General features: G+C 42.6%; 1 protein-coding gene across 1 annotated transcript; it reads left to right on the forward strand.

The window, feature by feature from the left end:
* The first annotated feature begins 4,433 nt into the window (after positions 1-4,433).
* Positions 4,434-36,353, forward strand: LOC149432780 (uncharacterized). Its single transcript, XM_089665009.1, has 9 exons — positions 4,434-4,526; positions 7,006-7,116; positions 8,276-8,422; positions 20,245-20,385; positions 23,373-23,501; positions 25,717-25,827; positions 26,532-26,678; positions 30,626-30,760; positions 34,003-36,353. Exons 1-9 carry the CDS (start codon positions 4,475-4,477, stop codon positions 34,380-34,382), a joined length of 1,353 nt encoding a protein of 450 aa, XP_089521135.1. The 5' UTR covers positions 4,434-4,474; the 3' UTR covers positions 34,383-36,353.
* The last annotated feature ends 35,736 nt before the right edge of the window (positions 36,354-72,089 follow it).

Raw genomic sequence — 72,089 nt, forward strand, 5'->3', positions numbered from 1 at the left:
ATTTACAAGGGAAAAGATAGTCACGTGGATCCCTGCGGATGCCCAGGCTACACGGGGAGCAGTAGCAAGATAGTTTGGGACTTGGTGTCATCCTTTATGCATATGGGGTACCACTTATACGTGGACAATTTGTATTCAAGCGTGCCGCTATTTAGACAATTGTACAATCTTGGAATTGGCGCATGTGGCACCGTGTGACCTAATGTGTGCCCACCATTTGAAGTGGGTGGATGCAGGGTGGTATATTCTAATGGTGGGCATACCACACACTTTTTCTGGTAGAGATTTCTTCTCTTTTTTTCATTCAGCCCACAGGCTGCATACAAAAGAACATAGCATATATAACCAACAAGGATCAGCGATGTACTGGTACATCACTGGACTTTGAATGGTTATACCAGGATGATGCCTACAGCTGCAGGCATCATCCTGGTATCATTTTTTTCAGCCGGCAATCGACTTTCATATAAAAGCAATCTTAGTGGATTCATGTAAAAGCAATTCCACGGCCTTCTTGGGCAGCCCTGTGCCATCGGGGGAACCTGAGAATGCAGCCAGTGTTTCCACCAGCTGACCATAGTGCTGATTGAAGACCAGAATGGTGCCAATCATCTCTATAGTCTAGGAAATCGTAAGCTACAAGCATTTCATCACTTCAGCTTTGCAGCTGTCAAATGGCGCTGCAAAATACTTACTATGCTTCTTTTTAAATTTCTTGAGGTGTCTACATTCCAAAAATGGGTCATTTGTGGGGGTTTGGTGCTATCCTGGCATTTCAGGGCCTCCAAAACTGTGATAGGTAGTGAGGAAGTGAAATGAGGAAGTTAAGCACCTTCAGGCTTTCAAAGTGGTCATTGGATTTCAGGCTCCTGTATATGGCTAGGCTCCCAAAAAGTCTCACACATGTGGTATCCCCATACTCGGTAGAAGTAGCAGAATGTATTTTGGGGTGTAATTTCACATATACCCATGGCTTGTGCGAGAAATATATAATTTAAATGGCAAGTTTGTGTAAAAAAAAAAATGTTTGTCATTTTCCAGAAACTTGTGGAAAAAAATAAATCTTCCATGGACCCAATATGCATCTCAGCAGATATCATAGGGTGTCTACTTTCCAAAAAGGGGTCATTTGGGTGTGTTTGTACTATCCTGGTATTTTAGAACCTTAAGAAATGTGATGAGAAATCAGAAAGGAAAAGCTGTGTAAATTCCATTAACTATACCATAGTTTGTAGATTCTTTAACTTTCATACAAAGCAATCAATATACACTTATTGGGATTTTTTTAACCAAAAACATGTAGCAGAATACATTTTGGCCTAAATTTATGACACAATTTTATTTTATTTTTTTTTATATTTTTTATGACAGAAATGAGAAACTTTTTTTGTTTATAGTGCCAAAAATAAAAAGCACACAGGTGATCAAATACCACCAAAAGAAAGTTCTATTTGTGTGAAAAAAGGACATACATTTCATTTATGTACCCTATTGCACGACCGCACAATTGTCAGTTAAACTAAAGCAGCGCTTTATAACAAAAAAATGGCGTAAATTGCAGTAGCTATACCATAATTTGTGGACACTATAACTTTCACACAAAGCAATCAAAATACACTTATTTTTTTTTTACCAAAAACATGGAGCAGAATACATTTTGGCATACATTTATAACTAACTTTGAGTTTACTATATATTTTTTATAGCCGAAAATTTTCAGTCTTTTTTTTGTTTATAGCGCAAAAAATAAAAAGCGCACAGGTGATCAAATACCACCGAAAGAAAGCTCTATTTGTGTGAAACAAAGGACGTAAATTTTCTTGGATTACAGCATTGCATGACCGCGCAATTATCAGTTGAATTAGTGCAGCACCAAGTAGCAAAAAGAGGCCTGGTCATTAAGGGGGGTAAATCCTCTGGAGGGCAAGTGGTTAAAGATAATGGACCTCTGGATACCCTACGTGAATGAGTAAGGGGTGCATAGTTCACTCATTAACAAAAACATGTAACCTAGAAATAAACACCCAAACGATTGATAAGTCCCTTATTAAAAAAAAATAATAATCCTCAATCTTACTTTATTTTAATGGAGGCCAATAGGCCTTATTACCTAATGGGATCCCAATAAAGCTGTTAATCTTATTTACACCGCTGTTGGTTCCCTTTTAAACTTCTTTTTTTAGGGGGTCCTATTGATCTCCTAGTTATTTTTGGTTCTGGTGAATCAGTGATTTAATCAGCAATTTTGAGATCTGGTTTCCCACTTAAGGAGAAGTCATTTTGTTGCAATTTATTTTTACCATATTATCTAAGGGGTGCATAGTTCACTCATTAACAAAAACACGTAGCCTAGAAATAAACACCCAAACGATTGATAAGTCCATTATTAAAAAAATAACAATCCCCAAAAAATCCAACAGACTCAGCATACAGGAGTGATCCCGATGCCATCCTCACCAAATGACAGCTCCCTGACAGCTAAATAAACGAATGGGTGGGGAAAGTGGTGACATTATTGAATAAACATGTACATGGCCATATCTGGTAAATGTTCTGGCCCAAATAAGACCAATGACCATATGTGGGCAGTGATATTACGTCTATAGCCTCACTTTTCTGGTCAGGGATTCCTGATCATATAAGTCAATGGTGCCAGTGACATCAGTGGTTGCTAAAGATGGTGCCAGCAGCCAACCCTTTCCTTAGCAGACATTGATAGTGGAAAGTGGTGAATGGTATCAGAAAACAAACGAAACAGAAGATACAAATTACCTTTGGCCTTCAAAATAATTGCAATCCTTCACAACACACTTTTGGCAACATTCATAAAGCTTCTGGAAACTGTCAGCAAAGGCCTCTTTGGGAATTGACACACACATTCTTGGAACGCCGCCACGTCCGCAAACCATTCTCCATTCATGGTACTCTTCAGGCGGGAAAACAGAAAGAAAAGTGCAGGCGAGAGATCAGGGGAGTATGGTGGATGATCGAGAACAGCGTACATGAATGAACAGCATTATCGTGCAGCAACATCCACTGTCTAGTCCTGTGCAACTCTGGCCAAACACGGAGGATGCGTTGTAGCAACCGTTCAAAAACTCATCGGCATACAGTTTGACCCTTAAAAAACAAATTCCATATGGATGATTCTATCATTATCGAAGAAGGCGATCAACATTGTCTTGACCTTGGAATTTTGCAGGCGACTCTTTTTGGGCCACGAGGAAGATAGTGAACACCATTCCATTGATTGCAGCTTGAATTCCGTATCGAACTGGTAGCACCAGGTCTCATCCCCTGTGATAATGGTTCACAGAAAAGATGGAATCTGGTCACACATGGTAATGAAATCTCCAAAGGTTTCCATCCATTTTTCTTTCTGTTCGTTTCTCAACTTGTGCAGCACACACTGAGAACAGATCTTCTGCTTACATAAATCTTCGTTGATGATGGTGCACACCGTGTCCTTGCTAATGCCCAATTCCCCTGGCATCATTCATAGAGTCAGTCACCGATAGGGCTCTGCTTGTCGGCAACCGACCCAATTGTGGCTCACTCTCAGTCGTTTTCATTTCAACCAGTCATAAACATATTTTCTGCTCACAGCTTCCATCCCGTACACTTGTACCAACAAATGTCTCCATTTTCCCCAATTTGTAGCAGAACTTGATGCTCACTCATTGCTCCATTGCATTGTGACCCTACCTCTCACACTGACTGCATTTGACTGCCCACAGCGGCTTTACCCTGATGGTCACATGTACAGTACTTCACGCTAGGTGGTGCTTCTTGAGGTGTTTCTGGATTGCCATGTGCATTTCCATGAACCTGGCCCATGTTGCTATTGAGATATTGGACCATTCACCAAACTTTTTTAGATGTACCTTGTATATACTGTACAAGCGGTAGAAATACCGCTTCTACATTTGATATTTTGTTCCCAGAGAACAGGGGTGAAAATGTGCAAATATTAGGTTCAGACCAAACAGTTGAACTTATCCCCAATCATCAGCTTAAGAAAACTATAGCAGCCACCACATCTCAGGACTAGTAGCTGCAATTTATTACATTTTTGTTCTTAGATACAACGCTAAAAAACCCTTATAATACTGGTTGTGAGGCTACGTTGGCATACCTTATGTATACTCTAGGAAGCCTTGGGTGCTATTCCAGCTGGATAAATCAGGTTCCATGTCTTCTTTATAAAAAAATAAATAAAGCATACGCCTTTTTTTTCCCTAAAAAAAACAAATTCTCACTATCTACTAAATAGAACTCACAGTTCTTGTCTTTTATGTGGTTTTGTTGCATATTTCCAAGCACTAAACTATGACTTTGCTAGAAAGGATACACTTTGTTTCCTCATACCGTTGGTAATATCCACACCCTCATAATTTCTTCTTAAATACGTTCATCAGTCACCTCCAGCAATAGTGACGGAGGAGACACCGGCCCAGCACAGATTGGGTGGAGGATGGACGGTCCGCTGAGCTTTCTCTGCCTGCTTTGTGTCTTCATCACACCAGGTAAGTCTGATCTCAGTAGGTGATAGCTTTGGAACTATGTCTATCTCTGTGGACTGAGCTAGTCCAATTCCCCCCCCCCATGTTATATAGTCGATAAGAGCAGGTGCGAACTGACAACTCATGGGGCCCCCGGGCAATAGGGGATCATGGGGCCCCTGTGTCCTTGCCCAAACTCAAAAAAGCCTATGAAAAAGGTACCAGGGGCATCTCATGGGGCCCCCTACTGACCCCGGGCCCTCGGGCAGTGCCCGAATTTCCAAATGGTCAGTCCACCCCTGGATAAGAGTTAAATGTTACTGCTTGGATCACCAGGCAATATATTATATCTTTATTCTTGGGTTTAACCACTTGCTCTTCAAAGGATTTACCCCCCTTCCTGACCAGGCCATTTGTTTGCGATACAGCGCTGCGTTACTTTAACTGACAATTGCGCAGTCCTGCAATGCTGCACCCAAATCAAATTTATGTCCTTTTTTCAAAAAAAGACCGACAATTTTGAAAAAAAAACAAAACATTTTTGACTTTTTGCTATAAAACATGTCCAGTAAAAAATATTTAAAAATCGAATTTCTTCATAAATTTAGGCCAAAATGTATTCTACATTTGCAAAAAACAATGCCAATACGTGTAAATGAATTGGTGTATGTGAAAGTCACAGCGTCTACAAACGGCGGTTTATATACAGGCGTACCTTGGTTTAGGAATGCCTCGGTTAACATAATTTTTGGTTTACGTATGAAAATCAATTGAAAATAATGGCTCGGTTAACAAATTTTTTTTGCAATACGAACGGATTAATTGGTTTTCAATGCATTTAAAAAAAAATTTTAATCATGTCCCTGTACAGTATTTATGCCTTTAAAGTGCACTTTATAAAGAGTTTTTTGAACAGATAAGACTTTTTTTTTACTTTTTTCTGACCTCCGGAACGGATTAATTGGTTTACAATGCATTCCAATGGGAAACTGCATTTTGGGTTGCCCTGTAGAACTAGTTCTGCTATAGGGTGATCAGGAAGTGTTTAATGGTTATCCTCAGAGAGATTCAAAACGCACAGCAATGACACGCTGTCAAAGGATTTAACAGCAATGCACGCTTGTTTCCTAACTCACGCCATGCTCTCTCTCTCTCATTAGTTGGTATGATAAAGCTGCACTCCTTCTCCCATCCACGTTGGGGACACTCAGGGCTGCTGTTGGGCCCCATACAGAAAATCTGACAGGGCCCCCTTCCCCAACAAAAAAAAACACAGTTTACTATGCTTCAGTTATGAAAGAACACAGTATGTGATGGGTACTCATCACTCCTTGTGTTCATTCAGGAAAGGAAGGGGCTGGTAACTGGACTCTTTCTCCATTCCCCATCCTGAAGGATCCTATTGCAGCTTGCAGTGTGCTTGCAGCTGCTGGTGGGAAGGAGAGGAGGGAAGCCAGTAGCATTGCAAGGGTGAGGGGCCTAGGCAGCAGGGGAAACGTATTGTGCACAGGGAGGGTGATGGGTGTGGCCTGGGCTTCCCCTTCCCCAACAGAAAAAACACAGTTTACTATGCTTCAGTTATGAATGAACGCAGTATGTGATGGGTACTGATCACTCCTTGTGTTCATTCAGGAAAGGAAGGGGCTGGTAACTGGGTACTTCCTCCATTTTTCATCCTGAAGGATCCTATTGCAGCTGCTGGTGGGAAGGAGAGGTGGGAAGCCAACAGCATTGCAAGGGTGAGGGGCCAAGGCAGCAGGGGAAACGTATTGTGCACAGGGAGGGTGATGGGTGTGGCCTGGGCTCCCCCTTCCCCAACAGAAAAAACACAGTTTACTATGCTTCAGTTATGAATGAACGCAGTATATGATGGGTACTGATCACTCCTTGTGTTTATTCAGGAAAGGAAGGGGCTGGTAACTGGGTACTTCCTCCATTTTTCATCCTGAAGGATCCTATTGCAGTTTGCAGCTGCTGGTGGGAAGGAGAGAAGGGAAGCCAACAGCATTGCAAGGGTGAGGGGCCAAGGCAGCAGGGGAAACGTATTGTGCACAGGGAGGGTGATGGGTGTGGCCTGGGCCCCGTAGAGGAGGACTGGTGGTACCCCCCTATCCACGGCCCTGGGGCACTATAGGCAGTAAGGCACCGCCAGCAACCAGATGGAGTGGCAACGCGACCTCAAGCAATTAAGTTCTGTCCAACATAGTTTTGCATGATCATGCGTCCTCAGGGACCTTTTGCACTATTTTAATGCAAGATTATTGGTTGGATTTATGTATAATTCTTCACAAATGATCACAGAGGAGTATTTATTTAGCCCAACATATATGGTGGACCTAAATGATTCACATAATATGAATTGAGCGCAGCAATTATTTTTGGAATTACTTTTTAGGTGTATTGTATATATCTATACCTATCACATGCAGCTTCTTGTTTTTTATTTGTTTATAGCGCTGACTTTTATTACATTTTAATAATCACTCATCTATTTTTTTTTCAGGTCATTCTCTTTCATGCACCCAATGTGTGGGACAAGCTTACTGCACGGGATCTCCTGTGACCTGTCTGTCTAATTACAGTTGCGGCTTGGCCTATAGAGAGACCACTGAAGGTACGCCTGGCAAAATATTTCTGCAGTACAATCCATTTTTATTATCTTTATTTAAGATGGACCCCAACCGAAGCAAATAATTCCATTCTAAGTAGAGTGAATGAAGCTGGGTTTGTGAGGGTTCCCTGATCCTTGGAAATATGATGAAAGGGGTACTTTGAGTGTAAGGGGGCACTCTGACGGGAATACCTGATGTAAGTTGGCACTGTGATGGGGATACCTGATGTAAAGGGGCACTCTGATATGGACAACTGATGTAAAGGAGCACTCTGATGGGCAAACCTGATGTGATGGGGATACGTGATGTAGCGTTGTACTCTGATGGCGACACCTAGTGTACGGGGGTGCACTGATGGGCACACCCTGTGTAAGGTATCAACATGATGGGGGAACATTATGTAATGGGGAATTCTAATGGGGAAAACTGATGTAAGGGGACACACCGATGGGAGACACCAAATGTAAGGGGGCCTTCTAATGCAGAAACCTGATGTAAGGGGGCACTCTGATGGGAATTCCTGATGTAAGGGGGCACTCTGATGGGAATTCCTGATGTAAGGGGGCACTCTGATGGGAATTCCTGATGTAAGGGGGCACTCTGATATGAATGCCTGATGTAAGGGGGCACTCTAATGGGAATGCCCAATGTAAGGAGGCACTCTGATGGAAATGCCTGATGTATGGTGGCACTTGAATGGGAACACATTACTTAAGGGGGCGCTCTGATGGGGATGCCTGATATAAGGGGGTACTCTGATGTTGGCAACTGATTTATGGGGGAAGTCTGATGGTGGCACCCAATGTAATAAATTACTCTGGAGGGGAACCTGATGTAAGGGGGAAAACTAATGGAGACATTTTTTTCGGGGCTGATCTGTGTCAGACATAATTTTTGAATGCAGCCAAGAACTACACAGGGATCAGGGTTGACATGACTGTAATCTCTGATCCGGCATCTTGGTCCAGGAAGTAGATGATGTTCCTGGATGATGCCTAACAAAGATGAAACCTTTCACCTGGAGAGAAAAGCAGATGAAGTTACTTAAATAGTTCTTGAAATTGCTTTTTTTCGCCAGATTTAAAGTGATGATGATGATGATCATGATAAGGAGGATTATTATTAAAGCTGTATAATATTACTGTATAAATTATTGTGCAGGCGTAAACAGACAAACAGATTATATAAGATCATGTGTACCGAAAAGTCAATGTAAGAATGTGAGCAGCCTCAGCTATACCGGAGGCAGAATGAAGACAGGGATTTCATGCTGTGACACCGATATCTGCACTCCACCGCCACCCCAATGTAAGTTCATTTATTTTATTATTGATATTTTTATATTCACAAATCACACATTACATATTCACAAAATTCATATTTTTACAGCCACGTATTTACATCCTCTTAAATACAAGCCCCAATATATTAATATCAATATCACCTCTGCATATAAATGCAAATCAATTCTTCAAAAAAGTACATGAAATCTTTCATTTATATTTAATTTCAGAAATAGTATAAGAAAATCAAAATAATGAAATGTAATCTATCCCCAAGTCTCCCAGTATCTGCAAATACTTTAATACCTCTGGAGCTCTGGAAGATTTTACCCCCTTCATGACCGGGGCATTTTTTACTCTTCAGCACTGCGCTATTTTAACTGGCAATTGTGTGTTCATGCAACACTGTACCCATATGAAATCTATACAATTTTTTTTCACACAAAAATTTAATTTTTATTATATATATATATATATATATATATATATATATATATAAAGACTATTATATAAATGTAAAAAGACTTTCTGTTATAAAACAAATCCAATAAAAATAAAAAAAAATAAAAAGGACAAATTTCTTCATAAATTTAGGCCAAAATGTCTACGTCTTTGGTAAAAAAAAAAAAAATTCCAATATATGTATATTAATCGGCTTATGTGAAAGTTATAGCTAGAGATGAGCGAATCGAACTAGGCGAACCGGAATTCGAGTCGAATTTCAGGAAATATTCGATTCGTGTCGAAACCGAAATTTTGCCTACTTCGGGTGCGCGAATCGAACATTTCCCGATCAGCCGGCAAAAGTGTCCCTGCAGTGAGCTCCGCTATTTCTGACAGTTCTCTGACAGAAGGAACACATGTTTAGCGGTTGAAACATTGTATCTATTAGTTTACATTTAGGATACAGATGTTTCAACCACTGTACATGTGAAGAAGTTGTGAGAGAACTGTCAGAAATAGAGGAACTCTGCACATACACTTTTTGCCGGCTTGGAATTATTCTTCTTTTCATCCTACTTCTTCTTCTTCTTCATCCTCAGAAGAAGAGGATGAGGATGAGGATGAAGAAGAAGAAGAAGAAGAAGAAGAAGAAGAAGAAGTAGGATGAAAAGAAGAATAATTCCAAGCCGGCAAAAAGTGTATGTGCAGAGTTCCTCTATTTCTGACAGTTCTCTCACAGCTTCTTCACATGTACAGCGGTTGAAACATCTGTATCCTAAATGGAAACTAATAGATACAATTTGTATCTATTAGTTTCCATTTAGGATACAGATATTTCAACCGCTGTACATGTGAAGAAGCTGTGAGAGAACTGTCAGAAATAGAGGAACTCTGCACATACACTTTTTGCCGGCTTGGAATTATTCTTCTTTTCATTCTTCTTCTTCTTCCTCATCCTCATCCTCATCCTCATCCTCTTCTTCTGAGGATGAGGATGAAGAAGAAGAAGAAGAAGAAGTAGGATGAAAAGAAGAATAATTCCAAGCCGGCAAAAAGTGTATGTGCAGAGTTCCTCTATTCTGCAGATACACTTAGAGGAGCTCTGCAGATACACTTAGAGGAGCTCTGCACATACACTTTTTGCCGGCTTGGAATTAATCTTATTTTCATCCTACTTCTTCTTCTTCTTCTTCTTCTTCTTCATCCTCATCCTCAGAAGAAGAAGAGGATGAGGATGAGGATGAAGAAGAAGAAGAAGAAGTAGGATGAAAATAAGAATAATTCCAAACCGGAAAAAAGTGTATGTGCAGAGCTCCTCTAAGTGTATCTGCAGAGCTCCTCTAAGTGTATCTGCAGAATAGAGGAACTCTGCACATACACTTTTTGCCGGAAACCGCTGTATGGAGTGAATGTCCCAGAACTGTCAGAAATAGACTATTTATGACAGTTCTGGGACATTCACTGCATACAGCTGTTTTAACCGCTGTATGGAGGGAATGTCATGGAACTGTCAGAAATAGACTATTAATGACAGTTCTGGGACTGTCCTTCAATGCAGCGGTTGAAACATTGTATGTATTTGTTTCCATAAATGGATCCATTTATGGAAACAAATACATACAATGTTTCAACCGCTGCATGGAAGGACAGTCCCAGAACTGTCATTAATAGTCTATTTCTGACAGTTCCATGACATTCCCTCCATACAGCGGTTAAAACAGCTGTATGGAGTGAATGTCCCAGATCTATCAGAAATAGACTATTTATGACAGTTCTGGGACATTCACTGCATACAGCTGTTTTAACCGCTGTATGGAGGGAATGTCATGGAACTGTCAGAAATAGACTATTAATGACAGTTCTGGGACTGTCCTTCCATGCAGCGGTTGAAACATTGTATGTATTTGTTTCCATAAATGGATCCATTTATGGAAACAAATACATACAATGTTTCAACCGCTGCATGGAAGGACAGTCCCAGAACTGTCATTAATAGTCTATTTCTGACAGTTCCATGACATTCCCTCCATACAGCGGTTAAAACAGCTGTATGGAGTGAATGTCCCAGATCTATCAGAAATAGACTATTTATGACAGTTCTGGGACATTCACTGCATACAGCTGTTTTAACCGCTGTATGGAGGGAATGTCATGGAACTGTCAGAAATAGACTATTAATGACAGTTCTGGGACTGTCCTTCCATGCAGCGGTTGAAACATTGTATGTATTTGTTTCCATAAATGGATCCATTTATGGAAACAAATACATACAATGTTTCAACCGCTGCATGGAAGGACAGTCCCACAACTGTCATTAATAGTCTATTTCTGACAGTTCCATGACATTCCCTCCATACAGCGGTTAAAACAGCTGTATGGAGTGAATGTCCCAGATCTATCAGAAATAGACTATTTATGACAGTTCTGGGACATTCACTGCATACAGCTGTTTTAACCGCTGTATGGAGGGAATGTCATGGAACTGTCAGAAATAGACTATTAATGACAGTTCTGGGACTGTCCTTCAATGCAGCGGTTGAAACATTGTATGTATTTGTTTCCATAAATGGATCCATTTATGGAAACAAATACATACAATGTTTCAACCGCTGCATGGAAGGACAGTCCCAGAACTGTCATTAATAGTCTATTTCTGACAGTTCCATGACATTCCCTCCATACAGCGGTTAAAACAGCTGTATGCAGTGAATGTCCCAGATCTATCAGAAATAGACTATTTATGACAGTTCTGGGACATTCACTGCATACAGCTGTTTTAACCGCTGTATGGAGGGAATGTCATGGAACTGTCAGAAATAGACTATTAATGACAGTTCTGGGACTGTCCTTCAATGCAGCGGTTGAAACATTGTATGTATTTGTTTCCATAAATGGATCCATTTATGGAAACAAATACATACAATGTTTCAACCGCTGCATGGAAGGACAGTCCCAGAACTGTCATTAATAGTCTATTTCTGACAGTTCCATGACATTCCCTCCATACAGCGGTTAAAACAGCTGTATGCAGTGAATGTCCCAGATCTATCAGAAATAGACTATTTATGACAGTTCTGGGACATTCACTGCATACAGCTGTTTTAACCGCTGTATGGAGGGAATGTCATGGAACTGTCAGAAATAGACTATTAATGACAGTTCTGGGACTGTCCTTCAATGCAGCGGTTGAAACATTGTATGTATTTGTTTCCATAAATGGATCCATTTATGGAAACAAATACATACAATGTTTCAACCGCTGCATGGATGGACAGTCCCAGAACTGTCATTAATAGTCTATTTCTGACAGTTCCATGACATTCCCTCCATACAGCGGTTAAAACAGCTGTATGGAGTGAATGTCCCAGATCTATCAGAAATAGACTATTTATGACAGTTCTGGGACATTCACTGCATACAGCTGTTTTAACCGCTGTATGGAGGGAATGTCATGGAACTGTCAGAAATAGACTATTAATGACAGTTCTGGGACTGTCCTTCAATGCAGCGGTTGAAACATTGTATGTATTTGTTTCCATAAATGGATCCATTTATGGAAACAAATACATACAATGTTTCAACCGCTGCATGGAAGGACAGTCCCAGAACTGTCATTAATAGTCTATTTCTGACAGTTCCATGACATTCCCTCCATACAGCGGTTAAAACAGCTGTATGCAGTGAATGTCCCAGATCTATCAGAAATAGACTATTTATGACAGTTCTGGGACATTCACTGCATACAGCTGTTTTAACCGCTGTATGGAGGGAATGTCATGGAACTGTCAGAAATAGACTATTAATGACAGTTCTGGGACTGTCCTTCAATGCAGCGGTTGAAACATTGTATGTATTTGTTTCCATAAATGGATCCATTTATGGAAACAAATACATACAATGTTTCAACCGCTGCATGGAAGGACAGTCCCAGAACTGTCATTAATAGTCTATTTCTGACAGTTCCATGACATTCCCTCCATACAGCGGTTAAAACAGCTGTATGCAGTGAATGTCCCAGATCTATCAGAAATAGACTATTTATGACAGTTCTGGGACATTCACTGCATACAGCTGTTTTAACCGCTGTATGGAGGGAATGTCATGGAACTGTCAGAAATAGACTATTAATGACAGTTCTGGGACTGTCCTTCAATGCAGCGGTTGAAACATTGTATGTATTTGTTTCCATAAATGGATCCATTTATGGAAACAAATACATACAATGTTTCAACCGCTGCATGGATGGACAGTCCCAGAACTGTCATTAATAGTCTATTTCTGACAGTTCCATGACATTCCCTCCATACAGCGGTTAAAACAGCTGTATGGAGTGAATGTCCCAGATCTATCAGAAATAGACTATTTATGACAGTTCTGGGACATTCACTGCATACAGCTGTTTTAACCGCTGTATGGAGGGAATGTCATGGAACTGTCAGAAATAGACTATTAATGACAGTTCTGGGACTGTCCTTCCATGCAGCGGTTGAAACATTGTATGTATTTGTTTCCATAAATGGATCCATTTATGGAAACAAATACATACAATGTTTCAACCGCTGTATGGAAGGACAGTCCCACAACTGTCATTAATAGTCTATTTCTGACAGTTCCATGACATTCCCTCCATACAGCGGTTAAAACAGCTGTATGGAGTGAATGTCCCAGATCTATCAGAAATAGACTATTTATGACAGTTCTGGGACATTCACTGCATACAGCTGTTTTAACCGCTGTATGGAGGGAATGTCATGGAACTGTCAGAAATAGACTATTAATGACAGTTCTGGGACTGTCCTTCAATGCAGCGGTTGAAACATTGTATGTATTTGTTTCCATAAATGGATCCATTTATGGAAACAAATACATACAATGTTTCAACCGCTGCATGGAAGGACAGTCCCAGAACTGTCATTAATAGTCTATTTCTGACAGTTCTATGACATTCCCTCCATACAGCGGTTGAAACCGCTGTATGGAGTGAATGTCCCAGAACTGTCAGAAATAGACAGAAACTGTCACAGAACTGTCCTTCTTCTCATCCTTCTCCTTCTTCTCATCCTTCTTCTCATCCTTCTTCTCATCCTTCTCCTTCTTCTCATCCTTCTCCTTCTTCTCATCCTTCTCCTTCTGCTCATCCTTCTTCTCATCCTTCTCCTTCTTCTCATCCTTCTCCTTCTCCTTCTTCTCATCCTTCTCCTTCTCCTTCTTCTCATCCTTCTCCTTCTCATCCTTCTCCTTCTCCTTCTCATCCTTCTCCTTCTTCTCATCCTTCTCCTTCTTCTCATCCTTCTCCTTCTCCTTCTTCTCATCCTTCTCCTTCTCCTTCTCATCCTTCTCCTTCTTCTCATCCTTCTCCTTCTCCTCATCCTTTTTCTTCTCATCCTTCTCCTTCTCCTTCTTCTCATCCTTCTCCTTCTTCTCATCCTTCTCCTTCTTCTCATCCTTCTCCTTCTTCTCATCCTTCTCCTTCTTCTCCTTCTTCTCATCATTCTCCTTCTTCTCATCCTTCTCCTTCTTCTCATCCTTCTCATCCTTCTTCTCATCCTTCTTCTTCTCATCCTTCTCCTTCTTCTCATCCTTCTCCTTCTCCTTCTTCTCATCCTTCTCCTTCTTCTCATCCTTCTCCTTCTTCTCATCCTTCTCCTTCTCATCCTTCTCCTTCTCCTTCTTCTCTTCCTTCTCCTTCTTCTCATCCTTCTCCTTCTTCTCATCCTTCTTCTTCTCATCCTTCTCCTCCTTCTTCTCATCCTTCTTCTCATCCTTCTTCTTCTCATCCTTCTCCTTCTTCTCATCCTTCTCCTTCTCCTTCTTCTCATCCTTCTCCTTCTTCTCATCCTTCTCCTTCTTCTCATCCTTCTCCTTCTTCTCATCCTTCTCCTTCTTCTCATCCTTCTCCTTCTCCTTCTTCTCTTCCTTCTCCTTCTTATCATCCTTCTCCTTCTTCTCATCATTCTCCTTCTTCTCATCCTTCTCCTTCTTCTCATCCTTCTTCTTCTCATCCTTTTCCTTCTTCTCATCCTTCTTCTTCTCATCCTTCTTCTTCTCATCCTTCTCCTTCTCATCCTTCTCTTTCTTCTCATCCTTCTCCTTCTCCTTCTTCTCATCCTTCTCCTTCTTCTCATCCTTCTCCTTCTCCTTCTTCTCATCCTTCTCCTTATTCTCAGCCTTCTTCTTCTCATCCTTCTCCTTCTCATCCTTCTCCTTCTCATCCTTCTCCTTCTTCTCATCCTTCTCCTTCTTCTCATCCTTCTCCTTCTCCTTCTTCTCATCCTTCTCCTTCTCCTTCTTCTCATCCTTCTCCTTCTCCTTCTTCTCATCCTTCTCCTTCTTCTCATCCTTCTCCTTCTTCTCATCCTTCTCCTTCTCCTTCTTCTCATCCTTCTCCTTCTCCTCATCCTTTTTCTTCTCATCCTTCTCCTTCTCCTTCTTCTCATCCTTCTCCTTCTTCTCATCCTTCTCCTTCTTCTCATCCTTCTCCTTCTTCTCATCCTTCTCCTTCTTCTCATCCTTCTCCTTCTCCTTCTTCTCTTCCTTCTCCTTCTTATCATCCTTCTCCTTCTTCTCATCATTCTCCTTCTTCTCATCCTTCTTCTTCTTCTCATCCTTCTTCTTCTCATCCTTTTCCTTCTTCTCATCCTTCTTCTTCTCATCCTTCTTCTTCTCATCCTTCTCCTTCTCATCCTTCTCTTTCTTCTCATCCTTCTCCTTCTCCTTCTTCTCATCCTTCTCCTTCTTCTCATCCTTCTCCTTCTTCTCATCCTTCTCCTTATTCTCAGCCTTCTTCTTCTCATCCTTCTCCTTCTCATCCTTCTCCTTCTCATCCTTCTCCTTCTTCTCATCCTTCTCCTTCTTCTCATCCTTCTCCTTCTCCTTCTTCTCATCCTTCTCCTTCTCCTTCTTCTCATCCTTCTCCTTCTCCTTCTTCTCATCCTTCTCCTTCTTCTCATCCTTCTCCTTCTTCTCATCCTTCTCCTTCTCCTTCTTCTCATCCTTCTCCTTCTCCTCATCCTTTTTCTTCTCATCCTTCTCCTTCTCCTTCTTCTCATCCTTCTCCTTCTTCTCATCCTTCTCCTTCTTCTCATCCTTCTCCTTCTTCTCATCCTTCTCCTTCTTCTCCTTCTTCTCATCATTCTCCTTCTTCTCATCCTTCTCCTTCTTCTCATCCTTCTCATCCTTCTTCTCATCCTTCTTCTTCTCATCCTTCTCCTTCTTCTCATCCTTCTCCTTCTCCTTCTTCTCATCCTTCTCCTTCTTCTCATCCTTCTCCTTCTCATCCTTCTCCTTCTCCTTCTTCTCTTCCTTCTCCTTCTTCTCATCCTTCTCCTTCTTCTCATCCTTCTTCTTCTCATCCTTCTCCTCCTTCTTCTCATCCTTCTTCTCATCCTTCTTCTTCTCATCCTTCTCCTTCTTCTCATCCTTCTCCTTCTTCTCATCCTTCTCCTTCTTCTCATCCTTCTCCTTCTTCTCATCCTTCTCCTTCTTCTCATCCTTCTCCTTCTTCTCATCCTTCTCCTTCTCCTTCTTCTCTTCCTTGTCCTTCTTATCATCCTTCTCCTTCTTCTCATCATTCTCCTTCTTCTCATCCTTCTCCTTCTTCTCATCCTTCTTCTTCTCATCCTTTTCCTTCTTCTCATCCTTCTTCTTCTCATCCTTCTTCTTCTCATCCTTCTCCTTCTCATCCTTCTCTTTCTTCTCATCCTTCTCCTTCTCCTTCTTCTCATCCTTCTCCTTCTTCTCATCCTTCTCCTTCTCCTTCTTCTCATCCTTCTCCTTATTCTCAGCCTTCTTCTTATCATCCTTCTCCTTCTTCTCATCATTCTCCTTCTTCTCATCCTTCTCCTTCTTCTCATCCTTCTCCTTCTTCTCATCCTTCTCCTTCTCCTTCTTCTCATCCTTCTCCTTCTCCTTCTTCTCATCCTTCTCCTTCTCCTTCTTCTCATCCTTCTCCTTCTTCTCATCCTTCTCCTTCTTCTCACCCTTCTCCTTCTCCTTCTTCTCATCCTTCTCCTTCTCCTTCTTCTCATCCTTCTCCTTCTCCTTCTCCTTCCTCATCTCCAAGGGCATTTAAATTAAAGGTACAGTGTTCTGCACTAATTTAAAGGCTCTCTGAAGCCTAGAAACCCTTTAAATAAGTCATCTTCGTAGCGGAGAAATTCGCATCGAATCGAATTTCACACTGGAATTCGCCGAATCAGCCGAATCGAATTTTTCATTTCTTCGCTCATCTCTAGTTATAGCGTCTACAAACTATGGTGTATATATGCTGAAATTTATGCAGCTATAACACTATACTGGTAATGGCAGTGATAAGCGACTTATAGTGGGACTGTCATAGTGTGGCGGGCAATCTGGCGCTAACAGACCCTCGCTGGATGGTACACTAATTGACTAACTGACATTGACATTAATAGTGACACTAATACAATAAGCATATATCTTACTGTAGACTATCGCTGTACTAGTGACATTGGCTGGGAAGGGGTTAACATCTACGGAGCAATCACAGGGTTAACTGTATGCCTAACAAGTGTAATATGGAATGTGCCGCTTTTACTAAGAGATCTGTATGTTTTTCTGGATGGGTAATGTGCTGCTTTTACTAAGAGATCTGGATGTTCTTCTGGATGTATAATGTGCTGCTTTTACTAAGAGATATGGATGTATAATGTGCTGCTTTTACTAAGAGATCTGGCTGTATAATGTGCTGCTTTTACTAAGAGATCTGGATGTTTTTCTGGATGTATAATGTGCTGCTTTTACTAAGAGATCTGGATGTTTTTTCTGGATGTATAATGTGCTGCTTTTACTAAGAAATCTGGATGTTTTTTCTGGATGTATAATGTGCTGCTTTTACTAAGAGATCTGGATGTTTTTTCTGGATGTATAATGTGCTGCTTTTACTAAGAGATCTGGATGTTTTTTCTGGATGTATAATGTGCTGCTTTTACTAAGAGATCAGGATGTTTTTCTGGATGTGTAATGTGCTGCTTTTACTAAGAGATCTGGATGTTTTTTCTGGATGTGTAATGTGCTGCTTTTACTAAGAGATCTGGATGTGTTTCTGGCTTTTTATGGATGCTTTTACTAAAGATCTAGATGTTTTTTCTCCCTATTTTGCAGAGGAAAGAAACAGCAAGATCACTGATCTGTGTACAGAGCCCTGTGTGTTTGAATACACAGGACTCTGTGCTGTGATTGGCTACAGCCGACCAGCATGTCCATGGCCAAAATCATTGACTGGGACCTGCTGCCAAAATTGCATTGTAGCGAGTGGCAGAAATTCACTTTGTAACCAAAAATCAGTTTTTCCATTTGGGTACTAAGGTATCTCATAACTCATCCAAAGTGAAATTTTATTCTGTGATTTGTCCCATTTATTAAAGCCACTGAAGTTACGATTCTGCTTCTAGAACAAGGTATATTTAACGTAGAGCTGTAAACCAAATGACCAAAATGTTCAAGTTCACTTGAGCTGTAAAGGAAGAATGGAGACAGATAAAAGCTAAAGGAAGAAGTCGATGGAGGGGCTAATCAACAGCAATCAGGGTTAAGAAGGGGTTAAACTTTCATTCATTAGGTTTAAAATTTGCCCTGAATATTCATTAATGAAGAATGGCTACAACTTTAGCTTTTATAAATAAAACTAATAAAGAGCAGGACTGAGCTGTCACATTTTATTGCATACTCCATCAGGAGATCAGCTCTCCAAATGCAACCGAATGCAACCACTGGAAGAGCTAATCCCCCATCAGCAGGGCTAATGTGTATACTGACAGATTGGGCTTGCAAAGCCAAGGAGACAGCTGGAGAGCAGAGGTAGAAGATGTTCCCTCCCCAGCTGCACCCTCTCCACCTCATCACCCAAGGAAGGTGCCTCTCCTGCCTCTGGGTTGGCCAAGCCCTAGATAAACTTGTTCTACTTCCAATTTTATCTACTGCTTCTCCTAAGTCTATTCTATGTGTACTAGATTTTTTCAGCAGATGCCTCTGGCAGATCAGCATTACTCCTGTTTGTTCCACTCCCATTTGACACTTTTGTTTCTTAAAAAAAACTATTTTTAATTTCCTTCTCTGTTTCAGCACGTGCCTCAGGCAGTTAAAAATTTCTGTTTTCTTGATCGAAATCTTGAACTTTGCATACTAAAAATTAGAAAACAGTGTTACCATATGACATTCCGGTCTACTGCCATACGTTACAGTAATTCTGATAGTTCCAAGTCTTGGAAGTTTCTCCTAAGGCTTGGCAAGACCTTCTCAACCTTATAATAAAAGCAATAGCACAAAACTGTCATCACGCAGAGGAGTACAGCATGTTATCATATGGATCTTATACTATATGGTCTAAAGTATGTGGACTCCCCTCCACAGAGAGTTCAGATGTTCCAGTGAACTGTACTTGTTGGCAGGTTGAGGTATGCTCTAGTTAGGTGCTTTCCTGGACGGAGGGTAAGTATTAATTCCTTTCCCAGTTCTTTGGTTTTGGCGAGTTATCCCCAGGTCCAACTCACTGGTCCTGTGATATAAAAGAAGGACAGTAGTCCAGACGAGGAAGTTGAGTGGGACCTAATCTTTTAGCCCCAAGAAAACCCTGGGCCTGAACCCATGAAAAGGAAGAGGAGAGAAGATTGGGGAGTAGCACAACACTTTTGGCTGCTGCTACCATGATGTAGAAGGTCCTCTATTCCTGGGGTTTGAACTGAAGACACCAGCTGATGGGAAATGCCATTGATGGACTTTTGACACATGGGGGTTTATTTACTAAAGCTGGAGAGTGCAAAATCAGACTCACTTCTGCATAGAAACCAATCAGCTTCTAACCCCAGCTGGTTCAATTATGCTTTGGCAATAAAACCTGGAAGCTGATTGGTTTCTATGCAAAAGTGAGTCTGATTTTGCACTCTCCAGCTTTAATAAATAAACCCCATGGACCTTTTGCAAGTACTGTATGTCAGAAGTCAGAGGAGAATGGGCAGACTGATTGCTGCAACATTCAGATGGTAGGGTCAGAATTTGGCGTAAACAACATGAAAGCCTGGATCCATCCTGCCTTGCATCAATGGTTCAGGCTGGTGGTGGTGGTGTCATGGTGTGGTGGATCCATCCTGCCTTGCATCAATGGTTCAGGCTGGTGGTGTCATGGTGTGGGGGGGATTTTCTTGGCACTAGCAAGGTCGACCTAACAAAGTGACCGGTCAGTGTATATTAGTAATGGTAACTCTCCAACACAAACTGATGTGCTTTTCCATGTGTCTTGCACTGCCACTATACATATAGCTATAAAATAATATTCTACTTTATTAATGAGACTACAGAATTGTCTGCGAAGAATACTTTTATATCATAAATATACTTTTATTATATGTGTTTTTTGAAACTGAAGTTATCATTACCTTCTAACAGGGCCAGCTGAGAGCTCCGTAGCTAATGGAAAGGTTTGCCCATCATGCCGATCTAAAACGCGGAGGTTATGTGATCAAGACACGAATATACAATGTACCGGCAATGAGCAAACCTGCCTGTTTCAATATACCACAACAACAGGTATTTGAACATTATTTTATGTTTGTATTTATTTACTTACCTTAAATGATAAGTTTGCTCTTTACAAAAAGATAAGAAATGCATTTCTTTTTGCCAGTAAAAAAAATTTGCAGTTTGTAAGGAATTCCACTCGCAATCAGCAGATCGCGGGTGCAATGCCTGGATTCTGAAAACACTCAGTAAGTCGTCTGCCCGTATCCCATATGGGTAGGCAGTTACTGAATGGCAATGGACTATGAGGGCATTCACCAGCGCCCTCGCAGTCTATTGAGAAGTATAAACCATCAGCCACAATGGTAGTTCTAATCTATTGATTCACAGGAAACTGTGAATGAATGACGCAGTTATGTGGGCGGAGCCCCATAGGGCCATTTTTTTTAAAATTGTGAAAGCGGTTGCATGGACAGGATCCCTGGCCTGCTGTCACAGGAGGCATCAGACAGGAGAGGAGGCAGGAGCTGTAACATGTTGCATGTACCAGCAGCAGAATGCTGGTGCCATGCAGGTCTCCTGCAGACCTGTCAGTATATCTGCTTGCCCGTACAGGATGTACAAGAAATCAAATAAACTGACAGGATAATTCAATGAACTAGCACGGCGCTCCACAGCGTCATGGTAGCTCATTGAGAACCATAAGCCGACAGCCACAAGGCTCATTCATTCACAGAACACTACTGCCTGCCATCTTGATTACCGGTCTCTGGACTGATCCGCGACATGTTTATATGTGTACTGTGTGCTGCTTTTACTAAGTGTAAATAAAAGTGCAGCGCTAGAAAAATAACAAAAAATCAAAAATCAACGCACATAAAGTCAATAAAAATAAGTCCACAAAAAAGGGGGGAGGGGGGGGGAGGGAGGGGAAAGGCCCTAGGCCAAAAAAAGTCTCAAAAAAGAAGGACAACTTCAAATGCCCATACACACTGATCAGAGGTGTATGCACTGTGGTAGAGATGGAGTTGAAGATGTAGTCAGGGAACAGAGGTAGATGTAATCCCCTGGATCAGTGAAGATCCCCAGATCAAGGAAGCACACGTTCCACAAGACAGCAAGGAAGCAGTCACAGCTCCACCAAAGAACACCACCACTCCTTCACTTCATATCAGCGGCATCTAGGAGGAGATACTCCTCATGAAAAGAAAAGCCCATGGTAAGATATAATAAAAAGCATTTAATGAAGTAAAACAGGATGCATCCAGAGTAAGTATATGAAAATGCACACCGCTAGCAAATAAACATGAAAGCTAGCAGTGAAGGCGGAACAAGACTAACCGTCCTGTCAGATGTAGTGGCCGCTGGAGCTCCCCAATGCTCCGACGGCGTGGCGTCAAGGCGTGCGCAGGTTCCTCCTTACGCGTTACGTGCCAAGCACATCCTCAGAGGAAAGAACACCGGTTCTTTCCTCTGAGGATGTGCTTGGCACGTAACGCGTAAGGAGGAACCTGCGCACGCCTTGACGCCACGCCGTCGGAGCATTGGGGAGCTCCGGCGGCCACTACATCTGACAGGACGGTTAGTCTTGTTCCGCCTTCACTGCTAGCTTTCATGTTTATTTGCTAGCGGTGTGCATTTTCATATACTTACTCTGGATGCATCCTGTTTTACTTCATTAAATGCTTTTTATTATATCTTACCATGGGCTTTTCTTTTCATGAGGAGTATCTCCTCCTAGATGCCGCTGATATGAAGTGAAGGAGTGGTGGTGTTCTTTGGTGGAGCTGTGACTGCTTCCTTGCTGTCTTGTGGAACGTGTGCTTCCTTGATCTGGGGATCTTCACTGATCCAGGGGATTACATCTACCTCTGTTCCCTGACTACATCTTCAACTCCATCTCTACCACAGTGCATACACCTCTGATCAGTGTGTATGGGCATTTGAAGTCGTCCTTCTTTTTTGAGACTTTTTTTGGCCTAGGGCCTTTCCCCTCCCTCCCCCCTTTTTTGTGGACTTATTTTTATTGACTTTATGTGCGTTGATTTTTGATTTTTTGTTATTTTTCTAGCGCTGCACTTTTATTTACATTTATGTGAGGAACTCTTTTGGTTGTCCTATGTGTTTCAGCTGCTCGTCCTTTAAAGCGCTCACTCATTTTCACTGCTTTTACTAAGGGTTGTGCTTGATTTTATTCCCTGTTTTTCAGGGAAACAAAATCCAGCATGTTGCTGCTGACAGGACACAGCTCTACCCTACCAGGAAGGGCAGAATCACATACAGCGGGGGTCAGCAACCTATAGATTGCGATCTACCAGTAGATCACGGCCAGGTGACTGGCAGATTGTGGTCTGGACTTGCTGACCCGGCATCCCAGAGCACCAAACAGAGTGCAATGCAGAGGGACTACTTGTAATGTTGGGGCTGTAGTAGGAAGCAAAAGCTGCGTAAGCCGATACCTCCTCTGTAGTGCCGGCTCCTGTCCAGTGCTGAGTGATACCAATCCCTGCAGCAGCATGTGGACACCTTTGGTTTCTACCTCAGCAACTAAAGGGAGTAGGGATTGGAAAACCTGATTTAACCGCAGGGTTTTACCACCCTCCAACGTTATGTATGAACGAGCCCTAAGGGTGCCGCTGCCAAATGGAACTAAGGGCTCCTTCACAAGCGTAGCAGGCATGGCTGCTCCTAGCTATCCAAGTCTGTTTGATAGGTGGTAAGGACATGCTGTCTCCTCACCGCCTGATTTAAACCCATGATTGTTGTGCAATGCACTTGATTGTGATATGGTAGTGAAGCAATAAGAGGTTTAAATGAAGCGTGAGAAAGGGACTTTGGGTGACGCTGTGCCCAGTGATCTTATGACTTCTCTCTTGTTGTTTAGGTGGATCTCCATCTCTTTAAGGTTGCCTACCCCTGATGTACAGTATATATATGTGACTTTGCGCACAGCGGCAGCCCCGTAGCAGTAAAGCTGATATAGGGCAGTCACCAACTGGTTTTATTTGTTACCTGAAATTGCTTCTAGATTTCTGAGATTTGTTTGTTTCTTTCAGTCTCTGACACTGTGATGGGCTGCGCTACTTCAACCATCTGTGGTATGGAAGAATATTCCTACAAAACCAATGGAACCTATATAGCAATTGGCTTTTATTGTTTCCCTGCAACTAACAGCTCTGCAACAGGTAAGAAAAAGACTACTCCCCTTTGTGCCTATGGTTCCCATGTATTGAAGTAACGGGATATCTAGTAGTAGTTAGTCGCCACTGGACATGAGTAACGTTATAGACGTATAGTGCCCTCTAGGTAGCTAGGTTTGTTTTGTTAAATAGAGGCTGGGCAATAGCATGGGAGTGGTGTAGTGAGGTCACCTCAGGACAGGCTGTGAGGCTTTACAGGTCAGGGCTTCTGGAACTCTCCCACCCTTCCAGAAACTTTCTGGAAGACAAATAGAGGAGGGGAGGAGGCCCAGATCTGCATGTTTGAGGAAACTGTCAAGGTCCTACCTTTTCCCTGAGGTTATGTTACTCCATGTGCTGGCGTCCATCTTGGATTCTGCTGTGCATGATGGGAATCCTTTTATGCCTTCAGGTCTCTGTGGTCCATCCCCCAGAGGGGTGTGGCTGATGACATATAAGCCTGTGGCCCGCACATGCTCTTTGCACTTGTGTCTTGTGTCTTTGTGTTGCTATTACTCTGTTCTGACTCTCGTGACTCTCCTGGTATCTGATTCGGCTTGTGACTTGACTATTCTTTGTATTCTCCTTTGATCTGACCCTCTGTTGCTGAACCCGGCTCGTGACCTGTGATTCTCGTCTGCTGTCCTGTACTGTTTTGTCCTGTTGGTGTTGACCCGGCTTGTCTGACTACTCTTTTGTCTCTTCCACCAGCTACACGCCATTGTCGGCGGCCATTACCGCAGCTGAGGTGTCTCAGGGGCCGCGACCTGGTTCCTGGCTGTGTCAAGTCCATCCCCACCATCAGGGGCCCTGGTGAAGGGCAGCCTGGGACTTAGACTCCGCGCCCTGAGGGACTTCGGTCTGTGGGTAGTGGTTGTCGTCAGCCAGTGCGTTACATTGTTAGGCCTGCCTGTCCGTTCCTCGGCCCCTGCCCTGACAGAAACTTTCAAATCCCCTGGCAGGAGGCCGGGCAAGGTGACCAAGGTCAACTCCTTAATAAGCCAGAGCCTGGGGAGCAGTGTGCACTGGTGGGTGGAAGATGTACTGAGAAGGCTGGACCCTAGCCAAATGCAAAACTAGTGAAAACCAGTCAGAAAAGATGAGTAGAGAAAAAAATGCCAGTGGTCTCCACCTGTAAAACCATTGCTGTTTTGGGGGTCTTCTCATTGTTGCCCATCTAGTGCACCTGTTAATTTCATTAACACCAAAGCAGCTGAAACTCATGAAGAACCCCCTCTGCTACTTTACTGACCAGTTCAATATCCCAGGAGTTTCATTGACATGATGCTAGACCAGGGGTGGGAAAACTTTTTGACTTGAGGGCCGCAATGGGTTCATATATTGGACCCGGGGGCCGGACCAAGAGTAGATGAATGATGTGAATGTGTCATCCATAGTAAGTATAGTAATATTCTCCCATAGTAAGCATAGTAATTCATCCCCCATATAGTAATTCATCCCCCCTATAGTAATTCATCCCCCCTATTAAGTCCCCCGTGTCAATTCACTTACCTTTGCTTCCTCTCGCCGTGTTCCCGCGCCGTTCCGGTGTAGCATGAAAATCTGTCTCCTATGAGGATCTGTCCCCCTCGACGTATCTGCGCATGTGCCAGTTTCAGGCATTAGCAGCCGATCGGCGATCTCCGGCACATGCGCAGATACGTCGAGGGGGACAGATCCTCATAGGAGACAGATTTTCATGCTACACCGGTCTTCAGGGCGGACTGTGAGAGGAGCCTAGCGGGAGCCTAGCTCCGCGGGCCGGATTAAAAGGTCCGCCGGGCCGTAGTTTGCCCATTGCTGTGCTAGACTCTGATTACAAAGTGTTTCTTTAATTTCTTTAAGCAGTGTAGAAAGAATATAGTCATCTTCCGAAATTCACATTTCCAATAGAATAAATTCAAATAGAATAGATTAGAATAGAATAAACAAAAGAATGGAATAGAAAAAAAACCTTTAGAACAAACTAGAAAGAATATAACCGTCTTCTGAAATTTTGAATAGAATAAATTTAAATTTGAACTTTTTTGATTTGGTCGAATTGAATCAGACAATTTGAATTGAAATGAAACAAAACACATTTTTTCGTTCTGCACGTCTAATCAGGTGTCTGCAGTGCAAAGGACAAGCTGAAAGGAGGACAGAGCAGAATGAGGCAGAGCTGAGCTTATCTGTTTTCAGTTTTGGAGTTCCTTTTTTTTAATGTGATTTTGTATTTTAGGCACCTCATGCGTCATCTGCAGATCCGATGATTCCCTAACATGTAACAGCTCATTAAGTGTAATCCCTGCAAATAGCAAGTGTGCGTCCGCTTACCTGATTTCCACCACACGTAAGTAACATTTTTTTTTTTGTTCCTTTGGTTCGCTCTCAGCTCTCTTCTGTAAATTTTCTTGCTTCTGCACACACATCTAAAAATCAAGAGGGGCTGAAAAAAACCCAGAATATTATTTTATCCATTGTATAATAACCGTTATGTTTGATTTCAGCTTAAAAAAGTAATTCTTGGCTTTTATTAAACACAATAAAAACATAATTAATCACAACCTAAAAAATAAAAAGCAATAAACACTTTATTGGGGGTTATTATCTATGGCTCCATTCGTATTTTTCTCTGTCCGGTGCGTTATCGTGTACTGTGGAAACTGCCAACACATCAGCAGGCGCAGGCAATGATGAAGGCACGGACTGGCTTCTCAGTAAAAAAAATGGCTGTCCAATGGTGGAGGGAGTCCAGGATGTAGATGTTGGCCATGGATGACGGATGACCATGGATGATGCCTGAACAAAGATGGTATCATCCTTGTTTAGAGAAAAGGAGATGAAAGCATTGTTGAGAGGTAAAGGAGGGGACTGTGATCTTTGTATCTGGAAATGTTCTGCTTACACATTATTAGGCATGCACGAACCTAACATAAAACATACAGTATATCTGATAGTAGGTCAATTTTAAGGTCCACTTTAAGCAACTCTGGAAGACCATAAGGCTTGCTTTGCTTCTGTCGATGTTTTAGAGAAGGTTTATTCATTTTTCAGGTGGAATGAATTCGTACCACGTCATGCGATCTTGGGTTCCTGTAAGCAAGTGTAATATCACTGGTTCCATGACTGTGGTCGGCACCAAGTACTGGATGGGTGTAAGTTGCTGTGATGGAGATGGCTGTACCCCATCAATACAAAATAGTAAGTGAACCTACCCTTCCTACTCAGTTGTCATGGTAAAGCCACTCCTGAACAAAGAGTTTTTTCTTTGGCTATTGCTTTGTTATAAGTCACTTGAGTTCCGGGTAGTGCTCAAAACCAATCCCTTGAAGGAAAGGAACACCGGCGTGTGATGGATGGCCTCAGCCACAGCTCTGACTATGCCCACTGATACATTTCGCCCCACCCATAGGGGGCTTAGTTACAGAGGCCTGACACGTTTCACTCCACTCATAGGGGGCTTGGTCACAGAGGCTTTGTGACCAAGCTCTCTATGGGTGGGGTGAAACACATCAGAGGGGGTGGCCGCAGTAGCGGCTGAGGTCATCCATCACACCCCAGTGTTCCTTGACTTCTGGAAATCGGTTTGAGTGGCATCCATTCTCACATACACTATCTAGTTTCTGGAGCAACTTGGGATCCTATTCCCTCTCTATTTCTCTGCTGGCAGGGTGATCATTCTTTCCAATCAGCCTTGAGTGGCACCAGAAGATTTCAAACAACTTTCAATTCTAGGTACACACACAGGGCTTGTGCACACCGCTTTTGGAAGAACACGGCAGGTAGGTTGTTCCAAAAATTTTGGAGAGCAAACCACAGGTCTTCTGTGGATGTCAGCTGCCTCCAATCCTTCTTTCTCTTCATATCATCCCAGACAGACTCCATGATGGTGAGATCAGGGCTCTTTGGGGTCCAAATCATCACTTCTAGGACTCCTTGTTCTTCTTTATGCTGAAGATAGTTCTTATTGAAGTTGGCTGTATGTTTAGGGTCTTTTTCCTACTGCCAAACAAATTTGGGCCGAATCACACGCCTCCCTGATGGTATGGCATGATGGATAAGTATGTCTCAGCATTGAGGACACCTTTGTTCCTGACCAAATCTACAACTCCATTTGCAGAAATGTAGCCTCAAACTTGCAAGGAACCTCCACCATGCTTCAGTGTTGCCTTCAGACACTCATTATTGTACCCAGTGCCGGGACAAAGTCATCTACAGCCAAAGGCGAACATGCCAAACTGCCCCCCCACAAAATGTATGAGCATTATGTGTCAGCAAAAATCCCCACCCCCCCCAGAAAAGATTGAGCACTAATATGCATGTTTACCCCCTAAGCATAAATCCCCCCTCCTCCTAGTACAAATTCACCCCTCCTGCTGAAATCCCTCTCCCAGCACAAATCTTTGCCCCGCATCCCCCAAATCCGCCCAGCACAAATTCCCCCAAATTTCCCCTCCTAACACAAATTCCCCAAAATACAAATTTTACCTCTCAGTACAATTCCCCTCCCCCCTCTACCATATCATCTCCTCTAGCACAAATCCCCCAAATTCCCCCTCCTAGTACAAATCCTATACCCTCAAATTTCCCCTCCATGCACAGTATACATGACTAGTGTAGAAGAGATGTGTTGTCAAATACTAACACCCCCAAAAGCATACCCAACTTCTGAAAAACCCCCCATTTCCCAGTACTCCCTCCACCAATAAAAGGAGACCACCCTTTGTTGGAGTAAAATGGCCTTCACGACCATTTATTAACAATTTAACTTAAATATACAGAAAACATTCCGTAAAACAGAAACCTCCAAAAACATACGGAATGAGTTGTTGGTCTAGGAAGGCACCCAAAACAATATTGATCTCCCCCTGCGGAACCTTCACCTTAATGTTCTTACTAGGCCTCCAGCCGCAAAGCACCGACTCGGAGACAAGGACACACCTTCCGCAGGTAGACCTCCACCTTCCAGTTAAACCTCGATTAACTGGAATTTACCCGGGCACACCATACCACAGATGGGTCCCAACCATACACTTATCATCACAAACCATTAACAACCTACCAAGACCAACAACTGCCACCAAACTAAACAAGCCAAACAGATCAAACCACCCAGGGGAGGGCAGGTTTCTCTCTTCAGCTGCTAATCAGCACTGGATCGTCCCACCCCTCCCCCCAGCACTCCCCCAAGATTCAGGATGATCCCACCCACACCTGCTAACACCAATCAGGTAACCTTACTATCTTTTTTAACCCTTCCCCTTTAAAGTACATTAACCCTTTCCTGTCTTTTCTCCCTCTTGACCTAGTCATGTCTGCCCTGCACTATTCTTCTCTTTCTTTCTATCGCTACGGGCACCCCTTTCCCCCCACTCCAAATCCCCACACCCAGCACAAATTCCCCCCAATCCCCACTTCTAGCACAATCCCCCCCCCCCCCCAAATTTCCCCTCCTAGCACAAATATCCCCCAGTCATTCCTACAAGCACAAATCTCCCCAAACAAAAATGTTCCATCCTAGTACAATTCCCATCCATCCTCTACCATATCATCTTCTCTAACACAAACCCCCAAATTCCCCCTTTTAGCACAAATCCTCTTCCCCCCTCCCCCCTCCCATCACAGCCCCTAAATCACCAGTCCTAGCACCCCCCATTTTCTCCTCCTAGAACCTAGATTCTTACCTTTTGCTGCCCCTAACTTCCCCCTCCCAACACAAATCCCCTCCCCCTAAATGGGTGCTTAATTATTGTCTACTTTCTACAATTTTTCCTTTACAGTTGGTAAATAATTTTTTAGTGTTATATATTTTAGGGATATGCACCCTCACCAAACTTTTGGTGAGTCACAGAGCTGGTCTATTGATTGAATTTGTGGCCCTCTTTTTGTATTTTTTCTAACCATAGACCTCATTGTAAGCAAAAGGCCTTTCAGCTGAAACCAGAAACCTGTACATTTTCCAGAAGCTGTAACATCATTAGCAATGATAGCCTTGGTGATCCTCTTGAAGCTTTTCCGGCCTCTCCACGAGTTCCTTGTCCTCAGGATCTCCAGCCATAGATTGACCTCTGCTACTCCATACCAGGCATCTCCTCTCCTCCTACCAGACTCCTGTCCTCTGTGAGGCTTCCTGAGGCCAGGGCCTCCAGCAGTAGGACCACACTGAAAAGGAAGTCTTTTTTTTCGGCTAGGAATTGTCACCAAGCACATGCAAAGGCCCCAGGCCTAGTCACAGCTGCATAACACACCACCCTCCCTAGGTCGCAGCCCATGGAAAAAACAGTACACATGGCCCACCTTAAATATTTATGATCTCCCCCAGTATGCGCCAACAGCAATAAACCTCCTATTGGTTGGTCAGAGGAAACATATCTATTCAATATTCAGTGTTACTGTGGCATTTTATTCTATCCAATGACACCTACAGGCAGCAGTGAGAAACAATGCCGACAGGGGGAAACCCAATGAGAGAACCTGCTTAGGGCAGGGTGGCTACATATAGTTCTGATTTAAAATGTATATAAATCCTAACTCTTTTTTCTGTAAAGTCCGTTTTGGGATCTGGAGCCTGAAGATTTCAAAGAGATCTGGGAGGGATGAAATCTCCAATCCTGGGTCCATATTTTATGAACCCCCAGCACACTAATGGTACAATGGTGTGCAGGGCTTTAAATAATTATCTGACTATGGTTCTGGGCTCCACCCCGGCAGACAAGAAGTCAGTGACCAGGAGTCAGGAGAATAAAAAGAATAAAGCGAGTGTCTGTGTGCTGGAAAAACTCTACCATTTGATGCTAGTTCTCACACTACATATAGTTCTGATTTAAAATGTATATAAACCCTAACTCTTATTTGATCCCTTTTGGTCTGTTGAAACTATTACTAAACACATTTTGCCAGAAATCATGAGATCTAATAAATTCCTGTGCCTCTTGCCTGTGCTGACTATTATCAATTACATTGTTCTCAGCTATATGAGGACTACAGAACATCTCCTGCTAGGTTATGGAGAAGGGGAGAGGGAGAGATGTTCTGTAGCCCCATCCTAGGGTAACAACAATGCTGCTCCATACACTCAGTGAAGTGAGTGAACCTGTAGTACACCTCAGGTTTATTTATCTGTCTATGTTTTTATATTATTTCAACAGCAACATCTACAAGCACAGTATCAAACGGTGTGCAATGCAAACTATGTGCAGGAAGCTCCTGTGGTACTAACACCACCACAATCTGCACCGGACAAGAGACCCAGTGTGTGAACTATACAACGATAACCACATTAGGTAACTTCATACATGTTTGATAACACCTTACATATTGCAATTGCATGATCCAAATGTGTCCTGTCCTAGTATACTGACCACAGACATCACTCACTCCCTACCCTCCCATGTGACAGTGGTGGTTCTTGGTGATAGACCTTGTGCAGTCATATGAAGATGGAGGATTCCTGAACCTTGTGTAAGGTGCAACCAGAATCAACTTCACATAGGACCAGAGGAGGACTTGGCTGGTGGGCATTTTATATATTTATAAGTGATACAGTGAGGAACAGAAGTATTTGAACACCCTGCGATTTTGCAAGTTCTCCCACTTAGAAATCGTGGAGGGGTCTGAAATTCACATTGTAGGTGCATTCCCACTCTGAGAGACAGAATTAAAAAAAAAAATTTGAGGAAATCACATTGTATGATTTTTAAAGAATTTATTTGTCTTGCACTGCTGAACATAAGTATTTGAACACCTGAGAAAATCAGTGTTAATATTTGGTACAGAAGCCTTTGTTTGCAATTGCAGAGGTCAAACATTTCCTGTAGTTCTTGACCAGGTTTGCACTGCAACAGGGATTTTGGCCCCCTCCTCCACACAGATTTCCTCTAGATCTGTCAGGTTTTGGGGCTGTTGCTGAGCAATACGGAGTTTCAGCTCCCTCCAAAGATGTTCTATTGGATTTAGGTCTGGAGACTGGCTAGGCCACTCCAGAACCTTGATATGCTTCTTACGGAGCCACTCGTTGGTTATCCTGGCTGTGTGCTTTGGGTCATTGTCATGTTGGAAGACCCAGCCACGACCCATCTTCAATGCTCTGACTGAGGAAAGGAGAGGTTGTTGCTCAAAATCTCACAATAAATGACCCCATTCATCCTCACCTTAATACAGTGCAGTCGTCCTGTCCCCTTCGCAGAAAAGCACCCCCAAAGCATGATGTTACCACCCCCATGCTTCACAGTAGGGATGGTGTTCTTGGGATGCAACTCATCCTTCTCTTTCCTCCAAACACTACGAGTGAAGTTTAGACCAAAAAGTTCTACTTTGGTCTCATCTAACCACAAGACTTTCTCCCATGCCTCCTTTGGATCATCCAGATGGTCATTGGCAAACTTCAGACGGGCCTGGACATGTGATGAGTTGAGCAGGGGAACCTTCCGTGCAATGCATGATTTGAAACCATGACGGCGTAGTGTTCTACCGACAGTGACCTATGAAACTGTGGGCCCAGCTCTCTTCATGTCATTGACCAGCTCCTCTCTTGTAGTTCTGGGCTGATTCCTCACCTTTCTTATCATCAGTGATATCCCACGAGGTGACATCTTGCATGGAGCCCCAGTCTGAGGGAGACTGACAGTCATCTTTAGCCTCTTCCATTTTCTAACAATTGCTCCACCAGTTGATCTATTTTCACCAAGCTACTTGGCAATTGCCCCGTAGCCCTTTCCAGCCTTGTGGAGGTCCACAATTTTTTCTCTGGTGTCTTTTGACAGCTCTTTGGTCTTGCCTATGGTAGTAGTTGGCGTCTGACTGACTGTGGGGTGGACAGGTGTCTTTAAAGAGCTCAGACAGGTGCTACTAAGTTAGATTAATGAGTGGAGTAGAGGTGGACTTTTTAAAGGCGCAGTAACAGGTCTTTGAGAGCCAGAATTCTTGCTGTTTCTTAGGTGTTCAAATACTTATGTTCAGCAGTGCAAGACAAATAAATTATTTAAAAATCATACAATGTGATTTCCTGAATTTTTTTTTTAATTCTGTCTCTCAAAGTGGGAATGCACCTACAATGTGAATTTCAGACCCCTCTATGATTTCTAAGTGGGAGAACTTGCAATATCGTAGGGTGTTCAAATACTTCTGTTCCTCACTGTATGTATGGGGCCCTTTTAACATTCAGATATCAATTAGAAAGGAAATTACACTTGCTTGGAGTTGTAGGTACCTGCTCACCATTCAGATCTGTAAGTGTAGAGTCCTTCAGAGGAGGTCTTTCCACTTTTTGCCAGACCCACCATACAACGCAGCACCATGGCACACTTTCTTTAGCCCACAGAAATCTGCCCCTACCATTCAAAGTTTCCACTGCACATTTGTGATTCATTTCATTTTCATCCGTTTTCCGGACAAAAGATTTCATTTTCGGTGATTCAGATGTATCCAAATTTCCGGATGGACACAGAAACGAATGGCAATGACTCTGGAAAAAAAATTCAATGAAATGTTTGTATCCATTTGTTCATCTGGATGATGTTACATGACGCAATAGTAGTTCCCAATGTATTTGTCATGTCTTGAGGTCCAGTATCAAAAGGTTATTACGGTATATATAGAGTTTCCAGGGAAACATCTGATGAGCATAAGCACGGTCGACATGGTCCACTGACCGAAAGAGACAAAAGGACACTGCGGAGAATTTCAAAAGTGACTGCAAAAGCTCAGTCTCAGTCTTCATGGGGCTCAGTCTTTATGGGAATGAGATTGAGCAACAGTCCACAATTTATGGGTGTTGCTCCACTCTCTCCTCTTCTGAACACTAATATCGGTCAGTAGTGGATTGGCAATTGCAGCTCACCCAGGAATGCTTTGCTTATGGAGTTCCCTCCGCAGTTTTTATGGACATGGGATTGAAAGACTGAGATTGAGCTGTGCAGTCACATTTTTTTTCCGGGTCACAATCCTGCTCAATGTCCTTTTGCCTCTGTCTCTATTGGTCATTTGACCATGTTGATCACTCTTATGCTTATTACACAACGTTTTCCTGGAAACTGTATACGCCATCACAACCTTTGATACTGAACCTCGCAACACAGCAAATAAATTGGCACCTTCAGTCACAGAGGCACCAGCTAAGCAGCACCAACAATTTGACCTCTTTGAAGCTCAGTAAGCTCTGACATGACTCCGTATTACTAGCAGTGCACGCAGTGAATGAGGAAAGTTAGGCTTCCCAACTGTTAGCTAGGTGTCTCATCACACAGCGGAATCAAAAGAATGTTACATTACTGCCGGTTTCAACATGAAACATGTTATCACACCTGCCAACCATGTAGCGTTTCCATTTTTTTTCTCTAGCCCCATGTACATTCAGCTCAGCTCTAGCTACAACAGCCTCCTATCTTCAAGGAAGACTTTCCACACAATTTTGCAGTATGTCTGGGGGAATTTGTACCCATTCAGCCAATTGAGTATTTTGAGGTCAGGTACTAATGTTGGATGAGAAGTTAAATCCTGAGGTTGTGATAAAATTTTCTTCCTGCAGGAATGTACCCTTCTACTTCATCATTTCAAGGATGCGGTACTAAATCTCTCTGCGATGCTCAAAACATTTCCTCTACTGTGAATTATCTGACTGTTGCAAATCTCTTTAGTTGTGAAAGCACCACCAACAATCCCAGCACCACTGCTCAGAGTAATGGAGGAAACAGCAGTACAACGCCCAGCAATGGGAAAAGCGGCACTACTGCTCTGAGCAATGGGGGAAACAGCACTACTGCTCTGACCAATGGGAAAAATGGCACTACTGCTCCGAGAAATGGGGGAAACGGCATTACTGCTCTGAGCAATGGACCACTAGTTTTCGTGCTCCTTTCCACAGCTGCCACCATGTTTGTTCTCCATCAGTTTAATAAGGATCCCTAAACATTTTCAGATGTGTGCTTGTGAAAAAAAGGAACGGTCATTGGAGGAAGAAGTCAGGGGAACTGTAAAGGGCCGGAAAGTTCAAAATGAATCTAGCATTTACTATCTTGTTCATGCATGCCATGTTCTAAATGAGTGTAACACTTCCAGGTATCAAAGCACTTCCCCTGACAATGCATTCAATTTCTTTTATCTCCAGATAGACAGCGCCATATTTCCATATTTGTTCAGGAATGTTTAACTTTAATCAGAAATTTTGATCTTACTAACATATTCATATGTTTGTGCTTTTCTATAGTTGTCATTACAATAAGCATTGGGATTTGCAGGCAAGCTACTAAATCAACCTTTCTCAATCTTTTCAACACTGAGGAACCCTTGAAATAACTTTCCGGTACTGAGGATCCCCTGATAATATTTCTGTATCTCCAACTCATGATACATTAGTGTGATGGCCAGTGGGAAGAATGCTCCTTACATTTGTGTGTCATTGAGAAGAGTTGCCCCCCTACAAATAACCAAAAAGATCAATGGTGTCAGTGGGAACTTATCAGAGAAGTAGAAATTGCTCATTGCTCAAGGAACCCCTAGAAACCTCTGAAGGAATCCTAGGATTTCATAGAACCCTGGTTGAGAAAGCCTGCACTAGAGGCAACCCCGTATTTAAACTAGCCTTAAAGTGGTTCTAAAGCCTTGAACTTTTTTTGTACCTTAATGCAGTGGTCTCTAAACTGCAGCCCGGGACCGGATGCAGCCCTTTTCTTGCTTTTACCTGGCCCTTGTAGTGCTATTTTCATCCACTGACACCAATGGCAGGGCATAAATCCACCACTGACACCAATGAAGGGGACCAATGGCCCCATTGGTGGGGCATAATTCCCCCCATTGAAACCAGTGAAGGGGCAGAATTCCTCCCAATGACACCAAAGATGGGGCAAAGTCCCTCCCAATGACACCAATATTGGGGCCCAATGGCACCAATGATGGGGCATAATTCCTCCCACTGACACCAACGATGGTGTGCTATTTCTCCCACTAACACCAACGATGGGACACTATTTATTCAGCTGACATCGGGAACTTCTCTACCACCACTGGCAACAGTCCAGGTCCCCCTTAAGTATGAAAGACAGTAAACTGGCCCTTTGCTTAAAAAGTTTGGAGACCCCTGCCTTAATTCATTCTCTGCATTAAGGTGAAATAAACCTGTTGTTCCAATCCCCCCAGACCCCCCTTTATACTTACCTGAGCCCAATTTTGATCCAGCACTATGCCCAAGAACAGTGGCCCCCTCTGCTCTTTTCCTCCTCACAAGGAAGACTGATAGCAACAGGAGTCATTGGCTCCTGCTGTTGTCAATCAAATCTTGTTACAAGGGAGCAGGGGGCAGAGCCATGGATCGCTGTCTATAGACACAGGCAGCATGGCTCAGGATCGAGCCCACACGAGTGCCCTGAAAAGATGCAGCTTTCTATGGGGACTGCATTGTGCAAAGCTATTGCACATAGCAGGTAAGTATAACATGTTTAGTATTTTAATAAAATAAATAATGAAGGTTTACAATCATTTTAAAGTGATAATAAATCCTCGATATTTGTAAGCACTTTCAGTAACTGATTTCAAGAATATGTAAACCAAACATTTCATATTCCTGATATGTGCCTGCTGTACCATGTACTTGTATAAAAGTATCCTGTACTCTTTGTATTGCTTCCTGTGTGTGAAATCCCTGGTGTTCCTGCCAGTTCCTCTGCTTTCCTAGTAAAAAAACAGTTTTCTGTCTGTACTGAGAACTTTGACAACGTGCATTTGCCACAAAACGCGTTACGAAGATGCTACTTTACCTACCACTACTATCCACATGGTCCACACCTTGATACGGGCGGCCATCTTTACTACACTTGGAATTGTGAATTGCACCATGTAAGTGCTTCATTTGTTTTATACTCCTTAATAAAAGTTACTACACTATCGGAAGCCTCTCTTTTGGGTTTGTTTCTGGGCCCTGAAGGTGACTCCTGTTCCATGAGCGTGCACGCACCCCCTGGAGGTCGCTGGTATAAAAGGATTCCACAACATACCGGATGAGCGTTTATCCCACTGGATACCTGGTAAAGCCATAATTGGAGAGGACGCAGATGATCCTGGTGACCACAGCAGAGACGACCAACACTCCGGCAGGTTTCCTGATCCATTGACCAGGAGTAGGTCATTTTACTCCAATGCGCTACTATTTGCGCTATCTGTTTAGTGCATTCTACAGCCACACTTCCTACCAAAGATGTCACAGATTTCTTTATGTCACTCCAATGATATATTGACTTTGACACCAATGTCACTATGTACACCTTTTAGACCATGAGAATGTTGTAGTATTGGTTGTATACACCATTACCTATATGTTAGCTGCGTTTATACCTATTTAGGTGGTCACATTGCATTGTGAGACAGATCTTAATACCTTAGCGCTGCATGTTTTCTTTTTGTGACTGAGAACTCAGCCTGTTTTCCTCCAATGGTCAGATTTGTGCTGACACTTGGAAGTTCGGTGTCATGCTGTTTCTCCTCCCCCAGCAAGCTGAGCTACTTATGGAGCTGAGAACAGAGATTATGCGATCATTTATTAAAAAAAGGAGGCAACAAGGTATTTATAATCTGTATATCTATACACAAATGTGTTGCCTTTCATTTTTATTTTAACCCCTTCACGCCGGCGCCTCCTGGCCATGGCGGTCCCATGATCCATAAACCCCACCTGCCCCGCCCGTCCTGCCTCCCGGCTTCTGATACTCTTAAAGAGCACATCACATCATCGGGAAAGGTCCCGATCGAAAGAGAAGACTGGGATTTTTCCGTGAGTAGCAGACATGTGTACTGGGAGCGCGCAGGGCACGTGCTATCAGCACATATTTTTTTTATAATTGAACGCAAATGCGTGGCCGCTCGGCGTCTAGGCCCAGACGCCGGGAGGTCGCACATTTGTGTGCGGCCGTTGTGAAGAGGTTAAACTGAATGGGTTGTTTTACAAGGAGAAGGTTCACATATACTTTTTAATCACTTACTGACTGAGCAGCTTCTTTATCTTTTAATCCTTGCCTATGTTCCAGTTTAAGCTGGTGCCATGATCACTGCCTCAGGTTTGCTGACATCATCATCTGTTTCTAGTTCATTGTCTAGTAATGGCACAGAGATGGAGAGGTGATGTAGGAGGTTGCAGAGCGGGCAGGCACTGAAAAGTCCTCATGTGATATGTCCTCATAGGTATAGTCCTTATATGGTATGTCCTCATAGGTATAGTCCTTATATGGTATGTCCTCATAGGTATAGTCCTTTAATGGTATGTCCTCATAGGTATAGTCCTTTAATGGTATGTCCTCATAGGTATAGTCCTTTAATGGTATGTTCTCATAGGTATAGTCCTTATATGGTATGTCCTCATAGGTATAGTCCTTATATGGTATGTCCTCATAGGTATAGTCCTTATATGGTGTGTCCTCATAGGTATAGTCCTTATATGGTGTGTCCTCATAGGTATAGTCCTTATATGGTGTGTCCTCATAGGTTGAGTCCTTATATGGTGTGTCCTCATAGGTATAGTCCTTATATGGTATGTCCTCATAGGTATAGTCCTTTAATGGTATGTCCTCATAGGTATAGTCCTTTAATGGTATGTTCTCATAGGTAAAGTCCTTATATGGTATGTCCTCATAGGTATAGTCCTTATATGGTATGTCCTCATAGGTATAGCCCTTATATGGTATGTCCTCATAGGTATAGTCCTTAAAATTATAGTCCTCATGTTGTAATCCCTCATAGGTAAAGTCCTCATGTCGTATGTCATCATAGGTATAGTTCTTATAATGTATAGTCCTCATGTGGTATGTCATTGTAGATATTGTCTTCATGTGGTATGTCCTCAGAGGTATAGTCCTCATGAGATATGTCCTTTATGTGGTATGTTCTCATAGACATTGTCCTCAATGCTATAGTACTCATGTGGTATATCCCCATTCGTATGGTCTTCATAGGTATAGTCCTTATATGTATAGTCTTCATATGTTGTGTTCCCATATGTATAGTCCTTATATGGTATGTCCTCATAGGTCCTTATATGGTATGTCCTCATAGGTATAGACCTTATACGATATGTCCTCATAGGTATAGTCCTCACAGGGGCGGACTGACCATTTGGAAACTCGGGCACTGCCCGAGGGCCCAGGGTCAGTAGGGAGCCCCATGAGATGCCCCTGGTACCTTTTTCATAGGCTTTTTTGAGTTTGGGCAAGGACACAGGGGCCCCATGATCCCCTATTGCCCGGGGGCCCCATGAGTTGTCAGTCCGCCCCTGAGTCCTCATGTTATGTCTTCATGTGTATAGTCCTTGTGTGGTATATCCTCATAGGTATAGTCTTCATGTGGTATATCCCCATTGGTATGGTCTTCATAGGTATAGTCCTTATATGTATAGTCCTCATGTGGTATCGTGGATCGAACAAGCCAGAATTATAAGCTGATTGGCTACCATGCACAGCTTCACCAGATTTTGCACTCTCCAGTTTTAGCAAATCAAAACCAATGAGTGGAATTTAATAAACATCCCTGAAAGAGGAACAATCATGGGTACGCTGAAATGGTGTCAGGCATTAAGATATGGCCATTCTCCTGTGGACAAGATGTGAAAGTTAAATAAAATGACTCTTCCACGTATACAAGACCTGCAGAAACCTACAAGTGTACGATTGTGACGAGTCAACACTCCTTTATACTCACTTTAGTGACAAAAACCTCTATTGTTCACTATACTGAGAAATCCTAACAACTGAAGGGCACCCTAGAAAAAAGTAACAAAAAGTCAACATTCTGCTATATTTCTATAAGTGTCTTGGAGTCAAGGAGAAATGAATTTTACTTTGTAATATTTTGATTGTGAGTTCTCATGAACAGGGCCAGCCTAACCCTCTAGCCTTGAACTGTAGTGTAACCAGGACAGGTGCTGCCACTAGGCAAACTACGCAGCCTCCTAGGGTGCAGCCTCTGCCACTGGTTTCCCTAGTCTCTGCCTTGGCTGGACCCCCCAGGCTGGCCTGTCCATGGACTGGAAGGGGATTGGGGGGGAATTTGTGCTAGGAGAGGGGATGTGGGGGAGGGGGGATTTGTGTTAGGAGAAAGAATTTAGGTAGAATTTGTACTAGAAGGGGAGATTGGGAGGAATTTGTGCTAGGAGAGGGGATTGAGGGTAGGGTTGTGCTAGGAGGAAGGATTGGGCTTGGGGGGGGGATTTGTGCTAGGAGTAGAGATTGGAGGAGGCGTTGCTAGGCAGGAGGATTTGGGGGGGAGTGGATTTGTGCAAGGAGAGGGGATTGAGTGGGAATGTGTGCTAGGAGAGGGGGATTGGTTTAAGGAGAGGGGGACTGGAGGTGTTTTGTTGAGGGGGATTCGAGGGGTTGTGCTAGGATGGGGGATTTGGATGGGAAGAAAGGATTTGTGCTGGGAAGGGTAATTTGGAGGGGGTTATGGTAGGGGGATATAGGGGGATTTGTGCAAGAAGGTGGGATTGAGGGGATTTATTCTAGAAAGGGGGATTTAGAGGAGAGGATTTGTGCTAGGGTGGAAAATGTGAGGGGAAAGAGGATGTGTGCTAGGAGGGGTGAAGTAGAACTACAGGTGAACTTTTATTTTTTTTGGGGGGGATGCAAGTAGCTGGTGTTGCCTGGGGTGCATAATAGTCTAGCACTGGCCCTGACTGTAACTGTACTGTCTACCTTTATTTCGTAAAGGGCTGACTGTTGGCTCTTCCAATTCCTAAATAACATTAGCTTGCCCCTCACTTCTTGCTGTGTTTCCCCGATCAGTCCTTACATTTCTACTTGACATAGAAAAGGGCCAATATATGGGGCCGACAGGATGAAAAACAATGTGCATTGATGGACACGCTGTCTGACACAACCAGTAGTATTGGATCGCAGTGGCACCCACAAATCTGCAAGATTTCAGCCCTTCAGACGGCACAACTCACAATACATTACATGTGGTATCCTCAGAGACAGGATGGGCTGGTGTCATTTCTAAAGGAACAGAGTCACAAGATATTCTAATAAAACAACAAAAGGTAGCGCTATTTTCAAATTAAATATATAACTTATATTGTGATATAAAATAAATGTGAACAAAAAAATGTCTCTGAAATTTTTCTTTCCATCAATTGTAAGAAACGTCCATCACCACAAAAAACTGTGCAACTCCACCACCTACAGAAATGAATAAACTCACCAGAGCAAGTTGCCAGTTAAATTATAAACCAGCAATTGCAATTCTTTGCTCTGGGAGCAATACTCTGCAGGCAGACTCGGCGGTGACCAGATATTCCTATCAATTCACTCTTAGCTAATGATGCAATACTCTGCAGGGAGACTCGGCGGTAACCAGATATTCTAATCAATTCATTCTTAGCCAGGGGCAGACTGACCATTTGGAAACTCGGGCACCGCCCTAGGGCCCGGGGTCAGTAGGGGGCCTTATGAGATGCCCCTGGTACCTTTTTCATAGGCTTTTTTGAGTTTGGGCAAGGACACAGGGGCCCCATGATCCTCTATTGCCCCGGGGCCCCATGAGTTGTCAGTCCGCCCCTGCTCTTAGCTAATGATGCAATACTCTGCAGGGAGACTCGGCGGTGACCAGATATTCCAATCAATTCACTTTTAGCTAATGATGCAATACTCTGCAGGCCAGGGAAACCCAGATATCCAAACACTTAATATATATATCCTCTTTGGGAGCAATAGTCTGCAGATCTGTGAACTCAGCAGCAAAATCCTCCAAACAGTATTCCAAATATTTAATGCACAGGCTCAGAAGAGAAAGAGAGAGAACAAAGCAGACGATCGTGTGATACCGTATGACACATTTATTCATAAAAGCTCATCAAAATCCACTCACATGGAAAAATGTAGATATTCTGCTTAGAGCAAGATAAGAACTTGTTTATGGGATTGAACATGTTTATGACATCTAGTAAAGTCACATTAAAATATAAGAACCTGTTTAAAGATGTCTACTTGCTTGAGAAGTTAGAAATCTTTAAGTTTAGGGTAGATGAGAAGACGTTTATGGTAGATAAGAAGCTGATCTGAAGCAAAAGTGTGACTTTCTAAATAACTATGTGGACTCAATATGGTGGCCGAGCGTGACTTTCTGCTAGCTCCTCCTATAGTGAGTGTGGCGCCCACCCACTTTGGGAAAGCTGCCAGGAAAATGGTTTAAAAGCCAGGAGTCTGAATGGGATCGATTGGTAGCCTCCTAGTGACAAAGGACTCTCTGACGCTGGGACTCTTGCCAAAGCTATATGGGCTCATCGATTGGTTGCATTAACGTGTTCCCTGTGACCCCCTGTGCAATATGGTTCTGATGGGATCTGTTCCTTCCCACCTTCACATAGCTTTGGTAATGTATTAAATCTATGCTGTGACGCTGTCAAATGATGTGTCTATTTCATGCTGTAATGCTCACATTATTATTGGTGTGTGCTATTATGCAGATTGTGATGACTATAAGATATATCCTCCTGTGTGTTGTGCGATAATAAAAGTGGAGGTTTTGGCAGTGCAAGAATATTGCAGTTGGATTCTGTTATTTCTTGGAGTGCCGGGTGAATGCTATGATGTTCCAGGGCAGGTGTTCATTTGGTAGAGGGTCTTTCAAATGCGTAGAATATGTAATGGTGTAAATGCTGGTTAAAAGTATCTGTGTGTGACAACCTGTTGATTGTGTGTGTGTATATGACTTGCTTTTAGTTATTGCACCCCGGCATTGCCGTTACAGCAAGGGAAGTGTAAGAATTGGGTGCCAATCACTTTAGGAGCTTTTATTTTTATTCTCATAGCAACACGTGGGGGATAGAGGTAGGGGATTCAGATAATTCTTACTGACTTTGCATATTCACAGACTCTATCCATAGATCTCAGCACAAGCAAGAAAGAGCCTTTAGGCTGAAACCAGCAACCTGTACCTTTTGGAGAAGCTGTAACATCTCTATTAGTAACACCAAACTCAGTGATCCTCTTGATGCTTTTCCAGCTTCTTTGTGAGTTCCTCATCCTCTGGGTCTCCAGCTGCAGCGTGACCTCTGGTACTCCATCCCAGGCATCACCTCTCCTGCTTCCAGACTCCTGTACTCTGACAGGGTTTCAGGACCTTCAATAGCAGGTCCATACTGGATCGGCAGAATTCTTCTCTTTCCAGACCCCAAACATATGCAAAGGCATCTTAAGCAGGCAACAGACATCCACTATCTCCTGCGCTCAAGGACTCCGATCAAAGGAAGATTATTTAAAGATAAAGTGTGTTCATCCAATGCTGATCAAAGGTTGTGCAGCTCTATCATGAAGCTGGAGAAGCTTGATAAAACTGTAGAAAGGGATAAAAGAAAGAGCGCACCAACCTTGCGCATTACCTCAGTAAACAGTGAATAATTTGATTAAAGAAATATACTCACAAGAGTAGCGATAAAACAGGCATAAAATAACCATAGCCAACACAGGGTTACAGGTCACGTACAAATTCCATCCGAAGGGGAGATACAATCTATGTTCGAGCTAACGCGTTTCGAAGGGTGATCCCTTCTTCATCAGAGCTGGTCAAAAAGACAAGTTCCCCTCATTACATAGATAATGTACCCCATAAGACTATCCTCCATATGTGAGACGGCCTTAAAACAATGTTGTGAAGAAAAGGGGGTAAGGGAAATAATGTTGGCTACAGTAGGTCTCAATAAAAAATAAATAAATAAATAAATAAATATATAGTATCATTTCATTTTTTTTTTCCATAATGTTTATTAAAGAACTACAGCATACAGCGGGTACAAGCAACACATGAGAGCAGAAATGCATACAGTAGATGACAAAGTATATGCAACATATAGTGTATTACGGAACATTATCAGAACATTATAAATGGTAAAAGGTAGAGGAAGGCACAACTGGTCTCAGTTCCCCAAGCAGCTTATTGGAGTCGCAACACTGGCAGAAGTATTGATCTGAAGCATCGGTTACCTTATCAAGGCCAATGAAGGGGCAGAGGTGTAGGAAAAGCATAATGGCAGTATTTATGGTGATCGCAGGAAGATGCATATAGAGGCAAATAATGCGTAGCCCCTTGTGTTATGTTGTAGAGGTAACTCAAAAGTAGTTGTCAGCGTCTATGTGATAGATAAGGGGAAGAAGAGACGGCACGGCACGGTTGGAGAACAAATAAATCATTTCATATTACATAAATCACAAATAGCATACATAACATATTAGTAAATGAGCATAAAAATAATAATAATAATAATAATAATAGTAATATAATAATAATAATAATTCGGACCATTACTGATTAGAGAAGTTGCATAGGTTCCAAAATGGAGAAAAAAAAAAATAAAAAAAATATATTATATATATATATATATATATATACACGGTGGAAAGATTGAGCTCTTAATTGCAAAACTGACAGAAAAAAATATACATACTATCATAAAATCTGAAAAAATAGAATTAAAATAGAATTAGAATAAAACTAAAAAATCCATTAAATATGAGTTAAGGGCATCTTAAGCTCCAGGCCTAGCCACACAGCTATACAGCACACACATTCTGCAGGCCACAGCCCAGGGGGAAAAGAACTCCCAAGCTCCACTTCAAATATTTACTCTCTCCCCCAGCAAGCACCAGTGGCAATAAACCTCCTACAGGTTGGTGAGAGGAGTCGGTGGAGAATCCAGTGACACCTACTGGCAGTAGAGAGGAAAAAGCACTGACAGAGGAAAACAAAATGTGAAAACCTACTTAAGGCAGGGTGGCTACATATAGTTCTGATTTAAAATGTACTGAAACACTAACATTGAACTTTTCTTATTTGTTCCCTTTTGCACTGTTAACAATTTCATTGAAATCATTTTGTTATATCTCTTTGATATGTGCAAAAAATATCTGTTGACCCTGCTGGAAATCATGTGATCTGATAACTTCCTGTGTTGCCTGTTATCAAGTACATTGTTCTCAGCTATCTGCGGAATACAGAACATCTCCTCAAATGTTATGGAGAAAAGGAGAGTGAGGTATGCTGGAGTCCCCTCCTAGGGTGACAATGATGCTCCTCCATAGACCTATGGTGAGTGAACCTGTATTGCACTTTAGGTTTTTTCATCTGTGTGTGTTTTTATATTATTTCAACAGCAGCATCTTCCAGAACAGTATGAAACAGTGTGCAGTGCAAAAGATGTGAGTCTATGAACCCAGATCCTGTGACACTAACAACACCATGACCTGTGCCGCACAAGAGATGCAGTGTCTGACCTACTGTATGCACTGACAACCACAAATAATAATTTCAGACATGTTTGATAATGCCATGCATATTGCAACTGCATGATGCAAATGGGTCCTGTCCTGGTATTCTGACCACGAACATCATTCAATCCCTACCCTCCCATGTGACAGCATCGGTGCTTGGTGATTGGCCCAGTACTGTCAGCTATTAGCGCACAGAAATTCCAGAGCCTTGTGTAAGCTTCAACCAGAATCAACTTCGAGCTTATTTAATGGAATTGGGAATTTTTAATGTGTCACTTCAAGCATTATTAAAATTACTGCCCCCCCCCCCGTCCAAATGATATTGTTTTAAAACTTGTTTTACAACATTACATCCCCCCCCCCAGGGCAATGTCCAACCCTCCATTGCCATTTGTTTGACAATCCCTTGCCTATTAGCCTTGAAAATGTCCAGAACTGATTTTAAAGGTTTGGCTCCCATTGAGTTGAGTTGAGTTCAGAGTTGGGCAAAACTCCTATGAACCAAACCCACATACATTTGACTCATCTCTAGTTATCCCAGCCTGAACTCTTCTGGGTAGACTTTCCACAAGATTTTGGAGTGTGCCTGTGGGAATTTGTACCTATTCAGCCAAAATAGCATTTGTGAAGTCAGGTGTTGAAATTCAATGAGAAAACCTGGCTCAATATCATTGTTCCAACATATCGCAAGGGTGTTCTGTAGGGTTGAGGTTATGACTCTTACGTTCCTCCACACCAAATCCATCAATCCATGTCTTTATGGAGCAGGTCGTTTAGCCAAAAAGCATTTGGGAGGTCCTATACTGATATTGGATAAGAAGACCTGACTCACCATCAGCTTTCCACTTCATCCCAAAGGTGTTCAGTAGGGATGAGAAGACCTGACTCATTATCACTGTTCCAACATATCCAATAAGTGTTCAGGAGGGTCGAGGTTATGACTCAAGTGTGCAGGACACTTGAATTCATCCACATCAAACCCATCAAACTAATCAAACCATATCCTTATGGAGCTGGTAATTTAGTCAAAAAAGTATTTGTGAGGTCAGGTATAGGGATAAGCTGTATGTTCGAGTTAAACTTTAGTTTGAATTGAACATCAGCCGTTTGTGTGTTCGTCAAACACATGAATGGCAAGGGCACAATGCAATTTGCCCTGATAGTGCTTTGTGATTGAACAAAGCAATGCACCTGACCACAGGGTCTGGTAAGGATTTTGGAGGGGACCCCCAAGCCATTTTTTTAAAAAATGTTGGCATGGAGGTTCCCCTAAAAGTCCATACTAGGCCTGAAGGGTCCATAGAGTGTCCATCAATCAATATAAAGTGGTGCCACATGGAAAAGTGCACCTATATTTACAGGGGTCACCCTGTTCCCTGCCTCTATACTTACTTTGTGTTATGTTATTCCAGATTGATGTAGCCTACCTATATGTCAAAAGAGGTGCATCCAATAGGAAGCGGCCCACTAAGGGGTCAATTTGTAGAAGGTACCAATATTTTAAAAGAATGTACCTCACTTTTCTATGTTGGTTTGAGATTTGTGTGAGAACGCCCGATGGGAGGGGCGAAACGCGTTGACGCATTTCCGGTCTTGGAACGCACGCTGAGCGGTGCGTTCCAGCGGCCATTTTTTGGGATCTGTGCATGGTTTTCTCTGTGGAGCTTCTGCTGTACCCTGGAGCTGTGATGTGAGATTCCTGAGGAGGCTGTATATCACTCATTTTCCATATGGAAGAGGTTATTTCAATAAATGTGCCTTTTTAAAGTGGTTGAAATGTGAGTGGCCTTAATCTTTGATTTTATTGAAATTAGCAATTAGCAATATCACACTATCTGAGATTTTTTTCTCCCTGGTTGAATGGTGGAGCCTATTCTGATGGTGAGGAATCCTATAGAGTGGATACGAAAGAGGGTTTAGGATCCCATTAAATTCCTAAAAGGCGTTTCATTCACCAAAATCTGGTGAGTGTAATTGATGTTGGTTTGCACGGGTGGAAGGTGGAAGTTTTCTTTGCATCTGAAGAATTTCTGGATTTCTTATTTCTACACGAATTTTTTGTGATTCACGAACTTTTGGTGTTTATTATTATGATGGACTTTCACTACTAATATTATTTATGATATATTTAGTAATATTATGCACTTTATAGATTGATTATATTTAGAGGTCTGTGTTTGCGCTGTTTATTTATAATTGTCACAATAGTCAATCTGCACCTGAACTGGACCTCACAGCTCAGAAATCGAACAGGACTCTTTTTCAAACCGCATTTAATCTGCACCACCGCTGCACCGGACATATGTGAACAGGCACCATAGGAAGCAAAGTTATTTCACATGTCATGCAGATTGGATGCGGTTCAAACCACATCCAATCAGCATATATGTGATGGTTAGCACTTCCTCTTGGCAGTACTAGGGTCATTGGTTCGAATCCCAACCACGGCAACACCTGCCTGGAGTATGCATGTTCTCCCTGTGCCTGCGTGGGTTTCTTCCGGGTACTCTGATTTCCTCCCACACTCCAAAGACATACTGGTAGGTTAATTGGCTCCTGTCTAAATTGGCCCTAGTATGTGTATGTATTAGAGATGAGCGAATCGAACTTGGCGAAGTGGAATTCATTTCGAATATCAGGAAAAATTTGATTCGCGTCGAATCCGAATATTAGCAAACTTCGGATGCACGAATCGAATTTTCCCCGATCAGCCGGCAAAAAGTGTCCCTGCAGAGAGCTCCGCTATTTCTGACAGTTCTCTGACAGTTCCTTCACATTTACAGCGGTTGAAACATTGTATCTATTTGTTTCCATTTAGGATACAGATGTTTTTATTCGGAAACAAATAGATACAATGTTTCAACCGCTGTAAATGTGAAGGAACTGTCAGAGAACTGTCAGAAATAGCGGAGCTCTCTGCAGATACACTTTTTGCTGGAATGGAATTCTTCTTCATCCTCATCCTACTTCTTCTTTTCATTCTTCTTCTTCTTCTTCTTTTCATTCTTCTTCTTCTTTTCATTCTTTTCATTCTTCTTCTTCTTCTTTTCATTCTTCTTCTTCTTCTTTTCATTCTTCTTCTTCTTCTTTTCATTCTTCTTTTCATTCTTCTTCTTCTTCTTTTCATTCTTCTTCTTCTTTTCATTCTTCTTTTCATTCTTCTCATTCTTCTTTTCATTCTTCTTTTCATTCTTCTTCTCATTCTTCTTTTCATTCTTTTTCTTTTCATTCTTCTTCTTCTTCTTTTCATTCTTCTTTTCATTCTTCTTCTTCTTCTTTTCATTCTTCTTTTCATTCTTCTTCTTCTTCTTCTTTTCATTCTTCTTCTTCTTCTTTTCATTCTTCTTTTCATTCTTCTTTTCATTCTTCTTCTTCTTCTTTTCATTCTTCTTCTTCTTCTTTTCATTCTTCTTTTCATTCTTCTTCTTCTTCTTCTTTTCATTCTTCTTCTTCTTCTTTTCATTCTTCTTTTCATTCTTCTTCTTCTTCTTTTCATTCTTCTTCTTTTCATTCTTCTTTTAATTCTTCTTTTTCTTCTTTTCATTCTTCTTTTCATTCTTCTCATTCTTCTTTTCATTCTTCTTCTCATTCTTCTTTTCATTCTTCTTCTCATTCTTCTTTTCATTCTTCTTCTTCTTCTTTTCATTCTTCTTCTTTTCATTCTTCTTTTCATTCTTCTCATTCTTCTTTTCATTCTTCTTTTCATTATTCTTCTCATTCTTCTTTTCATTCTTCTTCTTCTTCTTTTCATTCTTCTTCTTCTTCTTTTAATTCTTCTTTTCATTCTTCTTCTTCTTCTTTTCATTCTTCTTTTCATTCTTCTTCTTCTTCTTTTCATTCTTCTTCTTCTTCTTTTCATTCTTCTTTTCATTCTTCTTCTTCTTCTTTTCATTCTTCTTCTTCTTCTTTTCATTCTTCTTTTCAGTCTTCTTCTTCTTCTTTTCATTCTTCTTCTTCTTTTCATTCTTCTTTTCATTCTTCTCATTCTTCTTTTCATTCTTCTTTTCATTCTTCTTCTTCTTCTTTTCATTCTTCTTCTTCTTCTTTTCATTCTTCTTTTCATTCTTCTTCTTCTTCTTTTCATTCTTCTTTTCATTCTTATTCTTCTTCTTCTTCTTTTCATTCTTCTTCTTCTTTTCATTCTTCTTTTCATTCTTCTTCTCATTCTTCTTTTCATTCTTCTTCTTCTTTTTTTCATTCTTCTTCTTCTTCTTTTCATTCTTCTTCTTCTTCTTTTCATTCTTCTTCTTCTTTTCATTCTTCTTCTTCTTCTTTTCATTCTTCTTTTCATTCTTCTTCTTCTTCTTTTCATTCTTCTTCTTTTCATTCTTCTTTTCATTCTTCTTCTTCTTCTTTTCATTCTTCTTTTCATTCTTCTTTTCATTCTTCTTCTCATTCTTCTTTTCATTCTTCTTCTCATTCTTCTTTTCATTCTTCTTCTTCTTCTTTTCATTCTTCTTCTTTTCATTCTTCTGGGAGGGCGTGCATGGATGTCCCCGAGAACGCTCCCCCAGCTGCACGCACTCGGCGCTGTTGGGGAAGGCTGATCACAAAGTAAATACAGTTGCCAGGTATCGGCAACGCATGCTGTCACAGTGCGAGGAAAGTACTGTCGATAACCGGCAAATATGACAGGAGATTTGCACTGATAATCAAGGCACTGATTATCAGCGCCCTGATAATCAGTGCCAACCATAAGTGCCCAGCAGTGCCGCCCATCAGTGCCACTCTTTTAGTGCCCAGCAATGCCACCCATCAGTGTCCAGCCGTGCCACCCATCAGTGCTGCCCAGTAGTGCCGCCCATCAGTGCCCAGCAGTGCTGCTCGTCAGTGCCCAGCAGTGCTGCTAGTCAGTGCCGCCAGTCAGTACCGCCAGTCAGTGCCGCCCACCAGTGCCCATCAGTGCTGTCTATCAGCGCCCATCAGTGCCACCTATCAGTGCCCATCATTGCTGCATATCAGTGCATCATCAGCGCCTCTTCATCGCCCACCAGTGCCACTTCATCAGCCCCGCCTCATCAGTGCCACCTCATCAGTGCCGCCTTATCAGTGCAGCCTATCAGTGCCCATCAGTGCTACCTATCAGTGCCACCTTATCAGTGCCCATCAGTGCTGCCTATCAGTGCCAATCAGTGCTGCCTATCAGTGCAGCCTCATCAACGCACATCAGTAAAGGTGAAAAATTACCTGTTTGCTAAATTTTATAATCGAAACAAAATCTTTTTTTTTTTTTTTTTTATAGTGCAAAAAAAAATTCCAGTGGCAATTCAATACCACGAAAGAAAACTCTATTTTTGTGAAAAAAAAAAGATAAAAATTTCATATGGGTACAGTGTTGCATGACCGCATGATTGTCATTCAAAGTGCAACAGCACTGAAAGACCCCCTTCCATTTTAGGTGCAAACCCTCTGTAGCATATTCAGTAGGTTGTACCCCAAAGAAAAAATTGAGCTTGCCACCCCCACATCTTCACATCTTCACTCAACTTGGCAAATTTGTTTGGGTGCTAAAACCCAGGGCCGGCCTTCCTTTTCCTACCACTCCCACTGACTACAGTAACTCATCTTCCTACCAGTAAATCCTGACTTAGCCCTCCACATCAACCCCATTAACCACCTGCTCAGTTATGTATCCTGTATGTATGCAATGTATTATATAGTATATGCATAGTTACATTGGTCCCAGCTGGACCAATGGCCCTATGAAAAATACCCATAGCTGAAATTCTTCCTGGTTAGCTGATGCTCTTTCTCAGCTGAACACCCCTAGGAGGACTTGCCACACTTATAACACACAGTTGTAATGCAAATTTGCTGAGCACTTGGCTGACTAATCCCCTATAGTTATAAATGCTCAACAGCTGGGTTACCCGTTTTTCTAGTTCTAGTATTGTCCTCAGGAAAGAGTTCACGATTACGAGACTGATTATTCCAAAGTTTTCATTTAGTTTCAGCAGTGATCCATCGTCGATAGTTGTCCTTATTCTAAGTCAATGTTTGACATACTGACAAATGACGGGTTTACCCCCAGTTGCTAATTTGCATAGGTTACAGGAAGTTTTTTTCCTCTTGCCCCCTGTAATGTCAACAGTGCAAACAAAATGCTTGTATTAGCCTACATTGACATCTCAATGTACACTATATTGCCAAAAGTATTGGGACACCCCTCCAAATCATTGGATTCAGGTGTTCCAATCCCCTCCATGGACACAGGTGTATAAAATCAAGCACCTAGGCATGCAGACTGTTTCTATAAACCTTTGTGAAAGAATGGGTCGCTCTCAGGAGCTCAGTGAATTCAAGCGTGGTCCCGTGATAGGTTGGTATGCCACATAAAATGAAAGACTGGGGTCAATGCATGCTGAAGCGTACAGTGTGCAGAGGTCGCCAACTGTCTGCAGAGTCATTTGCTAACTTGGTGTGGCCTTCAGATTAGCACAACAACAGTGTGTAGAGAGCTTCATGGAATGGGTTTCCATGGCTAAGCAGCTGCATCCAAGCCTTACATCACCAAGTGCAATGCAAAGCGTCGGATGCAGTGGTGTAAAGCACGCCGCCACTGAACTCTAGAGCAGGGGAGGCATGTTCTCTGGAGTGACAAATCACGTTTCTCTGTCTCGCAATCTGATGGGTTTGGTGGTTGCCAGGAGAACGGTACTTGCCTGACTGCATTGTGCCAAGTGTAAAGTTTGGTGGAGGGGGGATTATGGTGTGGGGTTGTTTTTCAGGGGTTGGACTTGGCCCCTTAGTTCCAGTGAACTCTTAAGGCATCAGCATACCAAGACATTTTGGACAATTTCATGCTCCCAACTTTGTGGGAAGAGTTTGGGGATGGCCCCTTCCTGTTCCAACATGACTGCGCACCAGTGCACAAAGCAAGGTCCATAAAGACATGGAGGAGCCAGTTTGGGGTGGAGGAACTTGACTGTGCTGCACAGAGTCCTGACCTCAACCCCATAGAACACCTTTGGGATGAATTAGAGTGGAGACTGCGAGCCAGGCCCCCTCCCCCGACATCAGTGCCTGACCTGACAAATGTGCTTGTGGAAGAATGGTCCAACCTTCCCATAGACACCCTCCTAAACCTTGTGGACGGCCTTCCCAGAAGAGTTGAAGCTGTTATAGCTGCAAAGGGCGGGGCCAACTCAATATTGGACCCTACGGACTAAACACTGGGGGGCCATTAAAGTTTATGTGCATGGAAAGGCCGGCCGACCAATACTTTGGGCAATAAAGTGTATATCTAAAAGCTAATTTTTGTTTTGGAGAGAATGGGGAGGGAAAAAAAATATAACGCACAGAGGCCTCATATATGCATACTAGAATGAAAACACAGCTGTGCTGAGAGTATGTGCCCTGAGTGCTCCAAGCATAGTTACTAGGCACAGTTAACCGAAATCTCCCGTTCTCTACTTTCGATCGGGAGCTTTCCGATCATGTGACCACTGTGACAGCCAATCATGGCGGATCAGAAACCCCGCCCTGCCTCCCAGCATCAGAATCCTCTTAAAGGGCCAGGAGGCTCCGGCGTTAAGGGTTAATATCAATAAACTGTTTTAAATTCTTATACAAATATGTATTGAAAATCAAATGATTTTATGTTTTGGCAATAACATGGCGTTGGTGGATTTTAAAATTTGAAAAAAAATATTATTTAAAAAAGTGTAAAAATAATCCCTGATCCTCCCCCTTCACCCCAGAGTAGTACAGTGCCACAAGTTATATCCCAGGTTTATGATGCTGTACTGCACTGGTGACAGTATGTAAAAAAACTAAAAATTGCATTTACTGTACTAAAGCAAAACAACTTACTAGTCCATTCTAGTTTACAACTGAAATAAACTTTCTGTTAAGATAATTGAACTCATTGTGGGCTTTGCACATCCTTATGAAATCACTCAGATTTAACGACTTCAGAGTGAAAGGACTGTATGCAAGTATTAAACAGCAGAAAAAGTCTGGAGGTACATCAGGAAAGTAAATATTATAATATATAGCTCAAAGTTGACCACCGCACCTATCTGAGATGTTGGAAATCCCTTTCCAAAACTATAAGTATTAATATACTCCTGGTCTTCCCCCCACCCCGCGCCCCCCCCCCATCCTCTCCATCACTACTAACCACGCCACCATCACTTCCACCCCACTTGCCAAGGTCCTGGGTGTCACCTTGGACTCCCACCTCTCCTTCCTACCCCATGTCCAAGTGCTCTCAAGATCATGCAGGCTCCACCTCCGCAACATCTCCAGGATACGTACATTCCTCACCCCAGACACTACCAAACTGCTCGTGCACTCCCTCGTCATCTCACGCCTGGACTACTGCAACTCCCTCCTCACCGGCCTACCCAAACGAACGCTAACCCCACTCCAGTCGATCATGAACTCGGCGGCGAGACTCATCCACCTCACTAACCGCTCCACATCCGCAACCCCCCTCTGCCAATTACTTCACTGGCTCCCGATTGCCCAACGCATCAAATTCAAACTACTAACCCTGACCTACAAAGCCATCCACAATGCTGCCCCAAACTACTTAACCGACCTGATACCCAAATACTACCCTACCCGTGCCCTTCGCTCCTCTCAGGACCTCCAAATCCATCAGACTGTCACCCACCCTCACCACCTTCAGGCGCACCCTGAGGACCCACCTCTTCAGGGAGGCCTACCCCTCCCTCACCTAACATCTGACCTCCACTCCTCCCACCACCTCATCCCCCACAGCCACTTCCTCCTGTACCACTTTCCCCTCCCTCCCCTCGTGTATCTCACTGTCTCTGTCTTGTCTCATGTCTTGTCCCCCTGCCTTTGTACAGTGCTGAGCAAACCCTTTGGCGCTTTATAAATACTGTATAATAATAATAATAATAATAATATACAGTTGCCTCCCTCCCACAACCCCTTTTGCAGCTGGTAATGGCCTCCACTCTTCTAGGAAGGCTTTTCCACAAGATTTTGGAGTGTGTCTGTGGAAACTTTTACCCATTCATCCAAAAGAACATCAGGTACTGGCGTTGGATGAAAAGACCTAGCTTTGCTATCAGCATTCCAATTCATCCCAAAGGTGTTCAGTAGGGTAGAGGACAGGGCTGTGTGCAGGACACTCAAGTTCCTCCACACCAAACTCATCAAACCATGTCTTTATGGAGATGGCTTTGTGAACAGGGGCACAGTCATGCTAGAACAGAAAAGTGTCTCAACCAAACTGTTACCACAAGGTCGGAAGAGCACAATCGTCTACAATGTCTTTGTAGTCTGTAAAAATAACAAGACCAGGGGCGGACTGATCATTTGGAAACTCGGGCACTGCCCGAGGGCCCAGGGTCAGTAGGGGGCCCCATGAGATACCCCTGGTACCTTTTTGATAGGCTTTTTTGAGTTTGGGCATGGACACAGGGGCCCCATGATCCCCTATTGCCCGGGGGCCCCATGAGTTGTCAGTCTGCCCCTGAACAGGACCCTTCATTGTAAACTCCTGAACTCAATTGTTTGGAGGGACATATACACTAGTGGCCAAAATTGTGGATGTGTGATTTTGTCAGTTTTGGTTGATATCTTTACTTACTCCCTTGTTTTTGAACTGCCAACAAAGAAAGAAAAGAGTCGAAATGGGCCAAGAAACATCAAAATTGGACAACACACAATTGGAAAAAAATTATTTGGAGTGAAGAAACACAAATTTCTATTTTCGGAAGTGATGGTGTTCTATACGTGAGAAGAAGGTCAGGCGAAGAATGCCTTCCCGAGTGCAAGACAGCAACAATGAAACACCCTCAAAGCATCATGATATGGAGCTGAATGTCTCGGTATGAATGCAGGTTATTGATGGCATTATTAATGCCGAGTGATACATCAAAGAGGTCCTAGAACCAAAGTTGATCCCATCAATAAGCGACTTATCGGACAAAGGCACAGAATTTACTTTTCAACAGGATGGTGCTCCATGCCATACAGCTCGTAAATGCCTTAAATGGTTCAATGACAAGAAAATTCCTCTGCTTCCCTGGCCTGGAAATAGCCCTGACTTGAATCCCATCAAAAATCTGTGGTCAAGATTGAAACACATGGTCTCGAGCAAGAATCCAAGCAACAAGTGAGGACTCATTGAGTCCTCACTCGTTGCTTGGATTCTTGCTCAAGACCATGTAATAATCAATTCCTGGCATCATATGGTACATTTCCAGCCAAAACTGAACCTATTTAAATATTTTTTTGTTAAGGCATTAATTTACTATATTTAATGTTACTTGTGCTATGACATTTTTAGAGATTTTTATATAAAAAGTACTTTAAACTGCAAAAGTTTGTAAAAATGTAAGGTGTATCCACAATTCTGGCCACTAGTGTAAATTTAAGTGGCCATTTAGTGTATATATGTAGCGGTGACACAATCCTATAGTATTCTATTAGCATTTTGCATTATTTGCATGGATTTGATTGACTGTCATTTTACAAAGCTGAGCCTTTATTTAGCCTGCAGGCATCCAGTGAGTCAACCCGATATTATGTGATCTGTTTCTTGATTTATTTCCTGGTTTTTAATAAGGGTGTCACGTGTAGATGTTGCAGAGTTTCCCATCACATATCATTGCATGACTGCGTTGTTACTTGAAGCACCCAAGACAGGTATTGCAGAGATGTTTTTGACAGCTATGTATTTCATTTTGTTGAATTCCAGGTATTTTACTATCCTTCCCTACCTGTCTGCCACATTACTAATAAAAAAACAAATGAAAAGTGGATTATTTCTATTTCTAGCAAAACGTTTAAGGCATATGGTGCCCTATGTCCCCTACATTCCACTAGCTGTCATGGACAAAAGGAGGAAAGGATGGTGTCTCTAGACCAGTGTTTTTTAACCTTTTTTGTGCAAAGGCACACTTTTTTCATGAAAAAAATCACGAGGCACACCACCATTAGAAAATGTTAAAAAAATTTACCTCTGTGCCTATATTGACTATATATAAAGTAATTCTCTTGAATAGGAATCAAACACAAAGAAATTATTTTATAATTACTTTATTATGAAATAATAAAGTATTTTATAATTGTTCATATTTCTGTTTACTTACTCAGTGCGAAACCTGGGCCTGTTTGGCTGAACACAAAGCTGATATTCTGGTAGGAATCGAATAATTCATCCCCCCTATAGTAATTCATCCCATATAGTAATTCATCCCCCATAGTAATTCATCCCCCATAATAATTAATCCCCCATATAGTAATTCATCCCCCATAGTAATTAATCCCCCATATAGTAATTCATCCCCCATAGTAATTCATCCCCCATATAGTAATTCATCCCCCATAGTAATTCATCCCCCCTATAGTAATTCATCCCCCCTATAGTAATTCATCCCCCATAGTAATTCATCCCCCATATAGTAATTCATCCCCCATAGTAATTCCTCCCCCCTATAGTAATTCATCCCCCATAGTAATTCATCCCCCATAGTAATTCATCCCCCATAGTAATTCATCCCCCATATAGTAATTCATCCCCCATAGTAATTCATCCCCCATATAGTAATTCATCCCCCATAGTAATTCATCCCCCATAGTAATTAATCCCCCATAGTAATTCATCCCCCATATAGTAATTCATTCCCCATAGTAATTCATCCCCCATAGTAATTCACCCCCCATATAGTAATTCATCCCCCCTATAGTAATTCATCCCCCATATAGTAATTCATCCCCCATATAGTAATTCATCCCCCATAGTAATTCATCCCCCCTATAGTAATTAATCCCCCATAGTAATTCATCCCCCATATAGTAATTCATCCCCCATATAGTAATTCATCCCCCATAGTAATTCATCCCCCATATAGTAATTCATCCCCCATAGTAATTCATCCCCCATATTAATTCATCCCCCATATTAAGTCCCCAAGCCCCCCCTGTGTCAATTCACTTACCTTTGCTCCGCGCGTTCCTCTCGCCGTTCCGGTGTAGCATGAAAATCTGTCTCCTATGAGGATCTGTCCCCCTCGACGTATCTGCGCATGTGCCAGTTTCAGGCATTAGCAGCCAATCGGCGATCTCCGGCACATGCGCAGATACGTCGAGGGGGACAGATCATCCTGACAGTATCACGCTCCGCGGGCCGGATTAAAAGGTCCGCCGGGCCGTAGTTTGCCCATTGCTGTTCTAATGATTGGTCTATTTGTGAGCCGAGGCCACATGTTACGGATGAAATTGCAATTTTTCCCACGGCACACCAGACAATATCTCACGGCACACTAGTGTGCCGCGGCACAGTGGTTGAAAAACGCTGCTCTAGACCACATTGATGTGGGATGCTACAACTCCTGGTGTTCCATGGTCAACATAGTCTTAGGACCCTTATTGGATGGATACAAAGTTGCTGAAATCACTCCAAACAAGGCTAAAGCTAACACCAGGAGAGCAGTTATAAATGTCTGGCTCTAGGCTTCCTTCCCCCCAACAAATTGACCCCCCTCCCCCCTATGTTTCCCCCTTGTGTTTATTTTTTGCTTTTAGTTTTTTTTTATGTTTAGCTTTTGCCTAACATGAGAGAGGGTATTTGTGTTATAGCGGCTACATAATTATTTGCGTACGTTACATTTATATATAATTTTTCATATACGCTTGTTTTTTCGATCCATAGTAGCTCACAAGATTTCTATTTATTAGAAGCAGAAGAAATGCTATTCTTCCAGTGGAAACCATAGGGTGGCCGCCAGACCTCCTGATCCGACGGTGTGACGTCAAGGCGTGCAAGGGCTCCTCCTAGACGCGTTTCGTGTAATGACACGTCTACTGTAGGGGTGATGCCCTTGCACGCCTTGACGTCACGCCGCTGGATCAGGAGGTCCGGCAGCCACCCTATGGTTTCCACTGGTCAGTGTATTCAGGAGCTTATTATTACTCACAATCACCCTGTGCGTTTATGCTCATATTGTTACTTTACTCATTTTTGTCTAAATAAACCTTTTATTATACTACACTATGAGCGCTTTTATCTTCAATACTTGGCACTGAGCGTCCACACCTCAGCTCAGTATTCCAGGTACCGGTCCAGGCTGGAGAAGTAAGATTGTTAGACCAGACCATTATCCCCAGCACCTGCCATCTGAGCGACCACCAGAGGATACTCCCACTACCAGGCGATACCTTCACAGAACCTCCGGCTACATGAGATCTCTATACGCGCATTAAGATTGCGCTTCCGGTGAGTGGGCAATTTCTCCATACCTCCATGTCGGGATACTGGAATACACTCGTTTTGATTGAAATCATATTTATCACCTTGGACTGTTTACCATTCAGTTTATAGGACTCCATTATGTAGGATTTATATCCAGCTGACTGTATATACCACATTTATTCATTTATTCATTTATTCATTTATTCATCTATTATGATAGCGCTGCACTCCTAATTTTATGTTAGAAAATAAAGCATGTACCGTTTTTTTCCATTCATGAAAAGTCTTTCTCATTACGTATCAAATAGAACTCATTGTTGTTGTCTTTTGTCTTACACATTTTCATTTACATAATTGCTGTGTATGATATTTTTGCTCATTATCCAGCACTAATGACTTATTTAAAGGATGGGAGTTCAGGTTTCCTCATACCATTGGTAATGTTCACATCCTCGTTATTTTATATAAAACAGGTTCAGCAGTCAGTCACTTCCAACGATAGGAGTGAAGTAAAACCGGCAGCATGCATGTTGGATGGAAGATGGATGGTCCGTGGACCATTCTCTGCCTGTTCTGTGTCTTCATAACACCAGGTATGTCTGATCTCTGTAGTAAACTCTAACAAATAACAGGGCCCGTAGAAAAATGATTCACCTTCCTGCTCCAGAAGAACTTACAATCTCTGTCCTTATAACAGGCACACATACAGTTGCAAGAAAAAGTATGTGAACCCCTTGGGATTACGTGGAGTTTTGCATGAATTGGGCATAAAATGTGCTCTGAACGTCATCTAAGTCACAACAATAGAAGAACACAGTCTGCTGAACATAATACTACACAAACATTAGATGTTGCCATGGTTTAATTGCACATAACATGTAAACATTCACAGTGCAGGGAGGAAAAAGTATGTGAACCTTTGGACTTAATAACTGGTTGACCCTCCTTTGGCAGCAATAACCTCAACCAAACGTTTCCTGTAGTTGCAGATCAGACCTGCACAACGATCTGGAGTCATTTTGGACCACTCCTCTTCACAAAACTGTTTTAGTGTAGCAATATTCTTAGGATGTCTGGTGTGAATCGCTCTCTTAAGGTCCTGCCACAGCATTTCAATCGGGTTGAGGTCAGGACTCTGACTGGGCCACTCCAGAAGGCGTATTCTGTGCTGTTGCAGCCATTGTTTTGTTGAATTACTTGTATGCTTTGGGTCATTGTCCTGTTGCATCACCCATCCTCTGCGGAGCTTCAGTTGGCGGACAGATGGTCGTACATTTTCCTGCAAAATGTCTTGCTAAACTCTGGAATTCATTTTCCCATCAATGACAACAATCCGTCCAGACCCTGAGGCAGCAAAGCAGCCCCAAACCATGATGCTCCCTCCGCCATGTTTCACAGTGGGGATGAGGTTTTGATGTTGGTGTGCTGTGCCTTTTTTTCTCCACACATAGTGTTGTGTGTTCTTCCCAAACAACTCAATCTTGGTTTCATCTGTCCACAGTATATTTTGCCAGTAGTGCTGTGGAACATCCAGGTGCTCTTTTGCAAACTTCAAACGTGCTGCAATATTCTTTTTGGACAGCAATGGCTTCCTCCGTGGTGTCCTCCCATGTACTCCATTCTTGTTTAATGTTTTCCTTATTATAGATGTGTCAACAAAAATGTTAGCATGTGCCAGAGATTTCTGTAGGTCTTTAGCTGACACTCTGGGATTCTTCTTTACCTCATGCAGCATTCTGCGCTGCGCTCTTGCAGTCATTTTTACAGTACGACCACGCCTAGGGAGAGTAGCAACAGTGCTAAACTTTCTCCATTTGTAGACAGTCTGGCAACATCTAATGTTTGTGTAGTATTATGTTCAGCAGACTGTGTTCTTCTATTGTTGTGACTTAGATGACGTTCAGAGCACATTTTATGCCCAATTCATGCAAAACTCCTTGTAATCCCAAGGGGTTCACATACTTTTTCTTGCAACTGTAGTAAATGTGGGAAAATGCCATCACAATTAGACATGTGCATTTCAATTCGATTCATTTTTCGGCCGCAAAAATTCATATGCATCTGAATCTCCGAAAGGACATGTACCAAATGTCAGCAAATCTGAAAAAAGCTTATAACGGAATCAACGAATCCATTGGTTTCATTTGAATTACATCACATGATTCAATAGTAGTTTGGGCCAGGGGCGGACTGACCATTAGAGCACTCGGGCACTGCCCGAGGACCATATGTGTGTATTTATATATATATATAGCTGTAATATGAATACTGTCGTGAGGCTGCACTCTCTAGAGTAAACCGGACTCTGTGTAGAGGAATAGAGGCTCTAGGCAGGTCCCAAAGAAGGAGCGAGGACAGCAGGCGTTGGTACCGGGAGTCGCGGTGCAGGGAGGAACTATGCTCAGGGCGGGCGCTGCTGGTCTTTCACATCAGCGTGGGTGATGGCGCCAGCTTGAGGCGCATCCAAGATGGCCACCGAGCGAAAGTGACGTCAAGAAGTTGCTGGGAGTCGTCCAAGGGGGAGGCGATGCGTTTCAAGGCAAACAGCCTTTTCATCAGACCTCTGGCCTCAAGTTGGCTCCATTACCCATGCTGATGTGAGAGGCCAGCAACACCCTCCCTGCACGGTTCCTCCCTGCACAGCGACTCCCGGTACCAACGCCTGCTGTCCTCGCTCCTTCTTTGGGACCCGCCTAGAGCGCATGCCACTGTAAGAACCCTGGCCCCTGGCACTCCAGCCATCCGCTTCTGATGTCCAGCCCAGATGACGTCCTCCCTCTTATACCTGATGCCTGATATATACCCACGTCTTGTGAGTTTTTAAATCTTGTGTGCAATAAACTGTTACCATTTTTATTACACTTAGTCTGACGCACCTCTCTCTCCTCTATCACTGTGTCTTCGTGGTTAGCAGTTCTGGTTTACAGTTCTGCGGTTATTGGTTTGAATCCCAGTCAGAGTTACATGGAGCTTACATGCCTTTTCTGGCACACTCCAAAGACATGCTGGTAGGTTACTTGGCTCTTGTCTAAATTAGCCCTAGTATGTGAAATAGCAGCCTTAGATTGTAAGCTCCTCGGGGGCAGGGACTGATGTGAAATGTACACTATGTAAATTAATATTATTATATTAAAATCTGCAATAAATAAATAAATACACTTTTCTATCTATAGAAGATAATCTCCATGTAAGGGGTTCCGTCTGTCAATCATTAATTGCTTTAAAATTTTTAATATATTTTTCAGGTCATTCTCTTTCATGCATGGATTGTGCCGGAGACAGTTCCTGTAGAGGACCTACCGTGACCTGTCAGCCTAATTACAGCTGCGGTTTGGCCTATACAGAGACCAATGAAGGTATGTTTGGCAAAATATCTCTGCACCATTGTTCTCAGTCTCCACATGCCCATCAGTGAACCCAGGACCGGCATGGCGGCTGAATTCGGGTAGAGGAGTGGGCGATCAACAAATGAATGTGTCACTTTCCAAAGCAAGTGTGATCTACACTCCAATAGATTATTTGGAGGGCAGCTGAGTCTTTAATTTTTTTTCCATTATATCTTTTATTAAATTTTCTTTTAAGAAAAAAATATCTTACAAATCCATCATAAATCTTTTTATATCATACATATAAATTTTATCCCCATACCCACTCCAACACACCCCTGTCCAATCTCATCTTATCCTCTCTTTCCCCTCCTATTAATCTAGTCATGTATATATATATCTCTTTAACCATTTACATTCTCTGGTACTACTATCGGGGGACCTTTCATTTTTAAGTATTTTTCTGAAGTTCTAAACTCATACCATTTACCCCAAATCTTTTTAAACTTTTCCATTTCATCCATGTAACAAAGTTCCTCCATCCTACTAACATGTTCTACTCTGTCTATCCAATCCCTCATTGTTGATGGATCCTGGGCCTTCCAAAACCTAGGAATTAAACCCTTTGCTGCACCAATCAGATGATATAATATACTGTTTTTATATTGTTTTACCGACAACTCTGTTCTATAGACATACCCATGGATCCTTCTGGATAGATGTCCCCCAAAATAAATTATCTCCTGCCAATATAACTGAATTTTTGGGCATTCCCACCATATATGAGCCATTGTCGCTATTGCCCCACATCCTCTCCAACCAAAAGGTGATACTTCTTCTCTCTGTTCATGTGCAACACTTGGTGTACAATACCATCTAGACAAACATTTATAATTCATCTCAACTATATTCATATTTATACCCAATTCTCTTTCCCAACCCTCCAAGAACGATGGTGACCCAGCTCCCTCCAATTCAACTAGGATCTTATAAATCCTAGATGTTATATGTCCACAGCTTGTCTTGGAGCTCAGCAGTCTTTCAAATGGGAGCATGTCCCCCGTTATCCTCAGAGGCTGAGGAAGTATTGAGACAAAATGTCCCAATTGGTAATATCTTAGTTTATCTAAAACAAAAAACAAATTCCTTTTATTCTTCAATTCTTGAAAAGTGTATAACTGTCAGGGCTCCAGGGTATGACCAGAGGTATGTGAACTGACGCAGGGAAACGCAGGCTTCAGATATGATATAAACAATATAATTTATTAACACTAACAATACATAAACGCAGTGCAATACTAAAACATAACACAGTGCAAACGAACCAAACCAAACCACCCACAGATAATACATACAATGCAAGCGTCGTCAGGCAGGCCGGGTCAATAACAATCGGGCAGGTAGGAACAGGGGGTCAGGCAGAGAATGGTTGGGGTCACAAGCCAGGGATCAAACAGGAGAAGTCAGCAGAGGTCCGGATCAGGCAGGGTCAGCAACGAATCAGTCAGACAGAGACAGGGACAGGGACAGGGACAGGAACAGGAATGCAGGTAACAAGATACAGGGCCCAGGAAAAACACACACCAAGGCAGAGACTGCAGGTCTGGTCATCCCTTAAATACACCTGCATAATCAGCTTCAGGTGTTTGGCTGGCTGCAGGGTTGAGTCTCTGATTGCTGGGAGCACCCGCTGGCCAGCCCTGGTACTGCAGCCCACAAGGCAGGTGAGTCCCACCATTACTGGCAAGTCCATTCCTGACAATAACTGCCCTTTGTCTAATATATCTCCTAAACATGCATTTCTATCGTGGCCCCTGGGTACACCCAGCTGTAGTAGAGGGAACTGCCAGTGGCACGTAGCAGGATGAGAGCCTGATGTGAAGAGGCAGAGCAGGCCCAGCCAGCAATGGATGGATCCATGCAGGATGGATGGACGGAACACACCATGAAGCAGTAGCGAAGTCAGACAGGCCGGGTCAGTAACAGTGGAGGCGGAACAGTACAGAGCAGCAGATAGAGAATGGTCAGGTCACAGGCCAGGTTCAGCAGCAGGAGGTCAGATAATCAGGAACAGGCAGAAGAATAATCGGACGAGCCAGAGGTCATAGCAGGAAATGGTCAACAGCAATCAGGGTCAGGCTGGGTCGGCAACAGGATACTCTCACAAGAAAACGGGATAACAGGGAGCAAGCAGGAACAAGACCATACGGCAATGTGAGCATTACAAGAGCTGGTTTAAATAGCCTGCCCGGCGCTGACAGGCGCGTCTGGGTCCTAGTGCCTGCCCGGCACCGTCATTGGTGATAGGCGCGCCTGGGTCCTAGCGCCCGCCTGCCTGTGTCTCTTGTCGGGATCCTAAGCATGTGCATTCGTGCGCCGCGACGATCTTCTCGTTCCCTGACACTTTCCTTTGAGACTCTAAAATCTTTCCTTGTTCACTGTTCAGTTAGGTCCTTCAATTCTTCTCTTTTAAGAATAATCTTCCCATATAAATCTAAATCCTGCTTTAATTTGTGAGCCAGTTCTAATTTATGTAAATCCTCAATTATCCCTTTTAGCTTCCTCTCCCGATCTCTTTTTTTTTGTTCCTGCAGCTATCAAAATTCCTCTTATATAGACCTTATGAGCCTCCCAAATAGTCGCCTCTGTTAAATCCTTTGTTTCATTCATAAGAAAAAATTATTCTATCTCTTCCCTAAGCCTCTTATCTATCTCAGTGTCCTGAATTTAATCTCCATGTGGTCCTCTTATTTTCCTCTCCTCCCAATTGAAGTCTCACCGTGACAGGAGCGTGATCGGATATGGTCATAACCTCTATGTTAGGTTTCACCAAACATTCCAAATGTCTATGCTCTATTAGTACATAATCCAATCGTGAATATGATCTTTACGCAGAAGAGAAGAATGTATAATCCCTATCTCTGGGATGTTTAAAACCTTAAAATTGACGGGGGCACCAATTTTAAGGTTTTATGTATTTATTTGCTCAGCACAACCTCATCTTTTATGTTTTAGAAAAAACTGGATAATTTATTGTGGTTTTTTTTGGCCTTAAATTAACTTTAGTGTGTTTTTTTTTTTAATGTAATCTTCATTTTCAAACAAAGGTTTTCATATACAAAAACGAAGAAGCAAGAACAAGGAAAAACACGCATAGGGGTTTGAGTTACAGTTGTATCAAGAATCATGGCTAACACTAACTTCCATATTGGCAAAAAAACAAGAATCTCCATGTGCCTAAGCGCCATGTGCAATAATATGTAGGCATGACAATGAAAACAAACAACAATAATAAAAATAATAAAAGGGAAAGGGAAATAACAGAACTCCCATCAACCGCTCTGGTAGGTAAGGGAGCTATCGCAGGGGATAGCTCGCAGGTCCAACTCAAACACGGACACACTAGGGTTTAGGTTCAGATGGCGTATGGCTTCAAGTAGTCAGGGGCTCCCCACATGGAAGAAAAATATATTTTAAGTACATTTTTAAAATATTCTTCCCAAATATATTGCCATATATTTGAAATGCTCCAATTTTGGCCATATTCAATATATTTCAATATATATATATATATACTGCATGTTGAAATGCGTTTTTATTACAAAATATATTAAAAATATTTTTTTAAATAAATTTCAAACATACTGCATGTCTTTAAAAATACAAATCTACATTTTTGGAATACATTTACAAAAATAGTTTAAAAAATTAAAAAAATGACTATTTTATATGTTAAGAAAGATCTGAAGAATATATTTTAAAAAAAATATTTTTAAAATATATATTTTTTTAATTTATTCTTCAGATTTTTTTTAACATATAAAAAAGTCATTTTAACATATTTTTTCATATATTTCTAAATGCATTCCAAAAATGTAGATTTGTATTTTTAAGGACATGCAGCATGTTTGAAATGACACAATTCGCAAGGACATCGCCGCAACTCACACGCCCTCTCAACCCATCCCCTCTCACACAGCTACACCCTCATCCCCCCTCTCCCTCGACATAACCCGCATGGACTTTGTCGCTGCTCAAACTCCCTCCAACCCCGTTCCCCCTCACTCAACTACCCCCTCATCACCCCTCTCCCACGGCCCCACCATTACTCTGACCTCCACTTCCACCCCACCCTACATTCCTCATACTGCAGCCCCCCCAACACTCCGCACCTTTGACCTTACTACCATCGAGGAAGTCTCCAAGATTGTCTCTGATGCCCGCCTCACCACCTGCCCCCTCGACCCTATCCCTTCACAACTCCTACGACCTCCCTCCCCCTCCATCCTACGCTCCCTCACCCACATCTTCAATCTCTCCCTCTCCTCCGGCACTTTCCCCTCCCCTCTGAAACATGCACACATCACCCCCATACTTAAAAAGCCCTCCCTGGACCCCAATGACCCGAACAACCTCAGACCCATCTCCCTGCTCCCATTTACATCTAAACTCCTCGAGCGCCTAGTCTACACCCGCCTAAGCTCTCACCTCAACGACAACAACCTCCTCAATCCCCTACAGTCCGGCTTCTGTCCCCTACACTCCACCGAAACTGCCTTACTCAAACTCTCAAATGACCTGCTAACCGCCAAAGCTAATGGCCACTATTCAGTGCTCCTACTCCTTGACCTCTCTGCGGCCTTCGACACAGTCAACCACCCCCTCCTCCTCAAAAAACTACACTCCCTCGGCCTCAGAGATTCTGCTCTCTCCTGGCTCTCATCCTACCTGTCACAACGCTCTTTCAGCGTTACCTATAATGCTACCACCTCCCCCTCACTCCCCCTCTCTGTTGGGGTCCCTCAAGGCTCTGTCCTCGGGCCCCTTCTCTTCTCCATCTACACCTCCTCCCTTGGCCAACTCATACACTCTCACGGCTTCAACTACCACCTCTATGCCGACGACACACAAATCTATCTCTCAACCTCCCACCTCACCCCCTCGGTCTCCGCCCGAATCACACACCTACTGAGCGACATATCAGACTGGAGTTTCTTGTCTTCCCCCCAGCCCGGACACCACCCCCCATTGACTTCTCCATCACATCCAACAACGCCACCATCAAACCCGCCCCGCAGGCCAGAGTACTTAGTGTCATTCTGGACTCCAACCTATCCTTCCAGCCCCAAGTCCAATCTTTAACAAACTCGTGCAGACTCCACCTCCGCAACATCGCCAAAATCCGCACGTTCCTAACTCCAGAAACCACTAAACAGCTCATCCACTCCCTCATCATATCACGACTCGACTACTGCAACTCCCTCCTCACTGGCCTGCCTCGCCACAGGCTATCCCCGCTTCAGTTGATCCTGAATACAGCTGCCAGACTCATTCACCTTTCCAACAGCTCCATCTCCGCCACCCCCCTCTGCCAATCCCTCCACTGGCTTCCTATTGTGCAACGGATCAAATTCAAAATCCTAATACTGACATACAAAGCCGTCCACCATACTGCCCCAAACTACATCACTGACCTAATATCCAAGTACCGCCCAACACACACACTCCGCTCCTCACAATACCTCCTTCTCTCTAGTTCCCTGGTCTCCTCCTCCCATGCCCGCCTCCAGGACTTCTCCAGGGTGTCACCCATCCTCTGGAACTCCCTGCCCCAACGCATCAGATTATCACCTACTCTCCTCTCCTTTAGGTGCACCCTGAAAACCCATCTCTTTAGGGAAGCCTACCCCACCCCCTGCTAACCTGCCAAACTCCTCCACTCTTCCTACCACTCCATCCCCCACAGCTATCTCCTCCTGTACCACTATCCCCTCCCTCCTAGATTGTAAGCTCGAAAGAGCAGGGCCCTCGATCCCCTCATGTTTTGCATTGTATTGGTATTGTTCTGTCACATGTTCTGTCCCCCTTTGTAATGTACAGCGCTGAGCAAACCATTGGCGCTTTATAAATACTGTATAATAGCAATAATAATAATAAAACCGCATTTCAACGTGCAGTGTGTATATATATATATATATATATATATATACAGTTGCAAGAAAAAGTATGTGAACCCCTTGGGATTATGTGGAGTTTTGCATGAATTGGCCATAAAATGTGCTCTGAACGTCATCTAAGTCACAAAAATAGAAGAACACAGTCTGCTGAACATAATACTATACAAACATTAGATGTTGCCATGGTTTAATTGCACATAACATGTAAACATTCACAGTGCAGGGAGGAAAAAGTATGTGAACCTTTGGACTTAATATCTGGTTGACCCTCCTTTGGCAGCAATAACCTCAACCAAACGTTTCCTGTAGTTGTAGATCAGACCTGCACAACGATCTGGAGTCATTTTGGACCACTCCTCTTCACAAAACTGTTTCAGTGTAGCAATATTCTTGGGATGTCTGGTGTGAATCGCTCTCTTAAGTTCATGCCACAGCATTTCAATCGGGTTGAGGTCAGAACTCTGACTGGGCCACTCCAGAAGGCATATTCTGTGCTGTTGCAGCCATTGTTTTGTTGAATTACTTGTATGCTTTGGGTCATTGTCCTGTTGCATCACCCATCCTCTGCGGAGCTTCAGTTGGTGGACAGATGGTCGTACGTTTTCCTGCAAAATGTCTTGATAAACTCTGGAATTCATTTTCCCATCAATGACAACAATCCGTCCAGGCCCTGAGGCAGCAAAGCAGCCCCAAACCATGATGCTCCCTCCGCCATGTTTCACAGTGGGGATGAGGTTTTGATGTTGGTGTGCTGTGCCTTTTTTTCTCCACACATAGTGTTGTGTGTTCTTCCCAAACAACTCAATCTTGGTTTCATCTGTCCACAGTATATTTTGCCAGTAGTGCTGTGGAACATCCAGGTGCTCTTTTGCAAACTTCAAACGTGCTGCAATATTCTTTTTGGACAGCAATGGCTTCCTCCATGGTGTCCTCCCATGTACTCCATTCTTGTTTAATGTTTTCCTTATTGTAGATGTGTCAACAAAAATGTTAGCATGTGCCAGAGATTTCTGTAGGTCTTTAGCTGACACTCTGGGATTCTTCTTTACCTCATGCAGCATTCTGCGCTGTGCTCTTGCAGTCATTTTTACAGAACGACCACTCCTAGGGAGAGTAGCAACAGTGCTAAACTATCTCCATTTGTAGACAGTCTGTCTTACCGTGGACACATGAACATCAAGGCTTTTGGAGATACTTTTGTAACCCTTTCCAGCTTCATGCAAGTCAACAATTCTTGATCGTAGGTCTTCTGAGAGCTCTTTTCTGCGAGGCATGGTTCACATCAGACAGTGCTTCTTGAAACCAGTAAACCCAAAACAGGTGTGTGTTTTTTAAGGTCAGGACAGCTGTCAGCAACACATCCAATATCATCACACTGATTGGAGTCAAGGTTGGCTCACTCCTGGCTCCAATTAGCTCTGGGAGAAGTCATCAAGCTAGGGCCTCACATACTTTTTCCTCCCTGCACTGTGAATGTTTACATGTTATGTGCAATTAAACCATGGCAACATCTAATGTTTGTGTAGTATTATGTTCAGCAGACTGTGTTCTTCTATTGTTGTGACTTAGATGACGTTCAGAGCACATTTTATGGCCAATTCATGCAAAACTCCACGTAATCCCAATGGGTTCACATACTTTTTCTTGCAACTGTATATATATATAAAATATATTGAATATGGCCAAAATTGTAGCATTTCAAATATATTGCAGTATATTTTGGAAGAATATTTTAAAAATATATTTAAAATATATTTTTCTTCCATGTGGGGAGCCCCTGACTACTTGAAGCCATACGCCATCTGAACCTAAATCCTAGTGTGTCCGTGTTTTTATTTATTGAAATATATTTTGAAATATATTGCATATGGCCAAAATTGTAGCATTTCAAATATATGGCAATATATTTGGGAAGAATATTTTAAAAATATATTTAAAATATATTTTTCTTCCATGTGGGGAGCCCCTGACTACTTGAAGCCATACGCCGTCTGAACCTAAACCCTAGTGTGTCCATGTTTGAGTTGGACCTGTGAGCTAGCCCCTGCGATAGCTCCCTTACCTACCAGAGCAGTTGATGGGAGTTCTGTTTTTTCCCTTTCCCTTTTATTATTTTTATTATTGTTGTTTGTTTTTATAGTCATGCCTACACATTATAAAGGTGCTCTGGGAGGGAGTGGCTTCTGGAGGTCCCGAAACTCCTACCCTTTAGTAGCAGGGAGGCCTTGAAGGAAGAGGTTGCGACGTCCTCAAGGACCCTGAAGTCGCAGAAGTGTAGTGAATCCATGTAGCCCAAATGGATTAAGACATGCTATAGCCGTCTTTGCATGTGGCGATCCATTCCTCTGCCTCCATTCCGGTGTTAACCCGTTTAATCCACTCAGCATGAGTAGGGACCTGGGGCTTTTTCCAAAACATTGGGATCAAGCAGCGTGCTGCATTCAGAAGATGTGGAAGAACACTTCTCTTATAGTGGCTAAGCGAGATGGAAGGCACATGGAGCAGGAATTGCAGAGGGGAGTCTGGAACATCAATATCGAGAATCATTTTAATTTGGGCTCTGATGTCTTGCCAAAGAGGATGCAGCTTAGGGCATTCCCACCAAATATGGAGGTCGGTACCACGGCAGCCACAATCTCGCCAACAGAGGCCAGATAAAGTGGGGTAAATCTTGACAAGTTTGGAAGGGACTCAATCTTTAGTGTTTTTTTTTTTTTATAATTTTGTATTTCAGAAACTGTTGTGCTAAAATGGTGTCACATAAAACATTGGAACTACCGCTATTTTAATCACCAGAAAATATATCATTTGCTTTCAGAAAATATATAATTCTTTTAGGGATTTTAATGTAATTGTTAGATATAAAATGATTTTTTCAAGCCTGTGCAAAAAATCCCAAAAATGACTGGCAGCAAAAGGTTAAACTGATGATGATGAGAAGGAGGATTATTATTGCAGCTTTATAACGCTACTGTATAAATTATTGTTCAGGCGGAAGAAGCTCTACATCCTATCTAAGGTCATGTGTACTGACAAGGAAGTGTAATAAAGTGGGCAGCCTCAGCTATACCGGTGGAACAATGAAGATGGGGATTTCATGCTGCGACACCGATAACTGCACTTCTCCTCTACCCCAATGTAAGTTCATTTATTTTATTATTAATATTTTTATATTCACAATCACAAATTACATATTCACAAAATTCATATTTTTACAGCCACATATTAAGCTTCAAGGATCAGGGCCCTACTAACCCTCTTGTATTGAACTGTATTGTTGCTGTATTGTCTCCCGTTATATTGTAATGCGCTGAGCAAACTGTTGGTGCCATATAAATCCTGTATAATAATAATAATAATTTACATCCCCTTAAATACAAGCTCCAATATATCAATATTAGAGATGAGCGAATCGAACCAGGCGAACCGGAATTCGATACGAATTTCAGAAAAATTTCGATTTCGGCGAATCCGAAATTTTGCCTACTTCGGGTGCGCGAATCGAAATTTTCCAGATCAGCCGGCAAAAGTGTCCCTGCAGAGAGCTCCGCTATTTCTGACATTTCTCTGACAGTTCCTTCACATGTACAGCGGTTGAAACATTGTATCTATTAGTTTCCATTTAGGATACAGATGTTTCAACCGCTGTACATGTGAAGAAGCTGTCAGAGAACTGTCAGAAATAGAGGAACTCTGCACATACACTTTTTGCCGGCTTGGAATTATTCTTATTTTCATCCTACTTCTTCTTCTTCTTCTTCTTCTTCTTCTTCATCCTCATCCTCATCCTCTTCTTCTTCTGAGGATGAGGATGAAGAAGAAGAAGAAGAAGAAGAAGAAGTAGGATGAAAATAAGATTAATTCCAAGCCGGCAAAAAGTGTATCTGCAGAGCTCCTCTAAGTGTATTTGCAGAATGTCATTTATGGAAAAAAATAGATACAATGTTTCAACCGCTGTATGGAGTGAATGTCCCAGAACTGTCAGAAATAGACAGAAACTGTCACAGAACTGTCCTTCTTCTCATCCTTCTCCTTCTTCTCATCCTTCTTCTCATCCTTCTTCTCATCCTTCTCCTTCTTCTCATCCTTCTCCTTCTTCTCATCCTTCTCCTTCTTCTCATCCTTCTTCTCATCCTTCTCCTTCTTCTCATCCTTCTCCTTCTTCTCATCCTTCTCCTTCTTCTCATCCTTCTCCTTCTCCTTCTTCTCATCCTTCTCCTTCTCCTTCTTCTCATCCTTCTCCTTCTCCTTCTTCTCATCCTTCTCCTTCTCCATCTTCTCATCCTTCTCCTTCTTCTCATCCTTCTCCTTCTGCTTCTCCTTCTCCTTCTCCTTCTTCTCATCCTTCTCCTTCTTCTCATCCTTCTCCTTCTTCTCATCCTTCTTCTCATCCTTCTCCTTCTTCTCATCCTTCTCCTTCTTCTCATCCTTCTCCTTCTCCTTCTTCTCATCCTTCTCCTTCTTCTCATCCTTCTCCTTCTCCTTCTTCTCATCCTTCTCCTTCTCCTTCTTCTCATCCTTCTCCTTCTTCTCATCCTTCTCCTTCTCCATCTTCTCATCCTTCTCCTTCTTCTCATCCTTCTCCTTCTGCTTCTCCTTCTCCTTCTCCTTCTTCTCATCCTTCTCCTTCTTCTCATCCTTCTCCTTCTTCTCATCCTTCTCCTTCTTCTCATCCTTCTCCTTCTTCTCATCCTTCTTCTCATCCTTCTCCTTCTTCTCATCCTTCTTCTCATCCTTCTCCTTCTTCTCATCCTTCTCCTTCTCCTTCTTCTCATCCTTCTCCTTCTTCTCATCCTTCTCCTTCTTCTCATCCTTCTCCTTCTTCTCATCCTTCTCCTTCTCCTTCTTCTCATCCTTCTCCTTCTCCTTCTTCTCATCCTTCTCCTTCTCCATCTTCTCATCCTTCTCCTTCT

Source organism: Staurois parvus, unplaced genomic scaffold (genome assembly GCF_062004578.1).
Source record: "Staurois parvus isolate SC_StPar_1 unplaced genomic scaffold, SC_StPar_1.0 ptg002113l, whole genome shotgun sequence".
Lineage (NCBI taxonomy): Eukaryota > Metazoa > Chordata > Amphibia > Anura > Ranidae > Staurois > Staurois parvus.

Coding starts and splice junctions, on each gene's coding strand:
- LOC149432780 (XM_089665009.1), top strand. CDS start 4,475: ATGGACGGTCCGCTGAGCTTTCTCTGCCTGCTTTGTGTCTTCATCACA. Junction 8,423..20,244: donor CACTCCACCGCCACCCCAAT/GTAAGTTCATTT, acceptor ACCTTCTAACAG/GGCCAGCTGAGAGCTCCGTA. Junction 30,761..34,002: donor TACAACGATAACCACATTAG/GTAACTTCATAC, acceptor TTCTTCCTGCAG/GAATGTACCCTTCTACTTCA.